General features: G+C 44.8%; 2 protein-coding genes across 2 annotated transcripts; one reads left to right on the top strand and one right to left on the bottom strand.

Annotated features, from left to right (window-relative positions):
* The first annotated feature begins 5,801 nt into the window (after positions 1–5,801).
* On the top strand, positions 5,802–45,462 carry LOC115776563 (uncharacterized). The gene is made up of 8 exons (XM_030724285.1): positions 5,802–5,927; positions 10,239–10,586; positions 15,548–15,880; positions 15,967–16,065; positions 19,018–19,338; positions 22,385–22,717; positions 43,741–44,064; positions 44,217–45,462. The coding sequence occupies exons 1-8, from the start codon at positions 5,891–5,893 to the stop codon at positions 44,306–44,308; spliced, it is 1,887 nt and encodes a 628-aa protein (XP_030580145.1). The 5' UTR covers positions 5,802–5,890; the 3' UTR covers positions 44,309–45,462.
* A 6,372-nt stretch (positions 45,463–51,834) lies between these two features.
* LOC115776566 (zinc finger protein 420-like) lies at positions 51,835–59,060 on the bottom strand. Its single transcript, XM_030724290.1, has 3 exons — positions 59,026–59,060; positions 57,825–57,911; positions 51,835–53,666 (listed from the first exon to the last, which is right to left on the bottom strand). The coding sequence occupies exons 2-3, from the start codon at positions 57,840–57,842 to the stop codon at positions 52,212–52,214; spliced, it is 1,473 nt and encodes a 490-aa protein (XP_030580150.1). The 5' UTR covers positions 57,843–57,911; positions 59,026–59,060; the 3' UTR covers positions 51,835–52,211.
* Positions 59,061–62,050: the final 2,990 nt, after the last annotated feature.

The following is a 62,050-nucleotide window of genomic DNA, read 5'->3' as shown; positions in this document are numbered from 1 at the left end:
ATAAATGTTAATTTTGTGTGTATAATGACTAATTCAAGGGAACTGAAGAAAAAGCTTTTACATTTTACACCCTTTATATTTTAGTCGACTATATTCTTACGATAATTTCATCGACTAAAACTAAAACTGTTCAGATGACTAAATTATGACTAAAACTAAATCAAAATTTGCTGTCAAAATGAACACTGTTGGATATAGGAGTGAAGAGGACTTTAAATAAAAGGGCCTCAGCTAAGAAGACCTCAGCTATAATTCATATCTTAAAATGATAGATAAACCTATATGTAAAGTTAAAAACACAGGGATATCACATATTCCCCCCTTTGAGACTCAAATATGGACCAAAACTGACATAATTAGAAATAAAAGCAGAAATATATATATATTATATATATTTTCTTTTTCCTTTTCCTTACACATGTTTTCGTCAAGAAATATATATATATTTTGTTTTGCCTTTTCTTTATACAAGCCTTTGTTCTTTTTACATTTCCTCCTCTCCTTTTTTCCTTTACCGTGTGCATTTCTGCCTCGTTATGCAAATGAGGAGGGCGGCCTTCTTGCTCCAGCTCCTCTACTATTGGTCAATAAACAGGAAGGAGCAGGATCCATGTGCAGATGTGCAAAACAAGACAAGACTAACATAGGGGAGATGTGTGTATCTGCAGCCGCTGCTGTTATTCACTGGTGCCGCCGCTACAATCAGTCCCCAGAAAAAGGAAACAAACACATTATGGGGTAGTTAGGTTAAAAAAAAAGTCATCTGGTACGGTGCTCATTTTGCGCCAAAAAAACCACCTTAGCAAAGCATATTTGCACATTTAAGCCAGGATAGCAATATGGTGGGGAAGGATGGGGGCAGGAGGGGATGCAGACGGAGATGAGAGGGTGGGGGCATTGTGGAGCCAGATGCCAGCTCCTAGCCAAAACAGTTCGCTGATAGTGATGGAAGTTCATCAGCGGCCGTGGTACACCAGATCCAGCTTCACAGATCACAGAGAGGGCTGAGGGGGAAGAGTGACCATCACACATTGTCCTGGAGAGATATGATTACCAGCCCAAGGCCGGCAGGGGAGCCGAACTCCTGATAATGCAGATGTTGTTTTGGAACAGCTGCTTGTTTATCTCCTGACATCAGACGGCTCACCGTGCACCGTTCATCCTCACTGAAGCTGTTCAGCTTGAGATGAGCGTCTTCCTACTCACATCTGTATCTTTGCAAGAGTTTAATTTCTTAGGACGTGGTGCAGTAGCGGGTGGACAGTAAAAAAAGGTACAGGTGTCTGTCTGTAGGACAAACTGCAGGACGCTCAGGCATCACCAAGAAACCACATTTAACTTCCAAATAACAAACGATTGCATATTTTGCGTGACGGGTTGCAACCCTAGTCTATACTATAAGGACCTAATGAAGATTAACAGTCTCATAGGTTATATAATAGCACACAAACATACAACACCAACAGATACTTACACACAATTATATCACTGTCCACGCATTAGAAACACACTCGCGTTGTGAGGCGAACACAGTCTGTGGAAAAAAACGTGAAAATAAATAAGAGTAGAAACATTTGAAGTTCTTCTCTCCTCCACACATTGAAACTGCTGCTTTGTTTCTGGTTCTTACCTCTGCAGAGGATCATACCGGCTTTTATTGGATTCAGTGTTGTGCAGGAACTGCTTCCTATAAGATGAAATAAAAATAAGAAACCAAATCACGATACGTCGTCAGCTTACTGTGACCATTCTGCCACTCTTAGTATTTTAGTTTTAGAAACGACCAAGTCTTACCGCAGTTTTTGGATCGTGCTGCCGTCTTTTCCTCGAGTCCTTCTGTAGGTGAGTCTGTTAGAGTCCAGAGCATCGAGTCTCTACACAATAGACGCCTGTCTTTCAGTCGCGCTCGTACAAACTTGAGTAACTGAGGAGATAACCCATCACTGCAGCCAGCAGTGTCTTCTCGTCTGCAGCTTGTCTTGCTAATATTTTGCATTCACAAATAACTGTAACTTTGTTATTGATGACACATCTGATATGCTTTATGTAAAGCACAGTGCTTTGGTGTCAGCAGAAAAACTTCTCTTGGAAGAGTGTACAGCAGTGCCTCTGTCTCCATCCCACCACACAATCTTAAATGAGGCTGACAGGCATGCACTGTTGAACATGGATCATCAGATGTTCCCTGAAAATGATCTCACTGATGCTGACTGCTTTGCCATGACATGCAACAGGGTAACATCTCAGAATGTGACTTAGTCCATAGATGGATCCAGAGCAGAAAGGTCAGCACATGTATATGCTAAGTGGTGTGGAAACACTAACAGTTTTGAGAAACTGACCCTTTAGCAGAACCACAGCCAGCCATTATAAAGCAGCTCATAGTTGTCACTGTTGTGTCAAAATGCAGAACATTTAAACATGTTGCTGCACAAGTTTCTTGGCTCAGTCCCCACAGACAGACATTTTTATGGTAAGCCAGTAGAAGTTTGGTGCTTGCAGGGAACAGACGCCTCATTCCCAGCATCATTTCTACCTGCTGAGCGCTTTGCTGGAAGATGTGTTGTGCACACATCCACTGTCTGTGTAAGCAGGACAGCTGAGAAGGTGACTGTTGTACTGCCACTCTGCACAGTGGTTGAGATCTAGATTTAGTATGGGGCAGTGCCCCTAGAAATGAGGGGAGTCTTCATTTAAGTCTTTAAAATATCAAACTTTATAAAAGACTTCATGTTTTGTGTCTGGCGTAATTTTCAAATATTAAAGATTTTCTGTGAATTGTTTTATTGTAAAAGTTTTATTCCAAAACCTGTTGCATTAAAATTTTTTACATTTTTCTCATGAAGGTTTTGCTGATATCTCTTATGTACATCCATGTATAGCAAAATAAAAGTTTATATGTTTTATATGTTTCTATGTTTTCTTATTCCATCTGCCTTGGTAGTCTTTAATGTCATTAATGCATGTGAACATTCACTGAACGTTTATAGCAGCGTTCATGGGATGTTGTCTGAATGTTCAATGCTAGCTGGGAAGCCACTGCACAGGAGAGGATGATGGTGTGACAGACTTTTAGTTACAGTGAATTAGACTGAAAACTGAGTTTGCTTTTCAATGAAAATAATGCTTGTAGTGTCACCAACATCAAGTTATAGCCTTTGTTTATCTCCCTCAGTCCACTAAAGTTCAGGGTTCACAAAAAACTCCATGACAAAGGCTCACAGACAGAAGCTCACAGACAGAAGCTCACAGACAGAAGCTCACAGCCTTATTGGAAAAAGGGACAAAAGCTGAAAACTTCCAAAAGTATATTTCCAACTAGATAATACTAATTTATAAATTAGAATGATTTCTTCTGAGTTTAGTCTTGTTTAAATGTTTCGCTGTATAATAATTTATGTGTAGTTACATTGTAATGGAAAAAGACTTAAAAGATGATAATGTAAATTTGATTATTTATATCTCAAAATAAAAATATGTTACAACTGTTGGGAGGAGTAGACCACTGGTGAGTACTTGATTTGCATTTGTATGACTCACAGAAACCTCCTTTACATATGAGAGCCTGCCCTAGACCTGAGGAGAGGGGGGAGCTGAGGGAGCACTGACACAGAGAGTCCACGGCAGTTTCCCTACAGTTTACTGTTCTGGCCAAAGCCTCCTGCTGAGAGCCCTAAAGCTCAAGGCGCGCATCAATATTACATACAAGAAACTGTCGAAAACCCACTTTTCATGCAGTGAAACTGACGAGGTAACAATGAAGTCCTTCTAGAGGTAAGCATAAAAACAACATTATCCACTGACTCGTGCACACGGTCAGAAAACTGTGAGAGTCCTCATTAGTGATGCTGTTTGTGTCTGAGAGCCGATGATCTGCAGTGACTCAGAGGAACAGAATCCTGTTGAATGACAGCCAGCAACACACTTTCTTACTAGCAGCAATTAAAGGAAACTACAAACAGAAGAGCAAAGTGCTGTCATTGCAAATGACAGTGAGAACAGGTTCCACCACAATCCTGCGCCAGCACATAAGAACTGTCCATCCTTTGGTGCTGTCGGAGGAGAGAGGGCATGGTAGGTCTCCATCTACTGACCCTGGTGAGTCTGGGTCTGAACCAACAACAAATGTCTCAGCATCCACTGTCCTCCTGAAAACTGCAATCATAACCCCTGAGAAGGGAACAGAAGACCCCCTGCACTGGTGGGAGGCCAAGGGCTCAATTTACCCACAGCTGGTGAAGGTGATGGAGGTGAGATGTGTGCTGCGGCAACACTGGTCCTTTCTGAAGGAATATTCTCAAAAGAGCCCGTTCTCCTCTAAAAAACTACTGCATTGGTCATCTCTCTGCAGAGACGATTTCTGCAGAGAGATGACCAATATGTATGTTTTAAAGTGAGATTAACCACCCTCTAGTGGTCATAGATGAAAGTGTGTATGAATGACATTTTCAGAAAATGAGTAAATATGAATTTTCTCCAATTTTTAAAAGTTTGTTTAAAATGTCAAAAAAAGTAAGAATGTTTTTTTTTTTAAAAACAGACAAATAAAGAAAACAAACTGAAAGCCGAAGAGCGTCTCAGCACACAAACCATTCATTTAGAATAGAATGCCTTTATTGTCATTATACAGGATGTACAATGAGATTGGAGATTTATGCTCAGTTAGGCTAAAATACGAGGCTACCAATGCTAACAAGTAAAGACCCTAAAGAGCCGGCTCTCTGAAAAGAGCCAAACTTCCCATCTCTGCTCCTCATCACTCAGCCCATGCCCTTCCCATCATGACCCCCCCCCCCCCCCCCCCCAGGTTCCCATGCTGAAATTATTAGTTATGCAAATTGTAACCATAAGTAGACCTCGAGTGCCTGAGTGTACTCTTTGTGTGTGTTTGTCCTTCAGTCTTTTCTATTGAGTCTTCAGATTCATCCCTCCTGCACAGCTCAGCAGGCTCCCTCTGATCCTCACTCTGATTGGCTGCTGTAGATTGTTGCTGCTGTTGTTGGTTTTGTGATCTACAGAAAACAACAGCAGAGTCAGGATCCATATCATCCTCCTGTTGAACTGCAGCCTGTTTGAAACATCTCAGAGATTTTCCAGCTGAGCTCTGAGTCTCCTGCTGCTGCTCCAAACTCTCTGAGCTGGGGTCTGAGACCTTGGCCCTGGATAAGTGGAAGAAAGTGGATGGCTGGAAATATAATTTAACAGGCTACATTTGGCCCAATTCTGAATTCAAACATATCAAATTAAATCTGACTCACAGATTCAACAACTCCACATCCACTTTAATTTTTATTATTTTAAAATCTTATGGATTAACTACAAAATAATTAACAATAAAGTGCTAAAAAAATATGTTTTGCTCCTTTCTTTTCAGTGTTTGATCAGTTAGATCATAAATCACATTAGAACAGGTTAGGTCTCAAAGTCATAACTGAAAGTTACTGAAAGCTCATGGTATTACTGTCATCTATGAAGGCTGCTATAGCTCAGATTATAACACATTAATGTGACAGATGTTATTGATCCTCATTAATCAGATCCTAGCAGGATGTTCTCTTTAACTCTGTCACAGGCTGAAGCTTCACATCATTCCTCTGATCCTTCTGTAATGCAGCATTTCCTTCATTTCACGGACCAATCAGAGGACTGTTTGGTGTTAACGTGTCATTTAAAAATGCACCCCTTCATTCACATCTGTTACCTAATCCCATTATCACTCATCACCATCAGCACACACCAGACCTGTTAGACCGAAAGTAAACGTTCCTCTGAGCGTCACACCTGCAGGGTAAGGTGCAGTCAGGAGCTGCAGGTGAGCCCCGGTGTGGGTTCGTTCAGTGAGCTGAGGATTTACCGGGACTTTGTGGCGGTTTGAGCGCTTTAAAGGAGGATGAAGACGTTGGTGGTGCTCCTGCTCCTCCTGAACGGTAAGAAGCTCCGTGTGAGTCAGTTTCACCTGCAGCAGGTGAGGCGGGACCCGGACTAACAAGCTGCAGTCAAAGATCGGACCCGGAGCTCAGAGCTCAGTAACCGCGCTAAAGCAGATTAAGTGACGCTGCTTTCAGGAGCCACAAACCCGGAAATGAACGCCGCGAATACTTCTACTTCAAACGTCATTAATTATAATCACAATAATTCTCCTTTCTCTGTGTTTTTGGACAAAACAACAAATTATAACAGCTACATGACGATAACAGGTGAGGTAATCACAGCTTCAAACAGAGGCATGATGGGAGATCCAGCCATCTGTACGTGTAATTGGGGACTGAGTGTGTCTTATTAGTGGAGCAGATCAAGTCCAAAAAGTTCCCGCCATCATCCATAAAGTGTAGAACGATTAAATTCCCTTTTCATTCATTCATCATGGATGTAGTGAAATCTTTGACTCACGTTCATGTTCACATAAAGTTTTTCTTTCCTTCTTGGCAGGTTTCAGTTTGTTAGAGATGCTGCTGTTAATGTTTTATTGCTTTATTAAAGCATTGGATGTTAACCAACAGCAGTCACAACTTCATATTTATTATTACATTTAAATATTTCAAATTTCATTATTTTCTAATCCCAGTTTTCTTCCTGGTGGTTTCAGTAATCCCATCATCATCAGACTGAAAGTAATGACTGATTCATTTTTCTCAGGCAGGACCGACTCAGACTGACAGGTGATCATGTTTCTCTCTGAGAGCTCATGAAGGAGTCACTCTGTGAAATCTGAACAAAGGCTGTGAAATGTTGGCTGCAATAACAATGCAATTAACATTCAGATCAAATAGTTTACAACTAATTAGGTGTTCCTGGCTAAATGATCTCCTAATGAATGGTTTGCTCTTATATGCATATACAGTTGTTTTTGTGTTGTTGATGTGTGTGTTGTTTAGTGTGTACACTGCTCTCACAGCTTGGGCACGTTTCTCTCCTTCTTAGTTTGTGTAGTTTGTACCGGCAGCTACTCAGCACACCTCTCTATGCTCTGGAGCAGCGTGGGCAACTCCAGGCCTCGAGGGCCGGTGTCCTGCAGGTTTTAGATGTGTCCCTGATCCAACACACCTGAATCAAATGGCTGAATTACCTCCTCAGTATGCAGTCAAGTTCCCCAGAGTCCTGCTAATGACTTCTGTATTTGACTCAGTGTGTTGGCTCAGGGACACATCTAAAACCTGCAGGACACCGGCCCCCGAGGCCTGGAGTTGCCACCCCTGCTCTGGAGTAACATGTTTCTGCTACAGAGGACAGTCACTTATAAGCCACAGGGAGGTAGCATGCATCAGTATGGATCGGGAAGTTATTTGTTGTTTATTTATTTTACTTCTAGGTTTCTGCTGGTTGCATATTTAATGGCTGCTCTGTGATGGCCCAATTTAAGGTATCGCCACCCTCCATGGGTGGCAATATTACATTTATTAGTTAGAATTGTAAAGGCCTCAATAGTCCAAACGCAATAAGGTTCAGCATTATTTACATCAACGAGCTGGTCAGGAAGATTTACCCAGGCTGAAAGTAAGCCAATACGGTCCAGTACTGCATACCACTAAAAGATCCTGCGCCAGTACACAGTACCGGGAAGAGGGGGGTACGGCTGTCTGCTTTAAAGCCATCATTCAGTCTTTGGGTCAGAATAGATCCTCTACCAATAAGCAGTCTAAAACACAACTTAATCAGTTAATAAATTGCTTTTTTTTCTCATTTCAAATTGTTTCTGAACTGTTCGTGCTGTACTGGAGCCTTAATTCTCCAGCTTCTCTCCCCCTTGGAGCTCGAGGCTTTTGTCAATGGCCAGCCTTTAAAACATTCACCACTACTTTAATGTCTGTCTGCTTGTTACAAAATATCCCAATTAAAAGCAAAGTGAGATGAACTAATTGTATTTCATGTTATTCTGCTCAATTTCAACAACACAGCACAGCTTGAAAACAGTGCTTATGACCGGAGATTTCATTTAAGCTACACGAGAGCACATTTGCCTCAAACACAGTGGTTACCAAGAGGATTGTGCATTTGATTTAATGGACTGCGTTACTTTACACAGGTGGTGTACAGACATTAAAAACCTCAGCTTGCATTGGGACAAGATGAACAAGAAATCACTTAAATTGGGTCACACAGGTATTTTGGGTACAGTGTTGCCAACTAGATTTAGTGACTTTTCAGATTTCCCTAGCGACTATTTTTTCAAAAAGGGACTAGTAACAAATTCAGAATTAGAAATTCCAAATTGACATTGCACATTTTCATGCAAGGAAATTCTGTTTGACAGCTCTCCCTTTTTTCATGGCAGCATATGATTGGGAATAAGATATAAATTGTACAAGCAATAAATAAAAACAAGAATAAAAACAGAAACAAGAAAATAACAACAAATATAATAAACATAAATGGCAATCAAAAATGAGGTAATACAGACCTAACTGTACATAAAGTGTGGATGTGGTTAAGGTGCAGAGTGTAAAGTGCAAAGTCCAGTGAGATGCAAAGTGTGAAGTACAGTGAGTCCATGCTTTGGCTTCCAGCAGAGCTTTTACGGCTCTGTGGAAGAAACTGTTTAAGTCTTTGGAGATAGACTGGAAACCTGAAATCCTCTGATGTCACCGTGTTTTGTGTACATACAGCCTGTGTTCATTTGTATGCTTTGGCAACGCCAGGACCCCAGAGTAGGTGGCTGCAGGCAAGAGGGTGTCCTGAAAACCCGTAGCAGAAGTTGGTTTAGACCAGAAGTCATGTGACCTTAAAAGCATAAATGGGTCTTGTTTGTGTGCAGCCAGTGGATTTACTGGATTTACTTAAATAATATGAGATAAAATTGATTTAGGTACTGTGGGTCTAGGCAAAGCATTAAAGTCATGAAGTTGTTTCATAGGCAACAGTGTTTGGGCAGAAGTGGGAAAGAGAGAACTTACAGACACGACCCAGTGGTTGTTTATGATTATGCTTCAGTTTCAGTGAATGTTTAGTTTCAGAAATGTATCCACCCCAAGTCTCTGTGGTGGCTAGACACACATTTACTTCTTAATAATAATATTGTTAACTTTATCTCGAAGCAAATTGACTTCTTTACCCAGACTAACACAATCCAGTGAAGAAAAGATAAACTTTCTCAATGCATTGCACTGTTTTAGATTTAATATGAATGAATGAATGAATGAATGAAGTTTATTGCCATGTGGGTGAACAAGTTCACACATTGGAAATTGCAGTTACAGAACACCATCCAAGAATACACAAAACACAACACACATGGGGGGATATGTGTCCTAGGGTCATGCAGCCGACTTGCAGCGCTACCTTTGGCAGGAGGAGAAAACAACACATCATGGGGAAGTTAGGTTAAAAAAAGTCATCTGGTACAGTGCTCAAAAAGAGCACTATACCAGGGTCCAAAAAAACCACCTTAGCAAAGCATTTGCACATGTAAAGCTAGGACAGCGGCGGTAGGTGAGGTCAGGTCAGGAGGGGATGCAGACGGAGACGAGAGGTGGGGGCATTGTGGAGCCAGATGCCAGGTTCCAGCCAAAACAGTTCGCTGATAGTGGTGGAATTTAATCAGCGGCCGTGATACACCAGACCCAGCTTCACAAATCACAACGCAGAGTGGGGGGAAGAGCAGCCGCACACAGAGCCCTGGAGAGAGATATGGTTGCCAACCCAAGGCCGGCAGGGGAGCCGAATTCCTGATAACAAATGTTGTTTTGGAACAGGCTGCTTGTTTTTCCAACAGCCTTCAGTCTTACTGGGAAACCATTCAAAAATCCAATATTCCAAATTCGTTGATTGCCGTCCTCACTGTGCAGAACCGAACTATATCTCCTGATCTAACCCCCCTCGCCTGCGAGCCCGCTAATCTTGCGGCTCAGGTCCACCAGGCTTTGAGTCTGAGTTTATATTATATCTATTTGATATATATATATATATATATATATAAAATAGCCTTTGTAACTCTGCTGGCCAGGAGGCAACTTGGGGTTCAGCATATTGCCCAAGGATACTTCGGCACGCAGACTGGAGCAGGCAGGAATCGAACCCCCAACCTTCTGACTAGCAGATGACTTGCACTACCTCCTGGGCTACAGCCACCTGGATGTCTGTTTTGACTGATTTTTAATGAATTACCCAGCCCCAGAGGACTGTGTGCAAAAATGGCTGTAGATCCTAAACAGTCCACTGCAATGATTTAGTTAAACTCCTGGAGTTAAAGCTGAAAGTCTGTCACAGGTTTAATGTGTATTTCTGTTTGTGTGTCCTCACAGGTTCCCAGCAGGCCCTGGCTGTGGTGGTGGAGGTGAATAAGGAGGAAAGGTCTGTCCTGCTGCCCTGTCAGTACTCAGGTATTATACCTGTGGACCCCAAAGTGATGTGGACTCGCAATGATCTTGATCCCAAAACTGTCCACCTACAACAAGAAGGAGGAGATGATCTCAGAGGGCAAAACCAGCGTTACAGCAACCGCACATCACTGAGGCCTGATGCTCTGGACTCTGGAGACTTCAGCCTCACTCTGAGGAAACCACAGCTGACTGACAGCGGCAGCTACACCTGCTCCATCCGTCCTACAAGAGAAGAACTGAGACTGGGAGACATACAGCTGCAGGTCAAAGGTCAGCAACAAACCCAAACACCTGCTTTATGTACATGTCAAAAGTCACTAATGTAGACAAAGATCAGAGGTCAAACTAAAGGGTAGTATTTCCTAAATTGTTCTGACACAGCTGATGAAATATCAGCAGCAACATTTAACACAGACCTGAGTGGAAACAGCAGAAAAGAGGATCTGACTGCTCCAACTGTGCAGCTTTGACTGCATGTGGAGCATCAGATTGATGTTAGTTACAGTGTATACACAGTAAAACATGGAGCTTACTGACCCTAACTGGAGCTGATAGAAACCAACAGCACCAAGTGTTTGTGTTCAGACTCAAGGCGCAAAACTAACATCTATAAAATAATCAATCAATCAACTCAACTTTATTTATAAAGCACTTTAAAATCAAATGCAGTTGGCCAAAGTGCTGTACAAATCTAAGCACAAACAAAGAAAACACAGACATAAGATAAGGAAAGGATTAATAAATAAATAAATAAAACCACAGCTAAGAAAACAAACAAAGAAAACCAACATCTCAAACTGAGTTAAAAGCCAATAAGAAAAAATGTGTTTTAAGAGAGGACTTAAAAGCAGAGAGTGAGTCAGCCTGCCTGATGTGCAAAGGAAGATCGTTCCACAGTTTTGGGGCAGCAACTGAAAAAGCGCGGTCACCTCTGGACTTCCTCTTTGTCTTTGGAACAGCCAGCAGCGCCAGATCAGCTGACCTGAGTGAACGTGAAGGAACGTACAGGTGGAGCAGATCAGACAGATATGAAGGGGCGAGGCCATGAAGACATTTAAAAACAAATAAAAGGATTTTAAAATCAATCCTAAAATGAACTGGGAGCCAGTGAAATGAGGCCAAGATCAGAGAAATGTGCTCACGTTTTTTGACCCCAACTAAAAGCCGTGCAGCAGCATTTTGGACAATCTGGAGCCGGGCAAGCAGTGTCTGGCTGAGCCCAACATAAAGTGTGTTGCAGTAGTCCAAGCGAGTCATAATAAAAGCATGGATTAAAATCTCAAAATGATGCTGAGAAAGAAATGGTTTCACTTTGGCCAGCTGTCTTAGCTGATAAAAGCTGGACTTGACTACTGACTTAATTTGGGCATCAAGTTTGAGTTCACTGTCCAGCTTCACACCTAAGTTTGTTGCTGTCTTAGTCAGATGTTGAGTTAAGGGACCCAGGTCAATAGTCATTTTTGAAGTATCACTGGGCCCAAGCAGCAACACCTCTGTCTTTTTATCATTTAGGTGCAAAAAGTTAGTGGACAGCCATGCCTTGATCTCTCCAATACACTCGAGGAGATGGTTAGCAGAATATGCATTTTGCTGCTTGAGGGGCACATAAATTTGGCAGTCATCAGCATAAAGGTGAAATGCGATGCCATGCTTTCTGAGAATTGATCCCATCGGAAGTAGGTAGAGAGAGAAGAGGAGAGGACCAAGAATAGAGCCTTGGGGCACCCCACATGTAAGGGGTGCTGCACAAGATTCAGCAGCCCCAATACGAACACAAAAACTTCTCTCTGACAGATAGGATCGAAACCAATCTAAAGCCACGCCCTTAATGTCCACCCAGTTTTCCAGTCGAGACAGGAGGATCTGGTGGTCCACAGTATCGAAGGCTGCTGTTAGGTCCAACAGGACCAAAGCAACACAATGACCAGCATCTGTGGCTAAGAGAATGTCATTAAAAACCCGCAACAGTGCCGACTCAGTACTGTGGCGGGATTTAAAACCAGACTGGAAGTCTTCTAGGGTGTCATGCTTATCTAAAAATGAACTGAGCTGGCAGTAGACAATCTTCTCTAGAATTTTTGAAATAAAAGGGAGTTTAGAAATCGGCCTGAAATTGGAAAGTTGAGAGGAGTCTAGGCCAGGTTTTTTAATGAGTGGGGTCACAACTGCCTTCTTGAGACAAGCAGGGACTATACCCTTTACTAAGCGCCCATTAATAATACTAAGCACGTAAGATGCCAAAGTGGGAAAAACCTCCTTGAAAAGGTGCGGTGTCAAGGGGTAATTTGGAGACCCAGCAGGCTTCATATGACCAATGATTTCCCGCAGGGACAACGGAGTGACAGGCTCGAACTGGTCAAAAACAGCCGGGCAAGTGACAGGGATAGAGAGGTCATAGGAGGAAGAACTAATGAGTGCCCTAATGCTAGCAACCTTATCGATAAACACCTTCATGAAGTTCTCACACAGTTCAAAGGAGTTTTCCAGGCAATCAGATTGAGGTGCACTCAGAACAGAATTTACAACTTTAAAAAGAACACGAGGATTGTGACAATTAGAGGTGATGATATCAGAAAAATACTTAGATTTAACAGCCTTCACAGTTTTCTGATAAAACCGCCAACTATCCCGAAGTAACTGAAAGGACACCTGTAACTTGTCCTTCTTCCACTTACACTCAGCTCTCCTGCACTCGCGCCTGGCAGAGCGTGTTCGGTCATTCATCCAAGGCTCAGCTCGAGGTTTGGAAGGTCTCATTTTCAGCGGCGCTACAGTATCTAACACAGTCAGGCAAGTCGAGTTAAATCGAGAAGTGAGTACCCTCGACATCTGAATTAAGGCTGAGGCACTCAGAGGAGCTGATTACAGTGTTAAAGGCTGAGGAGAACTGAGCAGCAGTAGAGGAATTAAAGGCGCGACAGCGCTGTGTAGGAATGACAGATTTCACCATATGACAGGAGAGAGGCATGTCAAAGACAACGGGCATATGATCAGAGAAAACAGCATCACAAACCTCTAAGTTAAAAACACTAAAACCATAAGTTAAAACAAGATCAAGAGTGTGCCCACGTTCCTGCGTTGGACTTGACACAGATTGCACAAAATTAAAAGAATCAATAAGATGTAGAAAATCATTCGCCAACAGCTTCAAAGGACAGCATACATGAATATTAAAATCACCAACTATTAAAATGTGATCATAGTTTGGCATTATTCCTGCCAGGAAATCAGCAAAGTCACTAATAAAATCCTTGTTATACTTAGGTGGTCTGTAAACAACAGCGCACAGCACTGGAGGAGCCGAGCAGACTTCAAATAAATTAACTTCAAAGCTGAAATAAAATGTTGACAGCTGGACTTGTTTACACTTATATCATTCTTTATAAACAGTGGCAGTGCCTCCGCCACGTCCTGACATTCTCGGAGAGTTAAAGTAAGAGCAGTCAGGTGGCAACAGTTCACAGAAAACACTCGACTCACCAACAGTCAACCAAGTCTCAGTGATACACAGAAAATCCAGACCGCGGGACGTAAAGAAATCCTTGACGATAAAGGTTTTGTTAGCTAGCGATCTAGCATTCACCAGGGCCATCCTGACAGGAGCCGGAGCGATAGCCGTTTGTTGGCCTCGAGGAAGAGGCCGCAGATTATGTAGGTTCACCCCACGCCCACAGAGGTAAGGAAAGGAGAGACCTGGTGGTTGTACCACGACCGAGCCGACCACAGGAATCAGAGAGGAGGCAATCGGATCCAAGAAGCGCCGTGAAATGAAACGATGTAATGCCATTCCAGTATCCCCAGAGAAGGCGGCAGAGGGACGCGCCAGAGCAGCTCTCAGTTTTGTTAGCTTGCCACCGCGTTTCCCACGACGTCTGCGCCTTCGGCGTGCAGCCGGAAAACGGCGGAGAGACATGCCGGTATACCCAAGCGAGGTGGGACGTTGAAATTCCCCTGTCCGTCATAACTGAGATGTTCCCAACACTCGCATGATTGGCAAATATTTAGGAGTGTTTGGCGATCATAAGCCAGTAGAGAGTTGACGTTCAATGTTAGAAGCATCCAAAACAGCAGGAAAACAACCAGAGTTCGCAGAGAGAGACGGCCGGCCGCAGACACTGGCGCCATCTTGACAGGAAAATAAACAAATATTTAAAAAATTATTAAAAAATAATATCTATAAACAGAGACACAGCTTTAAATTCTAAAAACTGCTGCAGACAGCCTTTGGAGCTATAACAGCTTCAGCTCATCTGGGAAGGCATTCCACAGGTTTAGGAGTGTTTATGGGAATTTCTGACCATTCTTCCAGAAGCACATCTGTGACACTGATGTTGGAGAGAAGGCCTGGCTCACAGTCTCCGCTCTAATCCATCCCAAAGGTGTTCTATCAGGCTGAGGTCAGGACTCTGTGCAGGCCAGTCAGGTTCTTCCACACCAAACTGGCTCATCCATGTCTTTATGGAGCTGCTTCGTTATAATCCCACTAACAGCTGACTGTGGAATATTAGCAGTGACTGGACTTGTTGCACAGGTATCATCCTATCACGGTACCACGCTGGAATTCACTGAGCTCCTGAGAGCGACTCATTCTTTCACTGATGGTGGTAGAAGCAGTTTACGTGCCTGGGTGATCTGATTGGTTCATACACCTGTGGCCATGGGAGTGACTGGAACACCAGAATCCGATGATTTTGATGCTATTCCCACCTGTTGGTTCATTTAGAGGAGTACAAGACATCATTCATCTGATTTCTTTTAGTTCCTTCAGCTTATCAGTTTAAACAAACTGATCCCAAAAAGGTGATTGGTTATTCCTTTGTGTGATTGAATGTGCAGAGGTCTATGTGTGTGTCATTCAGGGAGACTCAGCTCACACACTTCTTTGAATATATTTACAGTTGCTGATTGACTTTTTAGTTTGGGCCATCAGTAACATGAAACTGGTTTTAATAAGAGTGAGTCAGAATCAGTGTGTTTATTCTAACCAGAGATTAAATGATTGGACCCCAAAACATTCATCATGATCTCTCAGTAGTTTGTAACCATAGCAACATTTCATCAGTTCTAGTTTAGTTACAATTAAAAACAAAAAGAGCTGAAGAATATTATTATATCTGATTATTGGTTACAGGACAGAGGTCAGGAACGCAGAGACTCAGCTGGGCTCCAGCTACCATCAGTGTGACTGCTGCTGCTTCTGCATCTGATGTTGTGGTTTATTGTCCTCTCAGACCAGCAGGTGGAGGTGAAGGTGGAGGAAGGCTCAGACTCTGTCATCCTGCCCTGCCAAATCAAACCTGACCTGCCTGAGGACATCAGAGTGGAGTGGACTCGCTCTGAACCAGAACCCATGATGGTCCACGGGTACACAAACAAAGGAGACCAGCTTGACACACAGGACGGTCTTTACAGAGACCGAACAAAGGTGAATGAAGACCTGCTGAGAACTGGAGACCTCAGTCTGACCCTGAGACTCCCCACAGAGAGAGACACAGGAGGATACATCTGCACCATCCACAGGGACAAGGACATCCTGAGACAGAAAGTACTGCTGCAGGTCAAAGGTCAGAGATGTAGATAAATGTCAAAGGTCAGTGCTGTAGCTGTACATTAGAGTTAAAATTTCATGTTGTTCTTTGTTTCTCCACAGAACCATTTCCATCCTGGGCCATAGCTCTCCTGGTTCTCCTGGTTCTTCTCGTGGTTTCTGGAGGACTTTTATTTCATTTCTGGCAGTACTTCATGTCAGGTGAGTCTCTCCTACTACACTACCCATAATGCCGATGATTAGCAGGTGTCCTCTGGGGGCTCCTTGACTGTCGCTCACACAAACACAAACAGATTTATTCTAGAAGTAAGAAAACGTCCTTCAGACTCAGTCACTGGTCAGTGAAACAGCTCCACAACATGACTTTACTTAACAGTGTGTGCGCTTCACTGCATTTTGATACTGTTGACCATAACATTTTATTACAGAGATTAGAGCATACTATAGGTATTAAAGGTACTGCACTGCAGTGGTTTGAGTCATATTTATCTCATAGACTCCAATTTGTTCATGTAAATGGGGAGTCTTCTTCACACACTAAGGTTAATTATGGAGTTCCACAGGGTTCTGTGCTACGACCAATTCTATTTACATTATAAATGCTTCCCTTAGGCCAGTGCTTCTGAAATAGTGGGGTACGGTACATCTGACCCCGGGGATCATGCTTTTTCTGCCGTACTAGAATAAAGTGTAATTGCACATCCACAACAGCAGGGCTTTAAAATTATGCCGGCGGCAGGCGCATTTTCCACCTACTCCACCTCTCTGCGCCATCTACTTTTTAATTTTCCTAAAAAAAAAATTTTGCGCCATCCGCCCTCTCCATTTCCAGCGCCATGTGGACGCACGTGGCAATATTTACGTTCTTTCAATCTGAGCCATTTGATTGGTTCATGACTGCCATGTGACTATTCATATATTCTGCTGCCGTCATGGCTTCGGTCTTGGTCATAAGGCGCCTGCTGCTTTGGCATGCCCCCCTGCTACTCCAAAACAATTTGAAAGCCAGTAGGTGGCAGTGGCGCTCTCATTGTCTGAGTGTGCGCAGTAAGTAATATCTCTACGGTGCACGTTTTTTGTTGCCTACTCGCAGCGTAAAGCAGGCTCCGCAGCAACTATTTATAGCCGCGCCGGAGAGTGGGGGGGTGCAAAAGGTTTTCTTCTTCCTAGGGGGGGATTACAGAAAATAATTGAGAAGCACTGCCTTAGGCAGTATCATTAAAAAGCATTGCATCAATTTTCATTGTTATGCAAATGTTACTGTTAGGGATTATTTTTTTACTCAATGAATAAAGGACAAATGTTTAAAATTAAACTCCAGCAAGTTAATTAATAAACAGTGGAACAAACAAATAATAAACAATTACATTAGACAGAGAGCAACAGATCAGAAAGTGCTGACTAACTTCTCTGTCTCAGTCCCTTAACTTGGAAGTTCAGTACATACAATTAAAGTATCACCAATGTCACCATGTTCTGTTATTAATCTGGACAAGATTGCTCTGTATTGATTAAATTGAAACATCAGGAGAGAAGATGTGCTTTAGGACTCCACAGCTGATGAGAGGAATCTGGGTCATGAAAAACCAGCTTGAATAAGACTGAGTGACGAAGACCAACTCATAGTGCCTAGAATTTGTTCATGTTTAGATAAGTGGCTGTTATGGTTGTTATGTTATGGTTAGACAGGAACATGGGCTCAGAGGGAGAGAGAGTGCACAGACAGAGGCCTGTCTCATCCTCTGAGTTCCCACATGCATGGGATTTTTCTGATTCCTTAATATATGAAATGTCTTAGTTAAACTGCAGGAATGTCTTAAAGACATTAAGGCCTGGATGACCTCTAATTTCCTGCTTCTAAATTCAGATCAAACTGAAGTTCTTGTTCTCGGCCCCACAAATCTTAGAAACATGGTGTCTAACCAGATACTTACTCTGGATGGCATTACTTTGGCCTCCAGTAACACTGTGAGAAATCCTGGAGTCATTTGTGACCAGGATATGTCCTTCAATGCACATATTAAACAAATATGTAGGACCGCTTTTTTGCATTTGTGCAATATTTCTAAAATTAGAAACATCCTTTCTCAGAGTGATGCTGAAAAGCTCATTCATGCATTTATTACTTCTAGGCTGGACTATTGTAATTCATTATTATCAGGCTGTCCTAAAAGCTCCCTGAAAAGCCTTCAGCTGATCCAAAATGCTGCAGCCAGAGTACTGACAGGGACTAGAAAGAGAGAGCAGATTTCTCCCATATTGGCTTCTCTTCATTGGCTCCCTGTTAAATCTAGAATAGAATTTAAAATCCTTTAATATCCTCAGTGTGTCTGTTCTTCTGCTCTTCATCCAGCATGTCTGCAGCTCTTTACAGGATGCTGTGGGTTTTATTTTTTACTCTGTGAACACACAATCTGACTGAGACTAGGGGAAAGGGAGGTCATGTGACCATCTGTCATGATCCTGGGCCTTATACTCAGCATTTTGCGTTTTCCTTCTTATGATATGGTGTTATGGTGTTTCTTAGTTTATTCATTTAGGTCTCTGTTGTATTGTGTTCCTTATTTGTTAGTTATTCATATTGTTCCTTTTTGTAATACCCCTGTGTTTGTTTTGTTCCTTTTCATGTCTCTGGTCTTCTGTGTGTTGTGGTGTTAATTCCTGTGTAGTGTCAAGTCTGTGTTTCTGTCTTCGTCTTGTTGTTTCCTGTTTTATTTTGTCAGTTCTTGTCCCTTGTGCTCTGTGTTTAGTTTTACTTCACTTCCTCGTTTGTATAATTAGTTTCACCTGTGCCCTCTCCTGTTGCCCATTGCCTAATTACATTGTTGCGTATTTATAGTCTCAGTGTTCCCATTGTCCTTTGATGGATTGTTGTTGTTGTTTTACGGCTGTGTCTGCTCTCTGGCTCCCTGTTTCCCTGATATTTCTAGTTTGGTCCCAGTTTAGGTTTATTTCATTTGTTTGTCTCATCTTTTGGTTCCTGTTGCCACTGCACCCCTACTTAAATAAATATTCACTTCTCATCACTCTTACCTGCCGTCTCCTGCGTCCTGCAATTGGGTCCTCTCCTCCATACACAGCCATACAGCCCGGTCACGCACCGTGACACCATCACAGCTGATGTCATCATATTGTGCTTTGTTTTCCTCTCAGGTTACAAGGTGGAGGTGGAGTCGGGGGTGGAGTCTGTCCAGCTGCCCTGTAAAACTATAGTTCACCTGCCCAAAGGCACTAAGGTAGAGTGGAAGGACAGAGACAGCAGGAAGGTCCACGTGTATCAGAGCAGCTCTGACCAGCCTGAAGAACAGCACGACTTTTACAGAGGACGAACAAAGATGGAGAGAAACCTGCTGAAACCTGGAGACCTCAGTCTGACCCTGAAACACCCCACAGACACACACACCTACACCTGCACCACCTACAACAAGAGGGGAGACATCCTGATGGAGAAACAAGTGCAGCTGACAGTCAGAGGTCAGTGCTGTAGATGCAGGTCAAAGGTCAGAGGTCATCCTGTTAGCATGTCTGATGTTTGTGGCTGTTTTTCTTTGATTTGGACCCAAATGTAAAAGCTTCAGCAGATGAACTGTAGGACCAACGTTCATGTGTCAGAGGTCATCTGAAAGGTCACATCTTCTAGTTCCTGAACATGTGTTTGTTAGCATGTGGCTAACACACAGGCTAAGCTAAGTCAGGTCCAATCTGAGTAAAAGCCTGTTCTCCTCATGTTTAGAACCAGTAAACAGAGAGCAGGGGCAGTCTGTCTGATACAGAAACATCATGATGTGGAGAGAAGCTCTGTCAGTCACAGTGAGTCAGTGTGAGGTCAAAGGTCACATATACCTCAGAGAGCCAAAAACCAGCTGACAAACAGAAAGTGTTAAATCTGATGCTGAGTTCAAATGAAGGACGTGGGGAGCAGATGGAGCTCTGTGAGGGCCATATACACTGGGTTAATGAGCTCAGTCTCAGGTCAGGGATCTGTAGGATAGAATACAGCAGCAGGTCCAACTCAGGATCAGACTCTGAGACTCTGCACAGGGGCATTTAAACCAGGTGGGCAGCAGAATTCCAGGTAGAGATGGAAGAAGAACTACTGGACACATTTACAGGGACACCATCATCCAGCAATAGATGTTCTTCAAGCTGAAAAGCAGAGACATGAAGAGCTTTGGGTGGACAGAGAGTCAGAAAGAGCTGAGCTTCAAAGAGCTCAGTTAGAGATGAGTCAGCCTGTGTTAGCAGCAGTACAGCCATGGATCCTTCCTGATGCTGCAGCAGCTCTGATCTGATTGGAGAACGAGGAGGAGAGGGCTTTAAACTCACACACAGTACAGGTGATCAGGGTCACAGTGATGGCCACATCTATACAGGTGCATCAAAGAATCAGCCAATCACAGTGGGACAGCATTCCTGGATCCAGAGTTGATCCATGAGGGTTCTCAGTACTCACAGGAGAAATGCTCTCAGTGCTCTCAGCTGCTCAGTGAACTGAAGACATGAGAGCATGAAGATGACTCAGGTTCATCTTTGGCCAGTTTACAGCTCAGGGACTCAGACAGGAGCAAAGTTCTAGTAATAACTCTAACTTTGGTCCAAACACAGTTACAGAGAGCTTCACAGTTTGAATCAAAGCCACGCATTAAAGATGAGCACAGAACATACAGACCTGGGATCAGCCATAAAGGCACACATTAATTCCCACATACACACAAACAGCTGTAAACTCTGCTTCTCCAGTTTCCTCCCACAGTCCAAAGACCTGCAGTTAGTGGGCTTTGGTTGGTTGGTTGGTGCCATTGGCTGTGAATGACAGGCTGGACCTGCCTGAAAGGGAGGAGGAGAAGAAGAACATGATGGAGTGATGGAGGTCCTTCAACTAGCTGAAGGAGCTGATGAGCAACAACTTTCTGAAGGCCTTAAAAACAAACTGCAGTTGTGATATTGGTCTGTAATTATGTGAACCAGTGGGTCTGAGGAGTGTTTTTAAGCAGAGGGAAGATGCTGGCTGTTTCAGAGCAGTCTGGACTGCAGCCTGATCAGAGGGACTGATTTCTAACAGAGAGAAGCCAGGAGGAGGTGACAGCTAGAACCTCTGATACTTCATATTGTTCAGCAGCATCGCTCCAATCTGGGAGCTGGATGAGCAGATTGTGGGGCTGATTTAGCTTCCCCAGAACAAAGACGATGCTTCTGATCAGCATCAGTGATCTTGAGGAAGAAAACTGCTGAGACAGCTTTGGAGGAGCCTCTGAGAAGATGTGCAGCTCTTTCTGCTTGTTGGTGAAATCGTGGCAGGCGCATGAAGTCTCTGAATCTGTAGGTTCTTGAGATAATCAGGAGGTTTTCTCCATACGATCCAGCTTCCCTTTCCTCAGGCAGTGGAGCAGGTGATGTTCAGAGTGTGGACTGTGTCTCCTGATAGGTCAGAGCTGGATGCTCCTCTGAATGCTCGTCTTGTGTGCAAACAGAGCAGCATCAGCAGGTACAGGAGTCTGTGAGAGTGTCCATGGTAACAGCTTCCTCCTCCTGCCAGCATGTGTGATGTAGAGGAGTCAGAGTGCAGCGTGAAGAAGGTCTGAATCGCTCCTTCAGCACGTTAGCAAAGAAAGCCTCCATGATGGAGAGGAGACATCAGCTCCTGCCACGGCCGCTTTCATCAAACAGGAAGTTGAACAGGTGGAGGCTCAGCAGCACTTTCACATTAACATCTGTGAGAAATCACTTGGTTGGCTGAATGTCCAAAGTTGAAGCAGCTGTGTTTCTGATCCACCACCTTCATGTTTCCTTCATATTCGAACCCCCCTGTAGATACTGACAGGTAACCATGTCACACAGAGCTCAGCCTTTGAATCCAGCTGTGAGTTTGGATTTCACATTGAATCTACTGTTTCAAATCCAGCTGTGGACCCTGTCTTTGTGAGCTCATAAACAGCAGTTTGTTTAGACCTGCTGCTCCTCACAGGACAGCCACTACAAACATCTGATTGGATAGAATATGATGCATTACTGCACATTCAACACAATAGAAACATGTGCAGCAGTAATATTGCTCCATATCACACTGATGCCAACATGTTTGTGCACAATAACTACTTTGACTTTGGATCCTTTCTCTACAGTTTGGCAGTACTGCAGTTTGTGTGCAGTCAGGTGTTTTCATAGTGTTTTCTTGCTGCTTTGACTAAAGGAACGCTTCTATCAGATTGTTCCAAATGTTCTCACATTGAGCTGTGTGATGAAGTGAGTGTGACACAAACACTCAGACTGTGTTTCTCTGCTTCATCAAGTCCAATCTGCTCCTCACAGACTCAATAAAGTCCTGTCCCACTAACAGCAGCTCCAACAGTCTGTTCACTGCTTTCTTCCTGTCAGTCTTCATCTTTCTGCTGCGTCTCCTCTTCACACTGACCACTTTCTATCTAACAGTGAGCTCCCAGTGAAGCAGCAACATTCAACCTGTTAGAGGCAACACAAATGTCTCCATCCAAGCTCATGTTGTGCTTTGTTGTCCTCTCAGTCCCCCAGGTGGAGGTGGAGGACGGGGTGGAGTCTGTCCAGCTGCCCTTCACAACCACACTTCACCTGCCTCAAGACGCTAAAGTGGAGTGTGTGGATGATTACATCTACAACAGAAAGGTCCACATGTATCAGAGTGGCTCTGACCAGCTTGAAGAACAGCACCAGGTTTACAGACACCGAACGAAGATGAATGAAGACCTGCTGAAAACTGGAGACCTCAGTCTGACCCTGAGACTCCCCACAGATACAGACAACAAGACCTACACCTGCACCGTCTACAGCAGGGAGGGAAACATCCTGCTGAGGAAACAGGTGAAGCTGAGAGTCAGAGGTGAGTGCTGTAGATGCAGGTCAAAGGTCAGAGGTCATGTTTGTTCTCTCAAAGCTTTTAGTTTGAATCTATTTTCAGTTCCTTCAAATAATCTAAATTCTTTGATGTTTTTCTCTCCAAGCCAAAAATGTGGGCGGAGCAACTGTGCGTTTAAATGAACTAAGAAGACGATTAAAAATGAGTTTCAATGATCATCAATTCCAAATCAAATCCTCTGCAGGATTTTAGTTTGGATCAAATCAATAGTTTTGCTCGTTGAGTCCAAATCAATCTAAATGTAGAAACACCAAGAGTTTGAAAGCTGCTCAGATCATTCAAACACTTTGATCCACTCATTTGGATGGTGTCAAAGGTCAGGGTGGAGCAGCCATCAATCTGAGGCTTTTATTGTGAAGGCCAACAGGAATGAGAGTGAAAATACTGTTTGCTGATCCAGAGGAGCCCATGGGGTCTTTGTGGCTGGATGCAAAGGTTTGTAGGTGTCCTTCTAAAGAGAAGCAGCTTGAAGCTCCAGAGGAGCTGTCTGCAGAAGAAGACAGGGGAAAGAGGAAGAAGCTGAGGCTGCTGGAGGAAAGACAGGAAAAGGAAATGAGCTTTATTTGCTCCTCACACTCACATATTCCCACTTTACACTGCACGAAAAGAAGCATATTCGTCCCCGTATACTGATGCGGGCGCACCTAGTTATCGTCAGCTTTCGTCAGCATACGGGGATGCGCATATTCGTTCGCCTGAGACGGATATGGTCGTTTATGTACCACTAGAATCAGCGGGGGGTAAAGGTACGGGGGGAGCCGGCAGGCGCGAGGTGTTAACGACTCCACTTTACATATGAATAGCAGCGCCTCAAGCCAAAGCAGCGGCAAGAGACCCACGTGGCTTCTCAGTCATTGGATGATAAAAATGACATCACAATTCAGTATTCACATGTGATTGGTTGGTAGATCTGTCCCCCCGTTGGCCTTTATAAAGACAGGCCTGGGTAAGCCCCTCCCTAATAAATAATAACCCAGTAATAAAAATTATTTTTAATTATTATTTCTGTGATATACCTTGTATGTTATGTTGTATTCATGCCATGCTAATAACCTCAACTAAAAGGAATTCAATTAAGAGAAACAAATTGTGAGGCACAAGTTTGAATATTTTTTTTTCTTTTATTTATAAAGCAATATGCACACACACACACACACACACACACACACACACACACACACACATCATATAATCTATATATATAAAGAAAAAAAAAAAATTATGACATATAATGCTTTGCTACTTCTGGGCCATGTGGTGGTGGCTTTCTCTCAGAGCATGGTCCAGCATACAAACACTTATGGTGCACAGTGTTGTATTTAGGGTGAGCTTCTAGTCTGTCTTGCAGTTTGGCTCAGAGGTCACTGAGCTCCTGGCTGGGGAAGCTTGGGGGTCTTAATCCAGCCCGACACGCCCTCTGAGACGCCATCCTCCTCATCCAACATGAGGTCAGTGGTGACACCGTCCCAGAAGGCAACCTCCTTCACTGCCAGGACACTCGTCCTCGCCTCCAGCAGCTGTTGACACAGAGCACACATTAAGTCATTATGAAACTAAATGAAATATTGTGAAAAATCAGGAAACTACACTGAAAGTTTGAGTCTCTTGACTTTGAATGTACACATAGCAGATAAGACCCTGAATGCAAAAAAAAAAATTAATCAGCCCATCTTTGTCACCAAAAACAATGGTTATGTGACAAAGTACCAACTCCTGCATCCTGTGAATAAAAGACAAATGAACAAGTACTTTGAAAAAATGTAACATTGATAAAAGTACTTCAGTGATTCTGGTCATTAACTCTTGAGGCACCTTTAAACTGATTATACACTTTTAATCTTAAGGTCCCAAATGTTACAGCTGCTGAAACTATAAACATTCAATGTTAATTATTTTCACCTGCACTGCATCACCTTTTTATTAAAAAGGTGATGCAGTGCAGTGGTGGGCCGTCAGGGCCTGCAAGGCCTTCTCTGCTGGCCTAAAAAATATCTGAATTACAGACTGATGTTAAATATATCCTGTCCATCAATACTTGTTAAATTATTCGAAATGGTTTGTACGGTTCCTTTCACAGCTTTTCCTGTGGTCTCGCTGTTTCCAGACGTGTATTTTCATATTAAAGCATTTAACCAATCACATTTCAGCCATCATTTGTTGCCAGGGTCAAAGAAATCTGCCTGGAGGCCTTCATAATCAGTTCTGCGGGCCCTGTAGTACAAAAATAAGTGTCGATCAAACAGTTTGATCAACCAATCAGATTATGAGTTGGCAACACCGAGGCCCTCTAGCAGGCGTACGGTAACGGCAGCATATTCATACACTTTGATTGGATAGTCTGTGTACTAGCCAGACCTAGCAAACTGCATCTGTAGCCAGCTGCACAAGCTGTTTTGTCAACCCACAATGGCTGAAGGAGAAGAAATGGATTTGGTTGCAGATTTATTGCCAAAGCTAAGACGGACTTTTCAAGAAGAGCTGGACATCATTAAGAAAGGTCGGGCAACTCCGAAGCTAGCAAGCCTGTCACAACCGGGAAAAGGATGTGTCCACCACTTTCAGTCCACTAATTACGAGCGGTACCACTGGCTCACAGGCCCCGAGGAACACTGCAAATTGTATTGCTGGGAGCCACACTGGGTTTGTAAATTTGACTTGCCTAACAAGGCAGCAACGAGACACCAAAGCACTGCCGGACACTTACAAGCAAAACATTCGGGGACACCAGAGCGGATCAGCTGAGCGAGCAAGTGCGCAGGGAAGCGGAGCTCCACGACGTAAAGGTGAAGAATAATAGGGAAACCTTACAGAGACTGTTAGATTGGCTTTTTTGGGGGGGGGGGGGGGGCAAGCAGGAACTTTCATTTCGGGGTCACGATGACTAAAATGTTTCTCTCTTAATAATAATTTTAGGAGGTTGTTATCAATGCATTTTTATATGTGTCGCAGCTGTAGCGGCAGTAAAAGCAGACTTGTGCACCTTGGGTTTGTTTCTTCGGTAAATGCTTTTATTCTGGCTACATGAGCTCTCAATCTGTGATGCAACAGCTCTTTCTACTGCATTTCTGCATAAAAAGATGTTTTTATTGCCATAAAATAGTTATTGAGGGTGGAGTGATTCAGGCGGATCACTACTGAAGGCCTAGGTCTGAAATGCACGGCCGCCACTGCTTTTTATAGACATTTTGGGTTGTTCAAAAGAAGCCAGATTTTATATAAAGTTAAAAAAAACAATAATATTTTCCAAAAATAAACCTGCATTTCCAAGCTAACTACACAAATACAGCAGACCAACAAAACAATCCAATACGTCTTACCGGCTTCCTTCTTGCACGACACCGGGCAGAGTTTTAATGGCTGTCGCCTTTTCCGGACCGTGAGGCTGACTGTAGCGGAAGCTGCGGCGAACCGTCTGTAGGTTTAAAAAGAAGTTGGAAAACTCTTTTGTACATTGTAAATAAACACAGTGTAAACACAGTGCATACATAAACAATATTCAGGCAAAAAAGATACTTACAATTATATCACTGTCCACGCATTAGAAACCCACTCGCGTTGCGAGGCGAACAGTCTGTGGAAAAAAACGTGAAAATAAATAAGAGTAAAAACATTTTAAGTTCTTCTCTCCTCCACACATTGAATACTGCTGCTTTTGTTTCTGATTCTTACCTCTGCAGAGGATCATTATTGGATTCAGAGTTGTGCAGGCCGCGAACTGCTTCCTGTAAGATGAAATAAAAATAAGAAACCAATGTGTGTATGTGTGCGTACGTGCGTGTGTGTGTGTGTGCGATATTTGTTGTCCTTTGTATGCATGTGGGGTGTGTGTTGTGTCCTGTTCGCAGTGGGGGCAGTGGGTGCCGGCCTGGAGTACGGTGGCGTCCTGGGGGTGCGGTCACTTCAGGCCCTGGACCTGCCTTCCCTGGGCTGCGGGGGGGTGTAGGGAACTGGGGTGCCTAGTGAGCCAGTAGCTAGCTGGCTCTCTTCCTCCGGGGGGTAGTCCTCTGCCTCCCGGTCATATTTATCCTGGCCCCTCCCCTCCTCCCACTCAGTTTAACATCACATTATGCACACATAGGTTCTCGGGGGAGGGGGGCTCGTGCTGCAGTGAGTAGGGCCATCACCTCGGCTCTGCTCGCTGTGCTGCGTGATGTCCCACTCCTCCTTTTTTAATTGCATTATACAGCTCACAACACATCATAGTACATATAGGGCCTTGGGGGGCAGGTGTGTCACACAGTGGTTAGTGGGTGGCACTGCTGAGGTGGCCCCACTTGTCTGTTCACTGCTGCCTGCACCTCAATTTTATTTACATTTTAGACATTGAGGGCCTTGGGGGGACAGTGTGGAGAGGCGCTGTTATTCAGTGCTCATATTACATCTGTCCCTCCAATTTTAAAAGCACTGTAGTTTTCACACAGCCATACACATTCTTCTCAGTACATACACTCACATCAACCCCCCAACACGCTGAGTGGGAGGAGGGGGCGGGCGGGCCTTCTCACACCCCAGTTCCATGCACCCCGCCTGGGATGGGGACTGGCTCATTGTTCGGGGCTGGGTTGGCTGCTTCCCTGGGTTGCCGCTGGCTTGGTGCTGGTACCCGCTCTCCCACATTAGGTGTCCATGTATGTTACATGTGCGTATGCATGAGTGTGTGACTGGTGCATGCGAATGTGCGTGCGTGTGTATGTGTGTGTGTGTACATGAGGGAACGACTGGTACGTGTGTGTGTGTGTATGTGAGGGTGAGTGTGTATGCATGAGTGTGTGACTGGTGCATGCGAATGTGCGTGCGTGTGTATGTGCGTGTGTGTACATGAGGGAACGACTGGTACGTGTGTGTGTGTGTGTACGTGTGTGCTTGTGAGAGTGTGTGTGTGTGGACAGCTGGGCCTGGGTTGGTGGCTTGCCAAGCCTTGGCACCTGTGGGACACGGAGGGTGGGAGTTACCCCTCCCTACCGCTCCACGCTGCTCCCCACTGGTCGTCACTGCCGCCCCTGGGGTGTGGGTGCCCGTGGGTCCCGGGATGTGTGGCCGGATGTCTCGGCATGGTTTTTGGCCTGCTCCCTTGGCGGCCGTGGCCTGGGGGTGGCTTGGGCCTCTTTGGCGCGTGGGGGGGCTCTGCCGGGTGTCGGGCTGCTCTCGGGCGCTTGGGGCCTCGGGGGCCGCATGCCTGGCTCGTGCTGGGGGTGCCGGCCTGCCGGGGGGGGTGGGCTGCCCGTCGCCTCTGGCTCTCTGGACTCTAGCCCCTGGATTGTGGGGGTTCCGTCTGTAGCCTCCCTCCTTCCTCTTCTGGGGAGTGTACGCGGTTGCCATCGGGATGTGTGGCCCCAAGTCTTCTGAGCTCCTGTGCTGTGGATGGCCTGGGTCCCCTGGGTCCTTCCCTATCTACCTCTGGATCGCGGGGGGCATGGTTGCAGTTTCTCGCCCTCATTATCGAATACATTGCATGACAAAGGCGCATACACACACATTACTACAAACAATAAACTTGTGTGTGTGTGTGTGTGTATATGTAGGTGCATATGGGTGTGTGTATGGATGTCTGTGTGTGTGTGTGTGTGTGAGTATATCAACCCCTTTTATTTTTTTATTTTTTTCTATCTCCTTTCTTCCTTTTCTCTCCCCCCCCCCCCCCTTTTCTCCCCCCCACCTCTTGTTCTTGCCCCTTCCTTGTTGCCTGTCAGACTTGGCATGAATAACTAAATAAAAAGATAAATAAATAAAAATAAAATTGCAAACATTAACAAGAAGAGCCTATAGGAAACATATAGAGCTGTTCTTGTCAAAGCAAATATGTTTGGTACATCAGTGCATTCGGATCATCATTCCGATTGTGAAAGATGCCAGACATGACAGGCTAAAAAAAAAATAAATAAATAAAATAAAAATAAGAAACCAAATCACAATACGTCTGTCAGCTTACTGTGACCATTCCTCCACTCTTAGTATTTTTGTTTTAGAAATGACCAAGTCTTACCGCAGTTTTCGGATCGTGCTGCCGTCTTTTCCTCGAGTCCTTCTGTAGGTGAGGCTTTGTTAGAGTCCAAAGCATCGAGTCTCTACACAATAGACGCCATGTTGTCTTTCAGTCGCGCTCGTACAAACTTGAGTAACTGAGTCGATAACCCACTCACTGCAGCCAGCAGTGTCTTCTCGTCTGCAGCGGGGCTGGTTGAGGCTGGCCGGTAGAGAGGCCCGCTTTCACCGGGAGCTTCTGGGGTGTTGAAATATAGACGACGTCCTCCATTGTCGTACCGGGAAAGCAGCATAGACAAAAACCGCCATTCAGTTTGAACGGAAGAGAAGGAAGGCACTGATTGGTCCTACAGACCTTCAGCGTGATCCCGCACGTGATCTGTATTGTCCAATCACAGGCGAGGAAGTTGCCACACGGAAATTAAATTCATTTCATTTCAAGTGAATTCAATTTTATTTATATAGCAGCAAATCACAACAAACAGTCGCCTCAAGGTGCTTTGTATTGTGGGCAAAGACCCTAAAATAATACAAAGAAAACCCAACAGTCAAAATGACCCCTATGAGCTGGAAGATGTGTTGTTCACACATCCACTGTCTGTTTAAGCAGGACAACTGAGAAGGTGAATGTTGCATTAAAATTTTCCTTATTTTTTTTTTATTTACCTTTTTACATTTACATTTTTCTCATGAAGGTTTTGCTGATATCTCTTATGTACATCCATGTATAGCAAAATAAAAGTTTATACATTTTCGTAATCCATCTGCCTTGGTAGTCTTTAATGTCATTAATGCATGTGAACATTCACTGAACGTTTATAGCAGCGTTCATGGGATGTTGTCTGAATGTTCAATGCTAGCTGGGAAGCCACTGCACAGGAGAAGATGATGGTGTGACAGACTTTTAGTTACAGTGAATTAGACTGAAAACTGAGTTTGCTTTTCAATGAAAATAATGCTTGTAGTGTCACCAACATCAAGATATAGCCTTTGTTTATCTCCCTCAGTCCACTAAAGTTCAGGGTTCACAAAAAACTCCATGACAAAGGCTCACAGACAGAAGCTCACAGACAGAAGCTCACAGCCTTATTGGAAAAAGAGACAAAAGCTGAAAACTTCCAAAAATATATTTCCAACTAGATAATTCAAATTTATAAATTAGAATGATTTCTTGTGAGTTTAGGTGCCGTTTACACGAAGCCGTTTTCACTGGAAACGGTGTCGTTTTGATGCGTTTCAGCCTTTCGTTTACACGATGGCATTTCAGAAACGATCCGCGTTTACACGAGGACATGTGAAACGATGAAAACGATGTAGTTCCCATGCCAGGCCACAAGTTGGCGTTGGTTTTCTCTTTGCAGTTTGTTTACGCAAGACGCGCATGCGTGGAGTGACACAGTAGGTAGTGCGGCAAATTGTTCATTACTTACAAAACGGCCAATGTGAGAGGTTTTGTGTGGACAGATGATGAGGTTGGATCGCTGCTGCACACAACGCTGAATTACAAAACGGTAAAAACACAGGAAAAGCATAAGAAGCACTCGTGAATCCGCGAGTACTGTTTATCAGTTTGCGCGTGCGCGAAAAACTGGCCGTCGCAACCATAGTGCGCATGTGCGAGTCGAGCGTTTTCAAATCACCCCGGTTTCAAGTGTTTACACGAAAACGCAAGCCGGTGCGTTTCTGAAACGCTCCACTCTGGACCCCGTTTCTGAAACACATCGTTTTCACTCTGTTGTCGTGTAAACAGAAGGGCGAAACGCATCAAAACGACACCGTTGTCGTGTAAACGCAAGGCCGAAACGCATCAAAACGACACCGTTTCAAAATGAAAACGGTCTCGTGTAAACGGCACCTTAGTCTTGTTTGAATGTTTCGCTGTAGAAATAAAAATATGTTTGTTACAACTTGGGAGGGGTAGGCCACTGGTGAGTATTGGTGACCACTGGTGAGTACTTGATTTGCATTTGTATGACTCACAGAAACCTCCTTTACATATGAGAGCCTGCCCTAGACCTGAGGAGAGGGGGGAAGCTGAGGGAGCACTGACACAGAGAGTCCACGGCAGTTTCCCTACAGTTTACTGTTCTGGCCAAAGCCTCCTGCTGAGAGCCCTAAAACTCAAGGCGCGCGTCAGTATTACATACAAGAAACTGTCGAAAAACCCACTTTTCATGCAGTGTTAGAGCCAGGAAACAAACCGAGCTGTGGATTGATGTTTGTCTCCATGATTTGGGCCCTGGAATCATTTCTTCATCTCCCACTTTAAGACATATTAATGTGAGCCTCACATGTCCCAGAATGGATGGATTTCTATTTGTAGATTGATATTTGGAGGATTTTCTTTCTCTCTTTCTCTGTGTCACAGCTCTTTGTGAGATTGTAGCAGCTGTAATGTTTGTGTGCTTAAAGCCAGCAGACTGCACTGACACACACTCTAATGTTAGCTGCTGTGTGACTTTGTGTCTGCAAACATGTCTATTGGACACATTGTTGCCTTTATTATATGGCTGCAGAGAGGAGACAGGAAAGTGGGCAGAGAGTGAGGCTCAGTCACACACAGGAAGTGCTCTGGGCTCATTTGGGCCTTTATTATATGGCCCAATAATGACGCCGTCTCTGGATGGGACGGGATTATCGGGGAAACCGGGGCCGGGAAAAGACAGAGTGTGGGCCTCCTTTATTGTGAAAGTCCTCACCATGGTCACTGATGCTGAACACATGAGCTGGTCTGCAGCAGCTTCTGTTCAGAGTTTCAGCTTCCAATGGGCTCAAAGTGTCCCATTTTCAGCCATTCTTTTCCCCACCACATGCTTCCAGTGTGATATGGATCCTCTGCTGAAGGAATCTGCTTTCTATCCACAACCTGTTGATCCGTCTGTGACTGACAGCAGGAAGGAAGCCCTGCAGGTAGAGAGAAACTGTCTGAGTGGCAGTGTTGCTGCAGTTTACCTGCAGCTGCTGATCAACACAAAGTGTCAGTGTGTTTGTGTTTGGTCCTGATCTGCTGCCAAGTCTGTTTGACACTGCTGGATCTGCAGCTGATAGATCCCAGAGGAGAAAGCCATCAGTCTATTGATCCCACAATCTTCCATCAATAGAATTGATGTGACTGTGATCAGTGGAAACAGTGATTTCCACGTCTCCTTCATGGTGTGACAGTGTCAGAGCTCAATGCACTTGGAGACTTTCCTGTTTTTCTGGCTCCATTCAAAGTGTTGCAGCTCTAATGTCCAGCTGTCATATTAGAAATAGAAGCAGCTCTGATTTTAGTGCTCCAAGAAATCCATCAAGTTCTCAATTCACACATCAACACTTTTCTGCAGCGTTCCTCTCGCCCTTATTTGCAGCTCCACTCTTGTTTTTGCTGGAATCATTATTGATCTCCATGAGCTGTTTCTGCCTGAAGGAGGCGCCACTCCATCGCTTCATTCTGTGCACAACAAGAGTCACATGCACTGCACGGAAAGAGGCATATCCGTCCCCGTATACTGACACGGGCGCACCTAGGTGCCGTTTACACAAAGCCGTTTTCACTGGAAACGGTGTCGTTTTGATGCGTTTCAGCCTTTCGTTTACACGATGGCGTTTCAGAAACGATCCGCGTTTACACGAGGACATGTGAAACGATGAAAACGATGTAGTTCCCATGCCAGGCCACAAGTTGGCGTTGGTTTTCTCTTTGCAAAGTTTGTTTACGCAAGACGCGCATGCGTGGAGTGACACAGTAGGTAGTGCGGCAAATTGTTCATTACTTACAAAACGGCCAATGTGAGAGGTTTTGTGTGGACAGATGATGAGGTTGGATCACTGCTGCACACAACGCTGAATTACAAAACTGTAAAAACACAGGAAAAGCATAAGAAGCACTCGTGAATCCGCGAGTACTGTTTATCAGTTTGCGCGTGCGCGAAAAACTGGCCGTCGCAACCATAGTGCGCATGTGCGAGTCGAGCGTTTTCAAATCACCCCGGTTTCAAGTGTTTACACGAAAACGCAAGCCGGTGCGTTTCTGAAACGCTCCACTCTGGACCCCGTTTCTGAAACACATCGTTTTCACTCTGTTGTCGTGTAAACAGAAGGGCGAAACGCATCAAAACGACACCGTTGTCGTGTAAACGCAAGGCCGAAACGCATCAAAACGACACCGTTTCCAAATGAAAACGGTCTTGTGTAAACGGCACCCTAGTTATCGTCAGCTGTCGTCAGCATACGGGGATGCGCATATTCGTTCGCCTGAGACGGATATGGTCGTTTACGTACCACGAGAATCAGTGGGGGGTAAAGGTACGGGGGAAGCCGGCAGGCGGGAGGTGTTAACGACTCCACTTTACATATGAATAGCAGCGCTGCAAGCCGAAGCAGCGGCAAGAGACCCACGTGGCTTCTCAGTCATTGGATGAAAAAAATGACATCACAATTCAGTGTTCACATGTGATTGGTTGGTAGATCTGTCCCACCATTGGCCTTTATAAAGACAGGCCTGGGTAAGCCCCTCCCTAATAAATAATAACCCAGTAATAAAAATTATTTTTAATTATTATTTCTGTGATATACCTTGTATGTTATGTTGTATTCGTGCCATGCTAATAACCTCAACTAAAAGGAATTCAATTAAGAGAAACAAATTGTGAGGCACAAGTTTGAATATTTTTTTTTTTTGTTTTATTTATAAAGCAATATGAACATACACACACACACACACACACACACACACATCATATAATCTATATATATAAAGAAAACAAAAACATTATGACATATAATGCTTTGCTACTTCTGGGCCATGTGGTGGTGGCTTTCTCTCAGAGCATGGTCCAGCATACAAACACTTATGGTGCACGGCGTTGTATTTAGGGTGAGCTTCTAGTCTGTCTTGCAGTTTGGCTCAGAGGTCACTGAGCTCCTGGCTGGGGAAGCTTGGGGGTCTTAATCCAGCCCGACACGCCCTCTGAGACGCCATCCTCCTCATCCAACATGAGGTCAGTGGTGACACCGTCTCAGAAGGCAACCTCCTTCACTGCCAGGACACTCGCCCTCGCCTCCAGCAGCTGTTGACACAGAGCACACATTAAGTCATTATGAAACTATATGAAATATTGTGAAAAATCAGGAAACTACACTGAAAGTTTGAGTCTCTTGACTTTGAATGTACACATAGCAGATAAGACCCTGAATGCAAAAAACAAACAAAAAAAATTAATCAGCCCATCTTTGTCACCAAAAACAATGGTTATGTGACAAAGTACCAACTCCTGCATCCTGTGAATAAAAGACAAATGAACAAGTACTTTGAAAAAATGTAACATTGATAAAAGTACTTCAGTGATTTCAGTCATTAACCCTTGAGGCACCTTTAAACTGATTATACATTTTTATCTTTTAGGTCCAAATATGTTACAGCTGCTGAAACTATAAACATTCAATGTTAATTATTTTCACCTTCACTGCATCATCTTTTTATTAAAAAGGTGATGCAGTACAGTGGTGGGCCGTCAGGGCCTGCAAGGCCTTCTCTGCTGGCCTAAAAAATATCTGAATCATAGACTGATGTTAAATATATCCTGTCCATCAATACTTGTTAAATTATTCCAAATGGTTTGTACGGTTCCTTTCACAGCTTTTCCTGTGGTCTCGCTGTTTCCAGACGTGTATTTTCATATTAAAGCATTTAACCAATCACATTTCCGCCATCATTTGTGTCCAGGGTCAAAGAAATCTGCCTGGAGGCCTTCATAATCAGTTCTGCGGGCCCCGTAGCACAAAAATAAGTGTCGATCAAACAGTTTGATCAACCAATCAGATTATGAGTTGGCAACACTGAGGCCCTCTAGCAGGCGTACGGTAACGGCAGCATATTCATACACTTTGATTGGATAGTCAGTGTACTAGCCAGAGCTAGCAAACTGCATCTGTAGCCAGCTGCACAAGCAAAAATATGGTTGTGTTGATTTTATAGCTGTTTTGTCGACCCACAATGGCTGAAGGAGGAGAAATGGATTTGGTTGCAGATTTATTGCCAAAGCCAAGACGGACTTTTCAAGAAGAGCTGGACATCATTAAGAAAGGTCGGGCAACTCCGAAGCTAGCAAGCCTGTCACAACCGGGAAAAGGATGTGTCCACCACTTTCAGTCCACTAATTACGAGCGGTACCACTGGCTCACAGGCCCCGAGGAACACTGCAAATTGTATTGCTGGGAGTGCTTGTTGTTTGCCACTGATCGACATGGTGTTTGGAGCCACACTGGGTTTGTAAATTTGACTTGCCTAACCGAGGCAGCAACGAGACACCAAAGCACTGCCGGACACTTACAAGCAAAACATTCGGGGACACCAGAGCGGATCAGCTGAGCGAGCAGGTGCGCAGGGAAGCGGAGCTCCACGACGTAAAGGTGAAGAATAATAGGGAAATCTTAAAGAGACTGTTAGATTGGCTTTTTTGGGGGGGGGGGCAAGCAGGAACTTTCATTTCGGGGTCACGATGACTAAAATGTTTCTCTCTTAATAATAATTTTATGAGGTTGTTATCAATGCATTTTTATATGTGTCGCAGCTGTAGCGGCAGTAAAAGCAGACTTGTGCACCTTGGGTTTGTTTCTTGGGTAAATGCTTTTATTCTGGCTACATGAGCTTTCAATCTGCGATGCAACAGCTCTTTCTACTGCATTTCTGCATAAAAAGATGTTTTTATTGCCATAAAATAGTTATTGAGGGTGGAGTGATTCAGGCGGATCACTACTGAAGGCCTAGGTGTGAAATGCACGGCCGCCACTGCTTTTTATAGACATTTTGGGTTGTTCAGAAGAAGCCAGATTTTATATAAAGTAAAAAAAAACAATAAGTAATATTTTCCAGAAATAAACCTGCATTTCCAAACTAACTACACAAATACAGCAGACCAACAAAACAATCCAATACGTCTTACTGCTTCCTTCTTGCACGTCACCGGGCAGAGTTTTTAATGGCTGTCGCCTTTTCCGGACCGTGAGGCTGACTGTAGCGGAAGCTGCGGCGAACCGTCTGTAGGTTTAAAAAGAAGTTGGAAAACACTTTTGTACATTGTAAATAAACACAGTGTAAGACAAAAACAAAACAAAACCCCAGGGAGCAAAACCAAAAAAAAAAAAAAAAAAAATCACAAGGTCAGAACAAAAACAGCAGGGGCACAAGGCCGGGACAAAGTCCAAAAACAGGAACAAAACACGGGGATGAGAAACAAAAAATGACTGGATGAAACAAAAAGCGACGGCACAAGGCCGGAGAGCTCCAATGTCCAAAACAGGGGGTCAAAACAAGGAACAGTTCAGGAGCTATGACAAAAACAAAAACAAAAAGATGTTCCAAATGGGCCTTACACATTCAAACATATGCACCCACTGTACAAGCAATTCAGAGGAGAATTATCTACATGCTCTATGGTCTTGTGTACCTGTTCAGAGATTTTGGCAAAGGATATGTAAAGACCTATCCACATGGTTTAGCTGTCGCGTCCCAACTTCCCCCAGACTATGCATCTTAGGTGACATCAGTGAATTAGTGATGGAGTCAAATATGTCACACATAGTTCTCACCGCCTTGTGCATCGCTAAGAAAACTATCCTTATGAATTGGAAGTCAAAAAATAAACTATGTATTACTCAGTACAGAAATTTATTAATAGATTATGTTAGTTTAGAGAGAATGTCTGCTTCATCTAAAGTTCAATTGGAGGAATTTGACTCTCTTTGGTTCCACTGATCAGCTCCATTACTTAGTGGCGGTGGTTGGCTGTTGGTTCTGCCCCTGAGGTGCTTTGTAGGCGGTCGGGTGGGAGCTCTGGGGGCCTGTGTAGCTGGTAGCCTCCTGAGACTGGAGTCCTGGGGCGACCTTCTGGTGATCTCTGTGTGCCTGTTCTAGTTGATGGTGGTGGGGGCTTGGATGGTGCTGCCTTGCAGTCCTGGGGTGTGGTCCGGGGTGTTTGGGGTGATGGGTGCCGGCCCCCGGTCGGTTGGCTGGTCTTCCCTGGGTGGCTTGGGGGCTGGGCCCTGGGGCCTGGGGCCGTGCCGGCTCCCGGTGGGTCCCCCCTGGCGCTGTCCCGGGCACGCCACCGGGTGGGGTGGGTTGACCTAACCTGCGTTGGGACGTCCGGTCTGCGCTTTTGGGGCCCTGGGGTGCCTGCGCTGCCGGGGGGTGGGGTGGGGGTTGGGGACGGCGGTGGGGTGGTTGGTGGGGACGGGGCACCGTATTTCCAACTCAGGCCAGCATGTCCTGTCGCTTGTTTGTGTCTATTGTTGAGTGAATGGGCGTCTAGTGAGAGTGGGCTACCCTCTATGATGGGGGCGGTGGCACCAGTCTCAGGTGCTGCAGTGCTTTGGGATGCTGTCACCATGGCCCCGGGCTCACCCCTCCCTGCCCTGTGCTGGGGTGTGGGAGGTCGGGGTGCCTACTGAGCCAGTGGACTGCTGGCTCTCTTCTTCCAGGTTGGGTGGGTTTTTTTTTTTTTTTTTTCCCCACCTTCCTGGTCTTACCCCCCCCCCCCCCACCCACACACACACACACACACACACACACACACACACACACACACACACACACGTATGGGGCAGGCATGTTACACAGAGGTTGATGAGGGGCGGCCGCTGAGGTGGCCCCATTCAGATCTTCATTTCTGTCTGTCCCCAAATTTTATTTGCATTTTAGACATGGAGCGTTTTTGGGGGGGCAGTGTGGGCGAGCACTGACGTCCAGCAGTTGGTGCTTGTGGCACAACTGCCCCCTCAATTTTAACTGCACCCTATACAACTCATTCATTCACAACATAAACACATACACTTATAAGTTGGGCGGGGGGAGGGGGGGTGGGCCATCTCACCCCCCGATTTCTTATGCCTCGCCCGGGGTCGGGGTCGGGTGGTTCCTTGGGGACCGGGCTGGCGGCATCTTGGGGTCACTGTTGGCCCTGGGGTGGTTTCCGCTCCCATCTTCAGAGAGTGGGTAGCTATGGATGAATGTGTGTCTTTGTATTTGTCACAGTCTTCGTGAGTATGGGTGGGCGAATAAATATGGTGTATCTATGTTTATATGTGTGTGGGAGAGTGTGTTTGTGTATAAATGTGCACATGGGTGTGCTTGCCGGTGTGCGTGTGGTTGTATGTTTGGCTGGACCTGGGTCTGGGCCGGTGGCTTGCCTCCTGACCGCTCCTTGCTGGTTGCCTCTCCCCCCCTGCCCCCCTGGGGTGTGGGTACCTCCTGGTTCCTGGGTGGGGCCGGATGTTCTGATGTGGGTGGTGACCTGCTCCCCTGGGGGCTGCGGCGCGGGGCGGCGTTGGCTTCTTCGGCGTGGGGGGGGGCCCTGTGGGGGCTCGGGCGGCCCTTGGGTGCCGGGGGCCCTGGGGCCCTGCTGCCGGCCGTGCGGGGGGCTGGCCGCTGGGGGGGGGCTGGCTTCTCGTTGCCTCGAATGCTCTGGTGCCCTTGCTCCTTGGCTGCTGGGACTCCATCTGAGACCTCCGTCCTCCGTCTGCTGGGAGGGGTGTACGGTTGTCTTTGGAATGAGTGGCCGCGGGTCTTCGTAGGTCTTGATGGGCTGCTGGTGGCCTGGGCTTCCTGGGATTCTCTTTGCCTGCCTCTGGGTTCTGATGGGCGGGGCTGCGGCTTTCTGCCTTCATGGGTAAGTACATTTCATGACACAAACACATATACCCACATAATGACACAAAATGGTTGGTTTGTATAACTATTCTTCTTTTATTTTTATTTATTTATTTTTTCCCCACACAATCTTTAATTTTGCAGATATTGTCAATATCTTAAGTTTAACAAGTGGCTAACTATTTGGTTTACTTACTTGCACTCTTTCCTGTTTCTTTTTTCTATTTTCTCTCCTTTTTCCCCCCCCCCTTTCTTCTTCTTCCTCTTTCCCTTTCTCTTTTCTTTCTTTTCTCTTTTCTATTTCTTAAGCCTGTCATTTCTGGCACAATTTGATAAATAGCATGTTAAAAATAATTCAAATAAAATAAAGGATTACACAGTAACAAGAGGAGCCTATAGAGAACCTATAGAGCTCATCTTGAAATAGCAAATATGTTTGGCACAACAATGCATTCAGATCACAATTCTGTTTGCAAGATCTGCCAGACATGACAGGCAAAACAGAAAAAAAAAAAAAAAAAAAAAAAAAGAGCAACGGCCAGGGGGAACAAACAGTCCATAGTTCAGGGGGCCGCCCAGGCCAAGGGGCTAAAAAGCAGAGTCCAAGCCCGTAAGGCGGCCGACCGCAGTTCCAGCAGCGGAGACGAGGAGACGAGACCGGGGGCCGGCCGCGGCGACGAGGAGACGAGGCAGGGGGCCGGCCGCGATCCCAGCGGCGGCGACGAAGAGACGAGGCAGGAGGCCGGCCGCGATCCCAGCGGCGGCGACGAGACAGGACAGGAGGCCGGCCGCGATCCCAGCGGCGGCGACGAGACAGGACAGGAGGCCGGCCGCGATCCCAGCGGCGGCAACGAGGACGAAGGCGAGCAGGGGGCCGGCCGCGATCCCAGCGGCGGCGACGAGGACGAAGGCGAGCAGGGGGCCTGCCGCGCTCCCCGCGGCGGCGGCGACAACGACGAGGAGACAGGACTGGAGGTTGACTGTGCTCCCAGCGGCGGCAGCGACAACGACGAGGAGACAGGACTGGAGGCAGACCGCGCTCCCAGCGACGGCGGCGACAACGACGAGGAGACAGGACTGGAGGCAGACCGCGCTCCCAGCGGCGGCGGCGACAACGACGAGGAGACAGGACTGGAGGCAGACCGTGCTCCCAGCGGCGGCGGCGACAACGACGAGGAGACAGGACTGGAGGCAGACCGCGCTCCCAGCGGCGGCGGCGACAACGACGAGGAGACATGACTGGAGGCCGACCGCGCTCCCAATGGCGGCGACGAGGACGGAGGCGAGCAGGCTCAGGATACTTGAAAGGCTCCAAACACTGGAGCTAAGGGAGCTGGAGCTAAGGGAGCTGGAGCTAAGGGAGCTGGAGCTAAGGGAGCTGGAGCAGGGTGCGTAGAGGGAGCTAAGGGAACTGGAGCTAAGGGAGCTGGAGCTAAGGGAGCTGGAGCTAAGGGAGCTGGAGCAGGGTGCGCAGAGGGAGCTAAGGGAACTGGAGCTAAGGGAGCCAAGGGAGCTGGGTGAGCAGAGGGAGCCAAGGGAGCTGGGTGAGCAGAGGGAGCCAAGGGAGCTGGGTGAGCAGAGGGAGCCAAGGGAGCTGGGTGAGCAGAGGGAGCCAGGGGAGCTGGGTGAGCAGAGGGAGCCAAGGGAGCTGGAGGCTCTGAGGCGGCTGATGCAGAAGGAGCTGGAGGCTCTGAGGCGGCTGATGCAGAAGGAGCTGGAGGCTCTGAGGCGGCTGATGCAGAAGGAGCTGGAGGCTCTGAGGCGGCTGATGCAGAAGGAGCTGGAGGCTCTGAGGCGGCTGATGCAGAAGGAGCTGGAGGCTCTGAGGCGGCTGATGCAGAAGGAGCTGGAGGCTCTGAGGCGGCTGATGCAGAAGGAGCTGGAGGCTCTGAGGCGGCTGATGCAGAAGGAGCTGGAGGCTCTGAGGCGGCTGATGCAGAAGGAGCTGGAGGCTCTGAGGCGGCTGATGCAGAAGGAGCTGTAGGCTCTGAGGCGGCTGATGCAGAAGGAGCTGTAGGCTCTGAGGCGGCTGATGCAGAAGGAGCTGTAGGCTCTGAGGCGGCTGATGCAGAAGGAGCTGTAGGCTCTGAGGCGGGTGATGCAGAAGGAGCTGTAGACTCTGAGGCGGCTGATGCAGAAGAAGCTGTAGACTCTGAGGCGGCCGATGCAGAAGAAGCTGTAGACTCTGAGGCGGCCGATGCAGAAGCTGAAGCACTGACTGAAGCTGCTGGGGCTAAAGCAGAAGCGCCTGATGGGGTGCTTCTACTCTGAGAAGCAGGAACAGGTGCAGAATCAGGCCTGTCCTCGGCCGATCCCACCCACGAACCTAAAGCGGGTGCAGATGCGGGCCAGTCTTTGGCTGGTACTGCCCGTGGAACAAAAACAGGTGCAACATGCTTTACAGGAGTATCACTCACAGTCTTAGGCTTAACAGGCAGTTCAACTGCAGAGGGAATTAGAAAGCCAGGGAGGATCACTTCCATAATGAAAATCCTAATTAGCTCAGGTAAGTCATCTAAAAGTCCTGAATGAGTGGTTACCAGTCTCTGAATAATGTGCTTAATGGTGTCCTGACAGGCCTCATCGGGCAGCTCAATCCATTGTTCACAGAGCAAAATGACAGTGTCAGTATCCTGTTTGCGTCTTTCTGGTGTGTAACCAATCCCAGATGAGGTGTTATCAGTAAGAGCGGTATGTGTAGCACTCACAAATTGTCCGGTGATCTCACACACAAGGGCGGAGGCTGTGGTGACAGCCGTGGTCTGTGGCTGCACAGTGTTTCCAGGCTGAGGCTGTGCAGGAATTCCAGAGGCAGCAGCTGGTGGCTGCTTCTTTCACCGCCGTGAGCCGCGCTTCCGTCCGCCCGTATGAATTGGAAGCGTAACGGCGGCAGGCTCCTCTTCCCCATCCCACATCCGTGCCAGGAAAGCGGCGGGAGAAGAGTAGGCTGGTGGAGATTCGGCAGCAGTCGTGAACGGCAGCTGCTGTGGGGAAGCTTGGGCTGGAGGCGAAAACGAGATGCGGCGACGCCGAGGCTTATTCCTCCAGCCGGGTCCTCCCAGGGCCAGGCGAGTGCCGATGTACTGCGGCTCGCCTTTCGAAGCAAGCCGCGGCTCCCACATTGACACTCTCAGCCCGAATAACTCGCGGTCCGCGGGGTCCATACTGGGTTCAGGTCCTACTGTCACAGCTGTGTGCGGGCAAGGCAGGGAGGACCCCAGTGCAGGACACGGCGAGAGTAGGTTCGGAGGACAGTTTATTTGAAAACTCAAATAATTACCAAACAGTACACTTGAAACTTGAAACTCGAAAGCAGGAAAAACTCGAAGGACAAAACACACAGGCAAAACTGACGAGGACCTGAACACTGAACTAAACAACACTGAGACTTAAATACACAAAGGAAACGAGGGGTGAGGGGAAACAACTGGGAACAACAGGTGAAAAGAATGAGACTAATGACAAAGGGGAAGCAAAACTAAACACAAAGCACAAGGAACACGAGACTGTCAAAATAAAACAGGAACTGACTAAACATAACAGATACTAACCTAAACACAGAAAACTTAAGGCAACATTACAAAACAAAACAACAAAGGAAACCAAACCGCACACTCAAATAACAAACAGAGAAACTAAAAGCAACACTAAGAAAACAACCTGAAAAGTACAACAAAAGAAAGCTACACAAAATAACTCAAAACGCTGGGCCACCGGCCCAGGATCATGACAATAAGATGAAATAAAAATAAGAAACCAAATCACAATACGTCTGTCAGCTTACTGTGACCATTCCTCCACTCTTAGTATTTTTGTTTTAGAAACGACCAAGTCTTACCACAGTTTTCGGGTCGTGCTGCTGTCTTTTCCTCGAGTCCTTCTGTAGGTGAGTCTTTGAGTCCAGAGCATCGAGTCTCTGCACAATAGACGCCATGTTGTCTTTAAGTCGCGCTCGTACAAACTTGAGTAACTGAGGAGATAACCCACTGACTGCAGCCAGCAGTGTTTTCTCGTCTGCAGCGGGGCTGGTTGAGACTGGCCGGTCGAGAGGCCCGCTTTCACTGGGAGCTTCTGGGGTCTTGAAATATAGACGACGTCCTCCATTGTCGTACCGGGAAAGCAGCATAGACAAAGAACGCCATTCAGTTTGAACGGAAGAGAACGACTGCACTGATTTCCTTTGGTCCTGCAGACCTTCAGCGTGATCCCGCACGTGATCTGTATTGTCCAATCACAGGCGAGGAAGCTGCCACACGTAATTCAATTCATTTCATTTCAAGTCAATTCAATTTTATTTATATAGCGCCAAATCACAACAAACAGTCGCCTCAAGGCGCTTTGTATTGTGGGTAAAGACCCTACAATAATACAGAGAAAACCCAACAGTCAAAATGACCCCCTATGAGCTGGAAGATGTGTTGTTCACACATCCACTGTCTGTTTAAGCAGGACAACTGAGAAGGTGACTGTTGCATTAAAATTTTTCCTTATTTTACATTTTTCTCATGAAGGTTTTGCTGATATCTCTTATGTACATCCATGTATAGCAAAATAAAAGTTTATACATTTTCTTATTCCATCTGCCTTGGTAGTCTTAATGCATGTGAACATTCACTGAACGTTTATAGCAGCGTTCATGGGATGTTGTCTGAATGTTCAATGCTAGCTGGGAAGCCACTGCACAGGAGAGGATGATGGTGTGACAGACTTTTAGTTACAGTGAATTAGACTGAAAACTGAGTTTGCTTTTCAATGAAAATAATGCTTGTGGTGTCACCAAAATCAAGTTATAGCCTTTGTTTATCTCTAAAGTTCAGGGTTCACAAAAAACTCCATGACAAAGGCTCACAGACAGAAGCTCACAGACAGAAGCTCACAGACAGAAGCTCACAGCCTTATTGGAAAAAGAGACAAAAGCTGAAAACTTCCAAAAATATATTTCCAACTAGATAATTCAAATTCATAAATTAGAATGATTTCTTGTGAGTTTAGTCTTGTTTGAATGTTTCACTTTAGAAATGTTGGTTACAACTTGGGAGGGGTAGACCACTGGTAAACACTGGTGACCCCTGGTGAGTAGTTGATTTGCATTTGTATGACTCACAGAAACCTCCTTTACATATGAGAGCCTGCCCTAGACCTGAGGAGAGGGGGGGGGGGGGGGCTGAGGGAGCACTGACACAGAGAGTCCACAGCAGTTTCCCTACAGTTTACTGTTCTGGCCAAAGCCTCCTGCTGAGAGCCCTAAAACTCAAGGCGCGCGTCAGTATTACATACAAGAAACTGTCGAAAACCCACTTTTCATGCAGTGATGATGCTGCTCTGGGAGCACTAATCACACTTTGTACAGCTCATGTTGTGTTTGTTGTCCTCTCAGACTGTCAGGTGGAGGTGGAGGAGGGGGCGGAGTCTGTCCAGCTGCCCTTCAGAACCACAGGAAACCTGCCTGGAGATGCTGAAGTGGAGTGGAAGAACAGTGACCATAAGAAGGTCCACGTGTATCAGAGCGGCTCTGACCAGCCTGAAGAACAGCACCAGGATTACAGAGACCGAACGAAGATGAATGAAGACCTGCTGAAAGCTGGAGACCTCAGTCTGACCCTGAGACTCCCCACAGAGAGAGACAGTGGGACATACTGGTGTAGAGTCATGAGGAGGAACATCTGGACCAGAGGAAAAACAGTGCAGCTCAAAGTCAAAGGTTTGTGTGTGTGTGTGTGTGTCTCTGTGTGTGTGTGTGTGTGTCTCTGTGTGTGTGTGTGTGTGTGTGTGTGTGTGTGTGTGTGTGTGTGTGTGTGTGTGTGTGTGTGGGTGTGTGTGTGTGTGTCTGACTGTCTTGTGTCTCCTCTGCAGGCAGAGCTCAGGTCCAGGATCAAACAGGGATCATCAGGAACAGAAGCAGCTCCATTGATCCGACTCCTCTGATGGCTGATCAATCAGTTTGATCTGTTTGTTCTTTGATTATTGATCAGTGATGTCAGAGTGGAGTCAGTGTGATGTTGTTGTTGTGTGTTTGAGCCTTTTAGTGTCCGTGAAGGTCTCTGCTGCCGTAGATCCTCTGAACTGTGACAGAGGTCTCACTCTGGAGGAAACTCTCAGCACTTTCCTGCAGCTCCTCCATCATGGAGGACGTTCCCTCACTGGAACAGGTGGAGGAGAGAGGAGAGGAAGCACAGGTGGATGCTCTGAGGAAGAGGAGCATTCTCACATTGGTCTTCCTACAACAACACCTTGATCACATGAGCAGAGGGGCGTGGCCTTCAGTGGTCCTAACACGCCGTCGTAGTAATAAAGGAACCCTCCACATGTTCCACTTTGAAGGCTCATCTCCAACAAAGCAGACCTGTGATCACTTTAACTCACTATGATGATTGTTGACATTTGTCTTTGTGTCTCTGGCTTTTCTTGTGTGTCTGTGTGTCTTTGGGATGTTGGATAGAGTCATGTGACCTGCCCAGGGACTACAGATGGAAATGAGCAGTTTAGCTCCAATCTGGCAGCTTTCCATCTTCTAGGTTTATATTGATGTCCATGAACATGCACTGTCCCTGTGAGATCAATGCAGATAAAAACAGCTGCTGACCTTTGACCTGATCCAGTGTTGTTCTTCTTCTGTGGTGTTTGTGATGGAGCAGCTGCTCCTGATGTGTTTGAGGATCAAACCAGGGTTCCTGCAGCTGCAGCAAACTCTCATTAACACTTTTATCACTGATTCAGGCCTCAAACTGATTCAACAGTTCAGATTTTCTATATTTATTAAAGTCAGCTTCTGCTCTGACATTACCGACCATCAGGGGCATGATGGCCATCGGGAGGTTTCCCAAATGGCCAGTCGTTGCCAGGCCGAACCGGCCGATGATCAGAACTTTTTTTATTTAAAACCCAATTAAGTACAGCAGTGCTGGCGCTGCAGCTCTCACGGCCACAGGTGCAGACAGTGATGGTCAGTCAAGAACATTTCGGCTCTAAGAGCTGGCTCTTTGAAGTGAACGACAGGAAGTGGCTCTTCACTGAGAGCTACTTTTCATCAGGAGGGGCTCCAAACACAACAGTCCAGTAAACACACCATAGGAGAGGTGAAGGGCGAGACACCAGCTAAGGGGGGTGGGCGATCTTTTTTCTCCCTTTGCTGCTCAGCTTTCACTCTCAGTAGCTCTGCCCTGCATCCTGCTGCAGCTTAAAAATATATAATAATAATAAATAAATTATTATTATTATCATTATTATTATTATTATTGGTCTGTTTGGTAGATTTGTTTGCTGTGTTTTGTTCATTTGTTTTTGTGTTAAATAAAAATGAAAAGTTTGATTAAAATATACAAAAGTAAATATGCCTGCTTTCGTAATAGAACAAATACATAAAATCAAGCATGAATAAGGTTTCTCACATAGGGAACACTGAATGCAAACGGATTTAGCTTACAAAACATTCATATTTGCCAAGTTAAGCGCTTTGTGATGATTTTGCATGCCTCGAGCCAAGAAACTTTGGTGCAATAAGAGATAGGTGGAGGTCCATCTGAATCAATCCAACATTTCTTGAAGTGCCTCCTTAGGTTTGATGTCAGAGTCACACCTGGAAGGCTGAGATCTGTAATATTGCCGGCCACTGGGAGAGATTTAAATGGCCCCATTTGGAGTCATACACAGTTGTAACTGCAGAAGAGACAGAAAAGGTGGAAGACATGGAGCCAACAAACACCAGTTGCATCTCCTGTAAAAACTATGCAGTATGTGTTTATCACATACTATCCAAATACAACCTACTCACTGATGCCTACATGGCCTATAAGTTCCTGCTAACCCTATCTTCTTGTCAAGTGGCCTGTGAGAGGACTTTCTCTACACTCAGGTTTGTGAAAAACAGACTGAGGACCACACTGACACAGGATCATCTTAAGGCATTTATGCTAATGTTGACAGAGAAAGAGACACTCATGACTTTAGACAACGATGCAGGGTGGTATGGTCGAGCGCCGACGGCCAGCAGTTGGATGCTTGAGGCACAGGTGTCCCCTCAATTTTAACTGCATCCTATACACTTCATGCATTCACAAACATGAAACAATACACTTCAACATTTATAATTTGGGTGGGGGCTGGGGTGGGCCATCCCACACCCAGGTTTCCTGCACCTCGCCCGGGGTGGGAATCGGGTGATGCTTCGGGTGCCAGGCTGGCAGTGTCCTGGGGTCGCTGTTGGCCTGGGTGGGGTGTCTACTTGCCCTGGCTCAGAGGGTGGGTAGATGTGGATGAATGTGTATCTTTGTGCATTTGTCACAGTCCTCGTGGGTGTATTTGGGTGGGTGAATGCATGTAGGTAGGGATGAGTGTGTGTGTAAATATGTGCACATATGTGGGTGGGTGTGTGTGCGTGCGCATGACCATGAGCATATGAGGGTGGGTGTGTGTGTGTACGTGTGTGCATGGCTGAACCTGAATCTGGGCCTTCTTGTGCCTTGCCTCCTGGCTGCTTCTCGTTGGTCGCTCCTGCATCCCCCGCCTCCCCGGGGTGTGGGTGCCTTGGGGTTCCTGGGCTGGGTTGGATGTTCTTGCGTGGGTGTCGACCTGCTCTCCTGGGTGGCTGTGGGCCGGGGCAGCTTGGGCTTCTCCGGCGTGGGGGGGGGGGGGGGGGGGGGGGGGACTCTGTGGTATGTCGGGCGGTTCTTGGGCACCTGGGCCCTGGGGCCCTGCCGCCGGCCTGCACGGGGGGGCTGGCCTGTGGGGGGGCCGGTTTCCTGTTGCCTCGAACTCCCTGGGACCCTTGCTCCTCGACTGGGGGGTGCTCTATCTGGGACCTCCCTCTCCCCTCTGCTGGGGTGGGTATGTGGTTGTCGCGGGTTTTCGTGGCTCTTGGATTTCCTGGGTCTTTCTCTGCCTGCCTCTGGCTCCTTGTGAGCGGTGGCTTTCTGCCCTCGTTGGTAAGTGCATTTCATGACACAGACACTAATGCAATCACAGCATAACAAAATTGTTGTTCTTATACAATCATGCTTCATTTTGTTGTGCCTTTTCCACATAGTTATTTTTCCAGGTATTGCTTGTTCTGATTTGGTATGTTGTCTTTTTTTTGTAGTTGCAGCATTTGAATTATTTTGGTTAGTTTAGTGGTGCCCTGTCCTCTTTTTCTGTCTTCTCCCCTTTGGGCCTTCTTGTGCCTTGCCTCCTGGCTGCTTCTCGTTGGTCGCTCCTGCATCCCCCGCCTCCCCGGGGTGTGGGCGCCTTTTTTTTTTTCCCTCAGCCTGTCAACTGGAATTAAATGTATATGTACACAAATAAATAAATAAAATAAAAAACAAAAAAACAAACAAAAAAACCCCACAAACATTAACAAGAAAAGCTTATAGAGACAGTGCATTCAGATCACAATTCTGCTTGCAAACACTGCCAGACATGACAGGCTTTAATAAAAAATTTTTAAAAAGACAGCGATGCAGTCATAGGCAGAGTTGCAGAGACCAGTGTGCTGCTCAAGGGCTTGTTAATGATATAAGTTATTTCCTTTTGTTGGGGGGGTTTAATAACATAATAGGTCTGTATAACTTTGGAGGTTTTTGGTTCCCAAATATCCGCTTTGTTTTTTTATAAGCTGTTTGATAAAGTTTTGTTGACTGATTTTTATTTTTTGCCTTGTCATCACACACACACACACACACACACACACACACACACACACACACACACACACACACACACACACACACACACACAGTTGTTTTACTACTGCTGAAAAAACAGTGTTTTTATACTGCAAATAAAGTTCTCCTGTTTTAAAATTATGGTTTGTCCATTGTATGATCGGAGAAAAGGACTCTCCAAACCAAGCTCCCGGGCTGGGGTTGAAATTCAGGGAGCTTGCTCAGCATGCATCATCTCCTCCATCACAGTGAGAACAGAACAAAAATGTGCTGTAAATCTCAGTGCTGCTGCTCTCTCCCTTCCTGCAGCCTGTTCTCTTTCTCTATAATGTGGCCTTGCACCAAAGAGATCCACAGATGGGCTCTATGGGACCACCTGCAGGCTAATCACTCGTGTCACCTTTTATTTCATCCACAAATTCAGCTGAACAGGTGTGATTCTCTCTACAGGTAACCCTGCAATTGCAACCCTGCCCACGTGCCACCTGGTGGCATTCTTGTCATTCTGTCTTTGTACTAACACAGAGCCACAGGTAACACTCTGACCCATTCACTGATCAATAAATCAATAATCAATGACCTGATGACGGACGTCTGACTCTAACCAGTCTGTTAATATTACATAAAACTAGGGATGTTCCTGGTGACTAATTTAATAGTCGACTAAGCAAGGGAAAAAAATTAGACTAACTAGTTTAAAAGTCAGAAAGACTCAGATACAAAATTAATTCTTTTGCCTGGACAATGTCAAAAGCTGTCTACACAAAGGCATTTGAAACCATTAATCACGTCTTCTCTGATGAATCGCACTTTAAATGCTGCCTAACTGTACGGCACTGCGCATCGCGCATTATGAACACTGCACTACACTGCTGAAAACAATGTTCACGCATCACTGAATATGAGAAAATAATATCTAAAAAACTAATAAATTGTGACTTAAAAGTGTGGCGCATTGTGCTGCGCATTATCAAGGATGCTCGTTGCTCTACAATTCATGACACACATCAAAACAATACAAACACACACACATCCATCCATCCATTTTCTTCCTCCTATCCAGGGCAGCATCAGTGGAGCCCAGACCTCCCTCTCGCCCAGCCTCCTCCTCCAGCTTACCCCTGATTCAGGCTTCAGCTGCTACGATGTAAGTGGCCGATGTTGCTGCGTTTATACCTGTGCAGGTGCTTTGCGTGTGTTGATTACCTTTCATTAATGTCCCGGTGTTTTACATGCCGTGTCGGCCGACAGAGACATAAAATGCCGGCGCTTTTTTCCCTCCTGAGTCTGACTCTCAGTGCTTTTAAGGTGCAAACACATTTGTCCCACTAGTTTCCTCGCTTCTTTGAATAAAACAGAATTGCAGGGAAGGAAGGCTGTTTCTTTGGAGGTGCGCTTACGTTATGGCCTTTTTCTTTAACAATGTAAGGGCAATGCTGCAGCAGTAACATGGCTAATGCTATTATTTTGAAATGCTCAGAACGACAAGGCCAAAAATTGATTGTTGCAAACTGCAGCAGCAGCGCAAACTCCAGTATGCAGAGAGAAGGTTCACCTCCACGGTTAAGGACTAAGAATTGTTAAGGAGTAATTTTAAGTTGTAAATGGTTCCTTAGCACCTGGTTGTTGAGGGAACAATGTTGGTATTTGCATTTTGTTGTGTCAATGCATATTTAGTTATATTTCATGAAGTATACAGGTTGCTATTATGTGTTGCAGTTACATTCACACCCACTAGAGGGTGTTCATGTAAATTAGTCATGCTTAGCAATACAAAGGTTTACAAGCTTCGGTGTTATGTGTTATGTAAAGTCATAAAATGTTTGAACACTGCATATCTTGTTTTAATTTCATGGTACAGGAAATAATAGAAAACACTGTTAAAGGGTTTAATAAATATACATGATAAAGGCATGATAACAGCACTTAAGGTAAAAAATTCAGTCATGGTAAATTAATAAGGAAAAAGAAAAGGTTAAAGGCAACATACTGTTTGAGTTATTAATGGTATTTTCATTCTGTATATTTGTAGCTCTTCCGGTGTGTTCACGTGCAAGGCATTTCAATAAAAGGAGTGTGAACCATCAGTTTGAGAGACCATCTTTTCAACCAGGATGCTACAGGGAGGGGTCATCCACCCCTGTACTCCACTAAATACATTTTAATCATGTACACAATAAACATGAGAAAATCTCAACAATATATGTTAAACATGACTGAACAGCAATCAATAAGCATGAACTTAAACAAAAGATCCATATTATTGCTTTAACTTGATGTTTTACATTGTAAGAGACTGAAAATCACCCAAAGAACTCTGACAACCATTCAAGCATTAGATCAACATCCTCACTTCACTGATAACAGGAGTTAGATCCTCTATGAGTGACACACATCCCTTATGTCCTTATTCAGTAACTGTATGAACACCAAATAGTTTGATTGACTTTGTTTACATGTCTTTATTAAAACTGGTTTGGGAGGTCCAAATATTAAACTCCTCAGTTTACGTAAAACTTTAAGCAAACATCAAAGCATCTTCATGGAGACTGCAGGGTGGACTTTACAAACTCTCTAACATCTCAGTACAAACTAAATTTCTATTAATGCAACAGCAACACAAGCCCGTAATTGTGAGGGGTCGAGTTAAAACCGATGTGCCTAAAGTAACTCATACAGATACACTCACTTAAAATGGCCACCTGCTCCCTGCCACCACCATCCTGACAGGCAGGTCCTTGGTCGATCCTTGGCTGGTCCTTGGCTGTAACGAGATTCCACACCTGTGACGTGGACAATGCAACCACGAGGGGTAACGCCTGTTAGGGATTATTTTTTGCTCAGTGAATAAAGGACAAATGTTTAACAGTAAACTCCAGTAAATTAATTAATAAACAGAGGATCAACCAAATAATAAACAATTAAATAATACATTAGACAGAGAGCAACAGATCAGAAAATAGTAGACTAACTTCTCTGTTTCAGTGCATCTTATCTTGAGGCCGGCCACAAGGACACATAATTAAAACATCAGGAAGATGATGTGCTTCATGACTGCACAGCTGAGGAATCATGAGTCATGGAATCCAGCTTGGACAAGAGTGAGTGATGAAGGTCAACTCGTAGCACCCAGAGATTGTTTATGTATAGATAAGCGGAGGCTGACAGTATAAAGATGTTGTGTTTAGACAGGAACATGGGCTCAGAGAGAGAGCACACACAGGCCTGTCTCTTCCCCACATTTTCCTGCTTCTTTAATATATTAAATGTCTTACTTTTTTAATTAAAGTGTTTCATGTTGTCTTCCTTCACAAAAAACCTGTTTACCTGACACTCCCTACACAGCATTTAAGAAAACTCATAGTAATGTCTGGTGTATCCACGAGGAGAAGCAGTGACATTGGAAGCACATTCATTTACAGCTTGCTATGCCGTATATTCATATATTTTACATTTGCTCAGTGGTTCTATAATTATACTGTAATCATAATACTGAACCTTTTTGTAAAGGTGAGATATAGCTAAAGCCATAAAGTGATGCTTGCACTTGTTGGTTATTGCTGAATAATGTTTCTGAACATGAAAGCACAAAAAGATTATTATTGCTGGGTCCTGTCAGAGAAAGGTCCATTTTAGATGTGTTAAAAAAAAAATGAAAAAACCCAATGAGAAGGTAAGATGGCATATTTTTATTGAAAACTTTGATTATAAAAAACAAACAAAAAACACTGAAATAAAGCAAATAAACCATCCATACAGCCTTTTGACGAGTGAATGACTGTAAAAACTTCATGTTATGTACAAAAATAACAAACTAACTAACTGGGATTTCAGAGCTTGTAGATACAAATGTCTGCAGATAAATTTGCTCCTCTGATCACCTTGCAGCGACTTTATGAAGGAGGAAATGAATGGGAGTGTCAGACAGGTGGTTCAGGTGCAGCAGAAGGGGAGGAGTCAGAGAGACACTCAGAATTTGTTGGATAAAACCTGCCAGGTTAGGTTCACAGATTCTCTTACCATGGTAACAGACTCGGAGTTGGAGTTAGCTCTCTTTCTTGAACTGAACCTAAGTTTCCCTCATTTTAGGGTTAACACAATCAGAGTTGTTAGCTAAAACTGCTTCCTGTAATAGACCCCAGGATTCCTCCCGGTGTAAACGTGCTTATGTCTTTTACTGATAGGGAGGTTTTTTACACTGTTTACATTTTTAGGATTTCCCTCCAGTGTGAATACGGTGATGGATTTTCAGACTTTCTACCCTTTTGAATGTTTTCCCACACTGGGCACATTGTTGCCGTTTCTTTCGAGTGTGTGTGAGAAGGTGACTCCTTAGGTGACACGACCGATGGAACGCTTTATCGCACTGGTCACATTTGAAAGGTTTCTCTTGCCTGTGGATGCGCTTATGGGCACTCAAGTAGCTTGCTCTTGAAAAAGCCTTCCCACATTCACCACAACTGTAGGATTTCTCTATACTGTGAACACCTTCATGTCTTGAACAGGTTGATAACGTGGGGAATGACTGCTCACAATGTTTACACTTGTAGGGTTTCACTCCAGTGTGGATTTTCTCATGGTAAGAATATGAACTACGAGAACCAAAGACCTTCCCGCACTGGTCACAGGGGAAACTTGCTTCTTTTGTGTGAATGTTTCTGTGATTCTTTAAAGCACATCCCTGAGTGAAACTCTTCCCACACTCCTCACACCTGTACGGTTTCAGTCCAGTGTGGATCCGCTCATGTACCCTGCGGTCAGTTTGTGAAATGAAAGCCTTCTCACAGTGTCTGCACTGGTACGGTTTTTCTCCCGTGTGAATGCGTGTATGGATCCTGAGAGTTTCTAGCCTGGTGAATGTTTTCCCACACTGGTCACATCGGTGCAATTTCTCTCCAGTGTGCATAAAAGAATGGACCTTCAGGTGACAGGAACGAGTAAAAGCTTTACCACACTGGTCACATCTGAATGGTTTCTCTCCACTGTGGACGCGCTGATGAGTGACAAAATTAGAAGACCTTGAAAAACTTTTCCCACATTCCCCACATTGATATGGCTTTTCTCCAGTGTGAACTCTCTGATGAATATTTAGTTCTCCTTGTGTCACAAATACTTTGTCACATTGAGGACAATGGTGTGGTCTCTCTCCAGTGTGAGCACGTAGAACGTGAACATCTAATTTTGCAGATGCCATAAACGCAGCGCCACACAGCTGACACTTAAACGGTTTCTCTCCCGTGTGAATTCTCTTATGAACATTTAAAACACCTAAGGTTTTGTATGTTTTCTTGCACTGATCACAGCTGTATGGCCTCTTGTCACTGTGACTGACCTCATGTAGTTTCAGACGATGAACAGAAGTGAAAGTTCTCTCACATTGATCACAGCTGAATGGCCTTTCTTCACTGTGAATGGACTGATGCATTTTTAGATAATGGAGAGAAGTGAAAGCTTTCTTGCACTCTTCACAGCTGTATGGTCTCTCTCCCGAATGGATTCTCTGATGAATCGTTAATTGTTGCAATGTCCTGCAAGCTTTCTTGCACTCATCACAGCTGTACAGTTTCTCTCCAGTGTGAGTTCTTTGGTGACTTCTTGGCTGCCTTGGTTTTTGGACAGCCTTCTCACACTGTTGACGCCTGAGGGGTTTTTTGGCTCTCTTGTCCTGACACAACAGAAAAGAAAAAATATATATAGCACAGGTGTATTGGACAACTGATGACAGTTCCAAAAGGCAGGTTTATCAAACTGACTTTATATCTGATCTCTGAAATGAATCAGATCAAGTTTTCGGTTCTAAACAGCCTATAAGTTACTTCAAACAACTCTTGAATAGGAGGTGGTTAGTTTGTGATATTACTCATTATTTTAACTTAAATTTACCTCTCTTGTATTAAAGTTTGTGTCCCAGTGGCAAGTGGGTCACATATTGGCATTTACATATGACTTGAGCAGCATTAGCCTGTGTTATGTTTTTTCAATAACATTTTCAAGGAAATATGAGTTCAGATTTAAAATTGGGTGGGTCCGATGGGATTTCCTAGTTTTTCAGAGGGCTGCAGCACTCCTGACTTTGGGAATGGCTGTTATAGGCCATTACATCCATCCAGTTTATAACCTGATAAACAAATTCCAGGTAGTGGGAGCTAAATATGCAAACATGGCTTAAATTGAGAGGGCAGTTGATAGGAAAATTGCAGTAAGTTATAACCTTTTAAGTTAACCACATATTTAACTATGCTGCAGTATTTATAAGAGACATAAAGTCTGGCCTGCTTCTTACTAGTATTGTGAAAGAGGAAGTGTATTAACGAGTTGTCTCTTCCTGTGCATGTTGCTGTGACTTCTATGGAAAGGAGAAGAACTAAACCTCAGAAAGCTGTAAACAAGTACTTATTTAGATTAAACTCTCTTTCTCATTCTCTCTCTCTCATACACACACACACACATGCACACACACATTAAGAATAACACAAATAGATTAGATTAATACATGCATTTGATCACGTACTTCATGTAGTGCATGGAGGAAGAAAATTCCTCTTTATAGAGCATAAAAGTTGTTAAGCAGAAGTCATACATTGAGCACTTATAAGCAGCCTTGTTGTTGTTTACCTGTAACTGTTCGAACTTGTGAGCCTTAATAAACATGGTAATAAACTGGTTCATTGATTAAAGGAAATTAAACTTTTCCCTAACATCCAGTTAAAGGTTTCAAAGATTGAATTGAAAGAAAATTTAACAGTCTATTTAACATTTAAAAGCTGTGTGACCATATACATATGTAAATATTTCCAAATGAAATGCTGCCAGAATACGGAATCTGTTTTATTCTGCCTGAGAAACAATCTCCAAAATGACACCAACAATAATTATTTAGTATGATATTCATAAAATATCATGTACAGCACTGTTCAAAGATCTAGAGCCACCATCATTTTATCGCTAGGAAATGGGAAGGTGTAGCAATTTACTGAAACATGTGCAACATAGACATAAATACTAATACTAATCTTTGTAAAAATAAATAAAATAAAAAGTAGATAGACAAACAGATGCTCTGTCAGTATTTTTAATGGCCACGTTTATTCTTCAACACAGCCTGAACTCTACGGCAGCTTTTTGGTCATTTGAAATGGTGAATCAAAATCTTTCCCCTTTCTCAAAAATGGCTTATTGACCACCGCTCTTCCACTGAGACCACTTCTTATGAGGCTTCAGTGAAGAGCAGATGGATTAACTGAAGGGTCAGTAGCTGTGGTTGCTTTGGCACCGAGCTACAGCAGCAGAAGACCACACCGGGTCCCTCTCCTCTCAGCTAAGAACAGAAAACTGAGGCTACAGTTCACACAGACTCACTGACACTGGACAACAGAAGACTGGAATAATGCTGCCTGGTCTGCTGAGTCTTGATTTCTGCTTTTAAATTGGCATAAATAACATGGATCCATCCTGCCTGGTATCAGTGCTTCAGGCTGAGGGTGGGGGTGTGATGGTGTGGCAACATTTTCTTGGCACATTTAAGTCTCCTTAGAATGAAATGAGTATCATCTAAACCCCACAGCCCACCTGAGTACTGTTGCTGATCATGTCCATTCCTTTATGACCACAGTGTTCTGATGGCTGCTTCCAGCAGGACAGCGCTCCACATTACAAAGCTTAAATAAGGAATGTTTCCAGCACCTTACCACAAATAATTAAAGCAGCTCTGAAAACACTGCTGTGCTCTGAAGGCAACTGTGTGGTCTGACTGTTCTCACCATGTCTGCATGAGTTATCTCTGGCTTCCTCCCACAGTCCAAACACACACATTAGAGTAACTGGTGATTGTAAACTGGCTGCAGGTGTGAAGGTGAGTGCTATGGCTCTCATGTTGCAAAACTACTGCTGCAAACTGTCGGTCTGGGGATTCAAATGGTGCTTTGTGCCTCCAGTTTCTTGCTGTCGGGTTTTAAAAATGGCAGGCTTGATTCTGGTGAAGGAGTCGCTCTCATGCCTCCGATAGTGACGACACTCCCTGGCCAATCAGTGGCATGCTGTCCTCCGCGTCACATTTTTGTATCGCCTCGTATCGCTCAGAACCTCGGGTGAGCGGGTACGAAAAAGGACCGGCAAACTTTATTAAATGTGTGGATGCAATACTGTTTCCCTCAAGTTAGGTGCCTTTTTTGAATGCTTCAGTAACTCGTAGCTCTGAAAAGGGTCAGGTACAAGGACTGGACTGAAAATGAATGAAAAAATAGCCAATGTCCAAAGAAAATCTATGAAAGCCCTTCAGAAACTCTGGAGAACTGTTGCTCAAGACCACTTTAAAATTACAAGTAATGATGGATCCCTCAAGACTTTTGCGCAGTACTGTATATAGCTTACTGAAGAATTGAAAATGGTCTTCAGTCTTTTTCCAGGTATCAGTAAATTTGAAATTCTAGCATCACAACAAGCCCAGTAATAAATAGTAACCCTAGTAATAAAGGAGGGATTAAAAAATACAACTAAACTCATTTTACTGAATGAGTTTTGATATCTAAAAAAGGTGATTGTAAACTGGCTGCAGGTGTGAATGTGAGTGCTATGATTGTTCCTGTGTGTGACTGCTGGGACAGGCTCCTGCCCAACTGTGACCCTGAACTGGGTAAGTGGAAGATGATGGAGGGACGGCAGCATGTGTGACGTCACAAGTATGAATGAAGTCGTTATTATGTCACAGCACTGTGGAGGACAGAGGGAGCCCTTTTAGGATTCATTTTAAAATTCTAGTTTTCACATACAGAGCATTAAACGGCAAGGCTCCAGATTATATTTCCCAGCTTCTCATAAAACATGCTGCCTCTCGCTGTCTTTGTTTGCAAGCTCAAAATATGTTAGCTGTTCCTCGCTCAGTTGACTCTGTGGATTCTTTTAAAAAGCAGTTAAAACTTTTCTTTCTAAAAAGGCCTGCTGAGAATATTTATTGAATTTGGCTATTATGATGTTTAATTATTTTAGCTTTACATTATTAGTTTTTAGCTATTATGGTGTTTAATTACTGTCTTTTTTGTTTTTGCATGTACAGCGCTTTGTGACTACTGTCTGTGCCAAATAATGTACGTACTTATTGTGTAACCTGTGTGTGTGTACTGTGTAACCACTGTGTGTGTATCCTGTGTAACAGTGTGTGTAGGTGAGCTCGTGCTGGTTATGCTGCTATGAGAAGCGTGTGTAGCGTTGTGCTGTCAGACTCCTGCTGCGACTTGTGTGTTGCTGATTTTGTATTGAAGCTGTTAAAAGCTTTAATGTTTGATTGTATTTTGCTCTCATTGGGACACAGAAGAACGTCCACCATGAAGCAGCTCAGAGAGGAGCGGCCGTCTGCAGAGAGGAGCGGCCGTCCGCAGAGAGGAGCGGCCGTCCGCAGAGAGGAGCGGCCGTCCGCAGAGAGGAGCGGCCGTCCGCAGAGAGGAGCGGCCGTCTGCAGAGACGGGCTGGGCGGTTTGAGGACAGAGGTAAAGAAGCAGAGACGAGGACACACACAGTCTGGACGAGAACAAACTGTAGAAGATCTCAGTGAAAATCAAATGATAGTCTTCTTTGAAAGGCTCCTTCCTAATCAATCATTTTAAAACTTCATGTATCAGCCGGCCCTACAACCAAGCAGGGGGTGCAGAGCATGCTTCCTGCTTCAGGGACAAACTCCGCCCCCTTGTTTATTTCAGGTGTGAAGCTACAAACCTCAGCTTGTTAGAAACGTGGGCCGTCTGAGCTCTGTAAGCAGCAGTGTTTTCTCCTGCTGCTGTGTGGAACTGAGAAAAGCCTCTTTGTGATCGCAACAGTTAGTTTAAGGCACCTTTGTGGGCGAGTCCATCCTGCTGCTTCTTCGGCCGTCCTGGAGTCCAGCGGCGTCTCTGTCACATACGTCACCTCCACCGCTGAGCTGAGAACCAATCAGAGACACAGGATGAGACAAAGACATATTTAATACCTCGGTCCTACCTGGAAGGAAGCTCCTTTCCTGGTCTGTGACTAACACAGGTCCATAAATCCAGAGAGGAGAATATTTACTGCATCAGTTCAGCCTTCATTTTACCTCAAACACACAAAATGATCACGTCTGGTTAGTTTTAGTCATTTTTGCTATCACTGCCCTTAAATATAACTAATTAGAGCTTTCAGACATTTGTACTGTTCCAGTTTATTAATATTTGTCTCAGTCATAGAGGTTTAAAGTCATATGAAATGGAAATAAATGTAAAAAACTGAGTTAAATTCTGCCTCATCATTTTTTCCACTTTTAACTGTCTGTTCTCTCTGATGTTTTCCATCTTCAGCAACATTTGGTCTTGTGTTCTTTTTACCTCTGAACGGGGCATCAACTGGGATAATGCTTCCAACAATCTCATGATTTCTTTCTCTGGGGTTAACATTTGGCTCTTTAACACAGAAAGTCCTCCTACATGAGTGCTTCTTTTTCAGTGTCGTGTATCTGCTTAAAGCCCCAGTTGGTCATGGTAGATGGCTGTTCACACTGATGATGGGAAGTTTCTTCCAGGTTAAAAGAAGTGTTGTTGCTACATGCTTGCTTGCTAGAAGGGTTTCCCACAAAGTTAAAGACAAATACAAATCACTGTCCACTGTGGCTGCATGCTGAACACAGAGTGAATGTTGCACATCCATGACTGGATGCTATCTGCTGGTTTCCTCACATAAAGAAACTGCTTGGAATGAGTGAATAATAATCTGAACTTTACTGGCTTGTTTGATTACTACTGTCAATTGAAATGTTTGTATTATTAGGTTTAATTGACCGTTTTTTGCAAAGTGCCTTAACATGACATTTTAAACATTGGCCTAAGCAAAAGAGCCAAAATGTTTTTTCCGCCTCTCATTTGCAGCCACACACTGACTTCCTTTCCAGTAAATATTGGACAGTGATCATCCCAGGATCAAAATGACTGAAAAAGATTTGGTTTCTATTTATGAAAGTAAACTGACAACAAGACGTTATAAACAACCATATTCACGGCAACATTCCCGACAGACCGTTTTACCTCATTCAGACTTTCTGACTCCTGCCGCTGTCTCCTCCGCCCAAACACTCAGAGCCGTTCAGAGGGGGGCGGGGGGAGCGCAGTGACGTAACGCCATGTTGCGTCTTCAAAATAAAAGCACGCGATTTCAAAATCGAGTATTTTTCTCCTCCGCGGTGTACTTTTTGGATGGGACAAATGCGCCTGTCTCCAGTACTCGTACTGGTTACAGGTGCACACAGCCTGTGTGAATCCTTCAGAATAAAACGTTACAGCCGCTCCACCCTCTTTAAACCACAGAGCCACCTGCAGTGTTTACGGTTTAAACGCTCACTTCCGACTCCGCTCACCTCTGGAACCCTGGTTCCTGGTGTTTTCCGGTCTCTCCGGGCCGTGGGCTCCTGTGGGCTGCAGCAGCTCCTGCTATAATAACACCAGCAGGCAGGAAGACGGGTGCTCCGCCTTTACGCCAACGCCTCCCTGAAGCACATGGACCCCGAGCGTGTTACACCCAAAACAGTCCCACCATAAACCCTGCTAGGTAGGAACTAACATTACCTCACACAAGCTGCCACGATAAATAAAATAAATAACTTCAATGATACACATGAAATTATGAGCTGAGATAAATGTAAATATATAATAAACTGAGTTATGTATTATGATTATTATTGCAAATCTAATGAGTGACAGGAATTCTAATCTATAAAAAATAAATATGACCAAAAAATAAATACACATGCCATGCCTAAAATAAATTTGCTCGTTCACTGATTTAAATGATCCTTTTAAAATTTCAGCTCATTTCTTCTGTGACAGCATCAGCATGCAGGGGTGCCCAAACTCCCGGCCCGCGGGCCGCTTTCGGCCCCGCCCCCTACTTCCGGTCCGCGAATTGATGTCAAAACTAACATACAATTTAGCCTTTTATGTTACTTTATTGACATTTCACTTAACCCTCTTAACTGGAGGAGAAGGCGAAATGCTTTCAGACACAAGCGTTGGAGTGTGAATGTTAAAAAGAAAGCACTTAGCTTAGTTACATATGGAAGTGCTCGTATGAATGGGTGACTGCAAACTTGGTGTATAAAACACTCAGAGTAGAAAAGCACTATATAAGAACAAGTCCATTTACATAAAACCACACAGAAACATCAGAATCACTTTTTGGCACAACACCGGCAGCTGTTGAAAGCTACTTGTAATCTAACTTAGTTACTTCTAAAATTAATTAATCCCTAAAGTCACTAAGTTACTTTTTAAAGGAGTAATAAGTAATCAGCAATCTAATTACTTTTTCAAGGTAACTATGCCATCACTGCACGGTGGAACGGTGAGGAAAATGAGTGACAGAAACATAAAACACAAAAAGTGTGTGCAGTTTGTCACACAGTGTGTCTGCTAGCTAAAAAAACAGCTGCTGTATTTCCAGGGAGAGCAAAGAATGAGCGATAACTTCACTCAGATGGAGAAAGATGTAAGAAAGAGGAAGAAACGTCCTCCAAAGAGTTACTTTTACTTTCTTACTTTGAGTAGATTTCAGAGCTTGTAATTTTACTTGAGTACAGAAGTTGAACCAGTACTTCAACTTTTACCAGAGTAGTTTTTAACACAAGTACTTGTACTTCTACTTAAGTACAGAATGTCAGTATTTAGCCACCTCTGTCTATAGCACTGGTCCCTTTTCCTGCAGCAGATTCAGGTTGAAGAGATACTGCAGGATACCAGACAGCTGGGCAGCACAGGACTTAAGGACTGATGCGATCACGGCCTGCAGCTGTTGGTGGAGTTCGTCCAGCTGTTGGCAGTAGTCCCCATTACCAGGCCACAAGTTGGCTGCTGCTTCATTGCTGTGAGTTTGATGCTCACATTTTGGAGCAAGCAGACAGATGTTTCAAAGTGGAATTAAAGAAGCATCTGTGTCCACTGTGAACCACCATCACTGAACAGAGGAGCTGGATTACATCACCAGATGTGAGCCAGCTACAGTGCAGTGCTCGCTGACCTTTCCAGCTTTCCAGTTACATCTTAGGCCCCATCACTCAATTAATGAGTGGGCACGGCATTTAGCGGTTAGCATTAGCTTACTGATTAGCGTTAGCACTAGAGTGAGAAATATTTCTTGCTAGACCCCTGAAGTTACCATGGCAACCACCAATGGTAACGGCAGAGAAGTAAGTAAGTTGTTTCTCCGCCATTAGTACATTGAGCTAGTGGTGGGCAGATTGATCCTGATATTGATAATATGGATGCCAACGTTGGTATTGGTATTGATCGATATCAGTGTAATGAGATCGATACTTTGACTTCAGTTTCTCTCCTGTATGCAGTGCTGTGGTTTCATCAAAGATGATTAAGTGTCGCTCCTGTCACAGCACAGAGAGACACACTTTGCTCCTCCCCTCCCCACAGTGTTATACTGTCATGTGACGCATAACATATTTTATTTGGGGAAAAAAAAAGTATTTTGCTATGAAACATTTAAAGCAAATTTAAATTTGTAGAAAATTAGTGAATGAAGGGACATGTTTTATTAAATTTTTTATTATACTTTCTGAACGATCTACCTGGAAAAAAAAGAGAGAAAAGTTAAGACTATTGTGATGAACTATGAATAATTTTTTTAATTCAGTGATAAATGATGGAAGTCACCCAGGAGTATTAAATAAAGATGGTTATATTTATTTGAGCTGTGAGTGTTTAATGTCAGGGTGATTTTATGGGAATGTGGATCTTTCAGATCAATTTGAGAAGTGATTTTGATCATGTTTCACATTTTATTGTGTGATATAGCGTAAGGCACTGGTCTTGGTCTTGTCTCGGTCTCGCCCTCCCTCAGTCTTGGTCTCGACTGGTCTTGGACCCTAAAAGTCTAAGTGAAGGTGGTCTTGACTACAACACTACACATACATATTTAAGTCACTCAGATACTAATGCAATCCTGTTGAATTACTAAGTAATATCAGTGTGCACAATAATTACACCTTACAAACATTTCTAATAAAGAGGCAGTGACCATATCTGTGATAAATACAAATGTACAAAT

Source organism: Archocentrus centrarchus, unplaced genomic scaffold (genome assembly GCF_007364275.1).
Source record: "Archocentrus centrarchus isolate MPI-CPG fArcCen1 unplaced genomic scaffold, fArcCen1 scaffold_33_ctg1, whole genome shotgun sequence".
Lineage (NCBI taxonomy): Eukaryota > Metazoa > Chordata > Actinopteri > Cichliformes > Cichlidae > Archocentrus > Archocentrus centrarchus.
This window is presented reverse-complemented; position numbering and strand designations above follow the sequence as displayed.

What these genes read in the sequence shown, in the direction of transcription:
- LOC115776563 (XM_030724285.1), top strand. Translation starts at nt 5,891, where the DNA reads ATGAAGACGTTGGTGGTGCTCCTGCTCCTCCTGAACG. An exon ending in CTGGCAGTACTTCATGTCAG is followed by an intron (nt 16,066 to 19,017) that starts GTGAGTCTCTCC and finishes TTTTCCTCTCAG; the next exon opens with GTTACAAGGTGGAGGTGGAG. An exon ending in GGTGAAGCTGAGAGTCAGAG is followed by an intron (nt 22,718 to 43,740) that starts GTGAGTGCTGTA and finishes TTGTCCTCTCAG; the next exon opens with ACTGTCAGGTGGAGGTGGAG.